The sequence below is a fragment of the Argopecten irradians genome, unplaced genomic scaffold (genome assembly GCF_041381155.1).
Source record: "Argopecten irradians isolate NY unplaced genomic scaffold, Ai_NY scaffold_0495, whole genome shotgun sequence".
Lineage (NCBI taxonomy): Eukaryota > Metazoa > Mollusca > Bivalvia > Pectinida > Pectinidae > Argopecten > Argopecten irradians.
In genome coordinates, this window is record NW_027187962.1 from 1 (window position 1) to 53,985 (window position 53,985).

General features: G+C 35.7%; 1 protein-coding gene and 2 pseudogenes across 1 annotated transcript; 2 read left to right on the top strand and 1 right to left on the bottom strand.

Annotated features, from left to right (window-relative positions):
- Positions 1-2,476: 2,476 nt before the first annotated feature.
- On the top strand, positions 2,477-22,185 carry LOC138312855 (uncharacterized; annotated as a pseudogene).
- A 145-nt stretch (positions 22,186-22,330) lies between these two features.
- LOC138312853 (lanC-like protein 3) lies at positions 22,331-26,812 on the bottom strand (annotated as a pseudogene).
- A 173-nt stretch (positions 26,813-26,985) lies between these two features.
- Positions 26,986-33,022, top strand: LOC138312854 (novel acetylcholine receptor chaperone-like). The gene is given in 4 exon segments (XM_069253591.1): positions 26,986-27,167; positions 27,169-27,234; positions 29,920-30,055; positions 30,498-33,022. Coding segments are annotated over 4 exon segments (513 nt in total). The 5' UTR covers positions 26,986-27,122; the 3' UTR covers positions 30,764-33,022.
- Positions 33,023-53,985: the final 20,963 nt, after the last annotated feature.

Sequence of the window (53,985 nt, forward strand, 5' to 3'; positions counted from 1 at the left end):
AGTTCTCGTTTCAGATATCGTAGGACCAGAGAAGATCGAAGAAACTACCAAATTAACATCGTGATGCATAACTGTTGAAGAGATGAACGGGATTAATTTTGAAACTATTTAAATTATACAACATACACTGGTTGTCTCTTGTTTATTTTTTACGAACAGCTGGTTGATCGTATAAATCCTTGCTAAAGTTTTTAATTTTATTTCAGAGAAACGAAACATCGTGATGTCCGACTGTTGAAGAGATGAACAGGATCGATTTTGAAATAAATCAAATTATTATCTCGCGAAGAAGTATTGTGTATTTTGAGGAAATAACAATAAAATGGCATTGTTTTGTTTTGTTTTTAAATTAGTCACCATAACCAGAAACTTATTGTCCAAAACATCGGCGGTCCACCGTTACTCCGTGCACATTTCAATGTCTAGAGATACTACACATGAATAGTTATTAGAAGTGTTTGAAAAGATTAGAATCTAGTCACTTTAAATCGTCACAATACGTATTTAGTATGTTTGACTTTGAGATCATTAACCAATTAATCGGATAGCAGATACGTTGGCTTGCAATAATCGCATTGTGAGTAAACTCATGATCACTACGATACCAGACCCAAGCCATGGCTAGAAATATATAACAATACGATTGAAACCTTTCAGATTATTAATTATGTAGTAATTAATTGTAGCACCAGAGAAGATCGGAGAAACTACCAAATTAACATCGTGATGCATAACTGTTGAAGAGATGAACATGATTAATTTTGAAACTATTAAATTATAATACACTGTCTGTCTCTTGTTTATTTTTTTTTAGGAACAGCTGGTTGATCGTATAAATCCTTGCTAAAGATTTTTAGTTCTATTTCAGATATCGTAGGACCAGTGGAGAAGAAAAGTATTATGATAGTAATTCAATATTTATCTTATATTTACAAATTACAATGTCTAACATAAACCTTTGCCGACAAGATTCAGACTGGCCATGCATATAGGCACTTACGGTGACCAGCATCATATGCTTCACAGTGTTAAAAGATTACACAAATATGTTTTAATTACCTCCTGTATAGACCCTTCTGAAGCACCAGCGATTACAAAAGGTAATATCCATGATTTGAGTAAGTAATAGTATGTACGTCCGAATTTGTCAAACAGCAATGATTTATCTAACACAAATGTGCCACCCCACGTGCTAGCCTTGGACCATACCAAATATCTTTAGGGTGCAAAGGTATATATTTCCTGCCAACAGTGTTCAACTCTCAAATAAATGTCCCTTCCTAAAAAAGAAATGGCGTCTCTCATATTATTATAAGGCCGCTTGTCATTGAAGTTGGGTACGCGTGTCCCGAAACGATCACGTGGCGGCACGTAAAAGTGCATAACAGTGACACACACGTGAATGCTCATGACAGTCGTCCGCGGGACAGAAACCACAGAAATGGGGGATACCAACACAGAGACAATAGTTTTTCAAACTCATGGAGAATCAACGGCACAAATTCAAATAGACGTCAAAATGACAGGTTTGATAACAGAACCGAATGCGATAACAGGGACACGCGTGACCGACTTACGCCTAGGCCCACACGTGGTAACGTAAACAACCATCACGTGGGCAGGGACCGTCAAAACACACGACACTATAATGAACGTAGATAGGGAAACGGAGAATCCCGTCTGTCTCTAGGATTTTGGAATTTGGCAGGGTTGTCAGTGAATAATAAAAACAATTTTGACTTTAGACAAAAAGTAATCACCGCAATGAACTTTGACATTTTTGCGGTGTGCGAGACATTCCTGAGAGGTGATGAGGAACCACATATCAATGGATATCGATGGATTGGAAATAACCGGGAAAGCTTTACATCAAAAAGCTAAGCGGGGAAGCGGCGGTGTAGGAGTTTTTATAAAAAATGACATTTACAATTCGTACGAAATTAACATTTTAAATGATAATACGGATGACATTTTATGGATAAAACTCAGTAATGGAGCTGAGAAGGACCTTTATTTTTGTGTGTGTTACCTACCACCCCAACATTCAACAAGGTCAGCGGAAAGTGATGCTTTTTTCCATAACCTGTTGGAAAGTATTTATTCTTATCAAACCTTGGGTAACATATGTATAGCAGGAGACTTCAATGCCAGAATAAGCGATTCAGCTGACTTTATTGAAGGTGTTGATACAATACCCCCTAGACACTCAATTGACGACGGATCAAATCATTATGGTGATGTTTTTATTGACTTTATGATTGAAACCAATACTTGTGTCTTAAACGGTAGATTTGGATCTGATGATTTTACTCATGTCTCAAGAAGGGGCAGATCAGTTGTCGATTACGTTATAGTTCCGCACGAACAATTATTTTTATTTGATAGTTTTAATGTACTTTTAATGTCAGACATTGTGCGCAACCTAGGCCTGGAGGGTCACACCAGCGTACCCGATCATTCTATACTCGGATTTACTATGGGAACAAAACGGACAACAACAAGAAATCAAGAAAGTATCCCGGATTCCAGCAAAAAATATAACTTATCGACGTTACCGTCAGATTTTCTAAGTGATGCCGAAAGTATCGACGCAATAAACTCGACAATCCGGATAATCGAGCGAAATCTGGAGGATAATGGAGATATTGATCAAGCGTACTCAAATCTTAAAGATCTCATATTCACGGAAATGGACAAGCGGGTGAAAATAACGCGAAAAAACTGTTGGTCGGCCCAAAAACCAAATACCTATTGAAACCATATTGGAACGACGAACTCCAAACACAGTGGAACATTGCTCATGAGTGTGAACGTTTATGGCTGAAATTTAAAGGGTCTCGTTCGGCAAAACACAAACTTAAGGAGAGTTTTTGTCGGGAACGGAAAACGTTTGATCAGCTTAATCGTAAATATAAACGGCGATTCCAGTTAGAGGAACAATCGAAACTTAATTCTTTGTTATTAGAGAACAATTCTAGAGACATGTGGAAAGAGATTGGCAAGCTCGGTATGGCAAATGCACGACAAACGGAAATCCCCATGGAAACCGTGAACACCGATGGTAACATAGTTCGTGAAAAAGACGAAGTCCTCGAATGTTGGAAAAATAAATATGAAGAACTCTACAATAGTCATGGTGATTCAAATGATTTTGACGAGACTCATCTCGCTGATGTAAAAACGAAACTAGAGACAAATAGTGTAGAGGTTTCTAACACGGTAGATGTTACGTCCCTTAATACACCATTTACCAGGGAGGAAGTACGGAAAGCTATCGCGCGTGCGAAAAAACAGGAAATCACCAGGTTTTGACAATATTCCAGTAGAGGTTCTCCGGAACGACGCGTGTGTGAACATACTTCTCAAGATTTTTAAATACTCCTTTGACAATAGTACTGTACCAAAAGATTGGACTTCCGGAATAATTCATCCTATCCCTAAGTCGGATACGAAAGACTTCACCAATCCGCTTAGTTACCGCGGGATATCGCTTTTGTCTGTACCCAGTAAAATTTATACCGATATCCTAGGACAACGCTTAAACACCTGGCTTGAACGTCATAACTTACTAGCGGACGAACAAAACGGCTTCCGTTCGAAGAGGAGCTGCCTCGACCACATCTATTCGCTTTATAGTGTGTTAAATAACCGAAAACTTTCCAGAGACTCGACGTTCGTTTGTTACGTAGACGCTAAAAAGGCGTTCGACACCGTCAACAGACATTGCCTATGGTACAAACTTAAAGCTATTGGCATAAGTGGATTATTCTTGGACGCGGTGAAATCTCTCTATTCACAGTCGCGATGTGCGGTACGGCTGAACAATCACGTCACCGATTGGTTTAACGTCAACAACGGCGTAAAACAAGGTTGCAATATTTCGCCGAGTTTATTCGCCATATACATCAACGACCTTGCAGAGGAAATCAATAACCTTCGATGTGGAGTCACGATTGGTGATAGCATGATCTCTATTCTTCTTTACGCTGACGACGTGGCGTTATTGGCGCCGGATGAGCCCTCCTTACAACGGATGATGAATTGTTTGCATAATTGGTGTTGGAAGTGGCGTCTTACGGTCAACGTCGAAAAAACCAACGTTATTCACTTTAGAAACAAAAGTGTACCAAAATCGAATTTCCAGTTCACATGTGGCGATCTTAATATCCAGACTACCGATCGCTATAAATACTTGGGTATATGGTTTACGGAACACTTAGACATGGAGCTTACTGTCAAGGAACTAGCGAAATCAGCAAGTCGAGCACTCGGCGCACTATACAGCAAATTTAGATTCGCGGGTGGCATGTCGTTTGGTGTTTTTAAGAACCTTTATGAATCGTTAGTGGAGCCCGTACTTTTCTACTGTGCCGGTATATGGGGAATTAACTCTTACCGTTTTGTTCAAACCGTGCAAAACAAGGCCGGGCGCTACTTCCTTGGCTCCGGAAAAAAATGCTTCAAACGTGGCGACAAGAGGCGACCTTGGGTGGAACTCGTGTGCAACGAAACAGAAAATAGAAGTATGTAGGCTTTGGCTAAAACTCAAGTGCTGTGAACCCCGGCGTCTCATAAAAACAATTCATATCTGGTCACTCTCTCGAGGAAGAAGCTGGGATAAACGAGTGGAATCCATGTTAAATATACGGAACTTGAACTCTCTATTAGAACCTACCCCTTGTTATATATCAGGTCTCAATAATGCAAAACTAGTATTCAAACAGGAGGATGTAACTAACTGGTATAGACAAATGTGGAACGACTCCGGTCAAGACAACAGAAATAAGCTTAGGACCTACCGAACGTATAAAAATAATCTTGCTCCGGAACCATATGTGACGTTAATAATGAACTATAAACATCGACAAACCTTAGCCAAATTTCGCTGTGGGAACTTGAAACTTAAAGTAGAGACGGGACGGTATTCTCATCCTGTTATACCTTTACAGGAGAGAAAATGTACTTTGTGCAATTCAGGCTCTATAGAAGATGAGACTCATTTTCTGATAGATTGTGACTTTTACTCAGATTTGAAACTTTCTCTATACAACAAAGCATCTTTTTATTTACCAAACTTCACAAACCTTGATTCTTCTCTTAAATTACAATTTCTTATGCAGAATACGAACCTTCAATCCACGTTAGCGGCCACATTATATAACATGTACAGACGAAGATTATGTTTTGATTTTGTTTAATAATAATATGTACTAGTACATGCTTTTAAGAATCCCAACCTATATAATGATACTGATCAGGTATCTCCTTACCGATATACGATAGAACAGGCACCATTTTACGATCGTGACGAATTTTTTAACTGGATAATTTGATACTTTTTAAATATATATATATTCTTTTAAGTGTCTCGTAAGTCAGATCTGGCTGGGCATTTTTATTCTAATTGGTAAATTATTTATCATGGCTGTTTTTTACCCTGTTGTAAAAATGTGTGACACTCTAATAAATAAAATATTGTATTGTATTGTATTGTATTGTATTATTATAAGGCCGCTTGTCATTGAAGTTGGGTACGCGTGTCCCGAAACGATCACGTGGCGGCACGTAAAACTCTTCAATTCCTGAAGTTGGGTAGCTGCCAAGATTCGGTGAGAGAAGTGATGACAAGGGGCGGAGTCAATCAGATACCAATCAAGGTACACTTCGTAATTTGATTGGATACAATATACACTGAAATCGGAATGCACAGTCGCTGACCGATTTTATATTATCGGGACGCTGATTATATACCAAATATAACGATGACATAAGTTTCTCGTATGATTTGTACAAAGTTTGTATCAAAAATCCTAAATATCAAATCTGAAAATATTTGGACATTCATATTGTATAAATTAATTATATTAGTTATATGCAGTTACAGCTCGACTCAAATATAAGTAGAACTACTAAAAGTTACAAATTGTGTGTTCTCAGTAGTTCTTATAGTTCCATATTGTATATATATTAGATAGGAACATATGAAGGTATTGAACAGCAATTTGTTATCCAGACGATTAAATTTTTTGAGTGGGTTAAAATTAAGGGTCCTGATGAAAAAGATAAAAGACACTCTGAGAGAGACAGAAGACAGCTGTGAGCGCCAGCTACGGACGATATATGGTCAGCTGCAGTATACAGGTATAGAAATTAACGCAGCACGACATTGGCTATTCGGAAGTTTTCTGATTTTGATAGTCGAAATCTACTATTTGGATTAGACATAGACATCTTTAGTCTCATTTGTTTTCGTCTGACACTTGCATTATTTATATTGTAAGTACGCTAAATCACAGTAGATACTGATAAATAAGCAATGGTATGGTTAATGTGTGTATAAAATCCCACGACCGATTTCAGACATAATGCAATAAATAGATGCATTAAGATATATGCAAAAAAAAAAATCTGTTTAGAAACATACTTATTGTATGGGGAGGTTTCGTGAAAAAGTCAGAACTTTGTTAAGTGGGTTTGACCAATCCCGAGTTGGGTTTTAGGTAACATAATCAAGAACATTTATACGTCCTTGATATAAAAGTCATGTATATGTGGTTCCAAACATGGCGGATATACAACGTACATGGATTATTATGTACATTTTATTGTGTATAATCATTTATCAACGAGAGGTACATCAATATATGTTTGGTATAAATTCTTATTACATAGTGTATTCCAAACTCATATTTGTGATTGGGGATAATATTAAACATGTATCGGATATGTACACAGGTATTTGTGCCTTCAAAATCGATATTTACAAACAGATAGTTTATATTAGATGGCAGACACCGAAAATCGCCGACACCAACCGAGTAGAGTCGACATTCAGGGGTCCCGAATCGGGTCGATAGGTTGGGGCTGTTCTGAGAAAAGTTGCATTATCATCTTTAATTCTAAATTTTATCCAATGGCGCATTTTCAAGCTTGATATACCAAACCATTCCGTGTACACTTGAACAAAAGTTCATGTTTCATGTAGAATATTAATTTCAACACAAGACGATAGATACATCATGAGAATATATTACCAAACATGTAGCGAGTTGTCTTAATTTCAAAAGTGTGTATAACCAGAGACAGATAATTTATGATATCTACGTATCTGTTATATTATGTCTACGTCTTTGGAATAACTCGCGGGAAAAATCACAACCATTGTAAACTAAATCACCACCTGTGCTAACTAAAGAAAGTACATGGCCGCGGGCAAAGCGTTACGAAGACAATGGGGGGTCGCACCTCTTGATAGCAGGGAAAGCCCACCTGTAGTGTTTGATTGACAGCCACCGGTACGCTGATTAGTAATTGATCCATGTCACTGCAACTCACAGGTAAGTGCCTGAGCATACGTACGTGTACAAATATTACTCCCCAGAATACATCTTCTTTAGTTTATCACCATCCGTCGTGTAGATTTAGTGTTGAAGTCAGCTTGCAAAGCGGTGCCGGGCCGTCACACGTACATGTTTTTTTTTTTGTTCACACCAGAAATATATATGTATATATGTTTCTGTTCACACATAGAAAGCCATGTTGTGAAAAGGTTATGAATAGATAATTGATTTTATTGTGTCATGTTTCTGTAATACATGAAAAAGTTGTTCACAACAATATTTAATATAACGAAATGTGAACCACCTTGCCAGACCACGGCCGCTCGTGCATGGCATAGATAACCTCAGGCCACAGCCCATAGCTGGGAAAATAAAAATATTGATACGTAATTACCAACACATTTCTCAATAAGTACTTGTAACAGATTTATATTTCGTTCTTTACCATGTATATCTTGTTTTAAATTAATGCTATTAATGTTACACGTACATATACAGATCTGCATGCCTATCTCCAAAGTGAAATCGTTCAGTTTTCATGTTGTAGAATTTAACATTTTTTAATTTTTAATCGCTTTTATTCCACGGGCTGTTATTTGAAGTGTCAAATTTAAGTGATGTTATATAGACTACATTTAGATTTATGAATACAGATCGTAGTACAGCCCACCAAAGTTTGTTTAAAAATATGATAAAAAGTGATTATAAACGGACTCATTTGTCTTGTTGTATGTCACAAACTAAATTCAAAATTTTCTGAAGAAAAAAATATCTTGTCTGGCTAAAAATATCAACCGGTAATATTTTATAGAGATGTTAAAGACTGGAAATTTTAGCGTTATAACTTGAAACGAACAGGCAATTTTAATAGACATGCATTTAATCATTATCCAATGTATCCCACGAAAGCTCCATGGATCTTTTACTTGTAAATTTTTAAGGGAGAGAGTGTATGATCATAAGTGACTGGTTAGCTTAACCCGATCCATATATCATCAACAATGAGTCTGAATCGACTTAATAAAAAAGATTTCATTCTTGACATTGAATAAACATTGACTTGAATAAAGAACTATTATTTAAATAATTTAAAAAATCTTCATATTTCTTGTAATATTGCATATGAAACTCTGAAAGCAAATCTAGCTATGCTCCTTAAATAGGAACCGCCATATCCCGGCTGCAGGCCGTGTGCAAAAAAAGTCAAAACATGCGGGATTTATTAGATGCCTTAACTGACCTATATCAATAATGAGTGTTTTGCAATTAATTACTACATAATTTAACAATCTAAAAGGTTCTGCAAGGTTAGTGATATTTTCAATCGTATTGTTATATATGTCTAGCCATGGCTTGGGTCTGGTATCGTAGTGAGCTTACTCACACTGCGATTATTGCAAGCCAACGTATCTGCTATCCGATTAATTGGTTAATGATCTCAAAGTCAAACATACTAAATACGTATTGTCACTATTGTGACGATTTAAAGTGACTAGATTCTAATCTTTTCAAACACTTCTAATAACTATTCATGTGTGTAGTATCTCTAGACATTGAAATGTGCACGGAGTACGGTAGACCGCCGATGTTTTGGACAATCAGTTTCTGGTTACGGTGACTAATTTAAAAAACAAAACAATGCCATTTTATTGTTATTTCCTCAAAATACACAATACTTCTTCGCGAGATAATAATTTGATTTATTTCAAAATCGATCCTGTTCATCTCTTCAACAGGCAGGCATCACGATGTTTCGTTTCTCTGAAATAGAATTAAAAACTTTAGCAAGGATTTATACGATCAACCAGCTGTTCGTAAAAAATAAACAAGAGACAGACAGTGTATGTTGTATAATTTAAATAGTTTCAAAATTAATCATGTTCATCTCTTCAACAGTTCTTCGATCTTCTCTGGTCCTACGATATCTGAAACGAGAACTGCAGGTTACGTTATTAAAACTGTTGAAACAGTAACACACATCACAAACGTAATAAAATGCAAGAAATGGCTTCTAGATAGTAGCCCAGAAATGCCCACAGTAAGTATATTGGGACGTTGACCGACCAGTTAGCCGACCGGACACAGGTAAATTTGCTGTGCCAGCGAGGCATGGTCTCACAGCGGGAGTCTTCACACCTCCCGGTGAAGAATATATAGCCTCCGGGCAAGGCTTGAGAAAAATAGGGAATTTAACTGGTAAATAGGGAATTTAACTGGACATTGGTAATTTAACTCTACAACTGGGAAAATAACTGTACAACTGGGAAAATAACCGAAAATTGGTAATTTTTACCTATTTCCTAGTTAAATTTCCGAGTTTCGGTTATTTTACCTATTTTGGACTTACCAGCAAATTAAAGTTGCCACTCTGGTACCATTATTCGGACATAATAAGCGCCCAGGTCGATTAAATATTTGAAAAAATCATAATGAAAAAGATGCTCATCAGTACAAAATTATTGCAAATTTATAACGTGTAGATTTGGTCGATTAATTAATGTCTGGGCAATTAAAATCAAGGGCCTCAAAAAGGGTTAGGGGCCCAATATAGCTATCAGGGACATGGGGGGATGGGTGCTTATTGGGTTTGAATACGGTAATTGAACCTGATCATGATCAAACAAATTCAGCCTGGTAACATTGCCCTATGGGCCCCCCCCCCCCCCCCCCCACCCCCCCCCTCCCCCCCCCCCCCCCCCCCCCCTCGGGCCGTTAGAATTTTATTCTCTGCTACTGTATATAAATTGCTTTGTGATCTATAAAAGGAAAGGCGACATAAATTTAGGATCTTATCTTTTGTATTCTTCCCATACTAATTTTTTTTTTCCTAATATATGTCTCTCATGACACCACATCACTTTCAGACTTCAGTTGAGGACTCACCCACCCTCTAAAGTAGGCTTTGGGGTTATTGTCCACTGGCCCATTATATATATATTACATGTATATATAAATTATCTATAAGCTACATATTAAAAACCATATGTATTTCTTACTCAAAAAATTGTAATTCATATTAAGAATGTCAATTTAGTATTAAATTCTTTGTGTATCCATATGTCACTGCTTTTTTAACTTCAGAATTGCCATGTAAATGATTCATATGTTATAAACATTTACATGCATTTATAAAATTTTACAGATTCTTATATTACCGGTGTATGCTAGGACATCTTGTATTTATTTTGTATAAAGTAACATAAATGTTAAAAAATTTTTGACTCTCGACCAAATATTGGTCTGCTATTGCAATTACAATATACTAGATTAAGGTGGTTGTCAATTTCAGATTCATATCACATAAAAGAATAAGGAATATTTTGGCCAATACTAGCACCTGTCATCTAAACTGCAATGACCAGCCAAAGCAGCTCTTTCAGGAAAATGGATATTTTAAGTGCATTGGGAAGTGGTTCTCAAGATTAACTGCAGCTTGCGCAACTCATTCTAGAGCAAGTCTAGTGCTCTTAAACAAACACCTAAAAAATCTTTATTGTAACCATCCACTCACAGCATCATGGAATTATGTAAACAAAACATATTGAAGTCGAGTACTGGAGTAGAATCTGGTGTGCCTTGTGTTTTATGAATGTGCTGAGATATACTACATCCACTTCATCTTTCCTTTATATTTCATCTGGACAATCTAGGTCTGCTTGATCCTAATTGTATGGCCAGCCAGCTGCCACATGTTGTTCTATAATAATAATCTTTTAGATACCAATAATGACAGCTTATGGTTTTGACTGAACCCATTCTCATGATACATCCTTACTGTGTAATTTGTATTCTAATTTGTAACTAGCTATGTAAATGGTAAGTTTTGAGGTCTTGCTAATACCTGGGTGTATAGTATTTAAGATCATGAGTGATACTACAGCTAAGCTAATCCATAAAGTACATGGAATTATATGGATCATGAGTTTGTCATTTCAAAATAGAGATACCAGCTGAATAAAAGTGAATGAAATGAGAACATAAATAACATGGTTCTATACTTGTGATTTTTTTTACTCCTTCTTCATCTATCACTGTGATAATATAATATAGGTCATAAAATTAATATAACACAAATAAATTACTTACAGCAAGTTTGTAACAGAAATGCTGCAGTAGCTCAAGCATTGCATTAGTAAATAGTGGAGATATTAGACTATGGGTATCTAGAACATCAATATTAGCATACCAGCAATGACGTCATTTTAGATTTACGGAGTCCCAGTTGACTTATTGCGTTTATGGGGCCACGGTGGCAAGTGGTTATAACGTTGTCCCCAACCTATAATCACCAGCCCTTTCAGGTTCTGAGTTGCGAGTTTAAATTCCCCAGTTGCCACAGTACTGATCATGCACTGCTGGTTCTGTGTTTTTTCTCAGGGTACTCCGGCTTTTCCGCCACCAATAAACCGGGCACATCGCTTATATGACCCTGGTTGAGTTAATCAGAGGAACTTTTAAAATAATAAATCAATAAAAAACCACCTTTTTCATTAGTTGTTGTATAACACTAAACTCATGACCAGAGATAGATAGAAAAATACCAGGTATTTTTTGGGGACCTAAAAACTCTGAAGATAGAAATTTATTGGGTTTTGAGGAATGAGGTGTTAATTCATTTTCAATCGGTACTAAATCTGTTGTCAATATACTTATTTGCATCCAATTATACTACTAGTATCTTATCAGACAAAGATTAAGGGGAAATTCGGGTGAACATGTCAATTTTTGTGGATTTTGGGAATCAGTGTTAATGTCTGCTTTTTGATGCAAATGTTTATCTAATCTTATCTTAAGGAATTAGACAAGTTTCTTACAACCCATCATCGCAGTTCTTTACAACACATCATCAAGTTTCTTACAACCATCATCAAGTTCTTACAACCATCATCACATATATTTGTTTAATCTTAAGTACATTTGATTTTCCGATTTACAAATTTAAAATAGCAGTCTAGGCGAGACATTAATTATATGTAATTCTTTTTGTTTTTTACAGGCTTTTTCAGTTGTTCTTTGTGTGTATCGCCGTAACATCAGATGTCATTTGCTACTCTTTATTCCCGTTCAATGGCTATTCTTTGCGGCTCCAGTACATATGTTTGGGTACAATATGTTATGGCATACAGGTAGGTAGCTAGTGACTGATCATGACGATAAAAGAAATACAGCATACAATACATAGCAGGAATTATTAATTTAAATCAGGTCAATTACAATGGCTGTATGTATCACTTAGTTGACAATGATTTCTCATGCATAATTTAAGTAATATGAGTATGTGGTGAAAATCAGTGGACACTTAAGCTAGGTAAATTGAAAATGTGCTGTAATACCGTTCATGCACAGGGATAATCTGTGTGATTCGAAACCTATCGTTAGAGTGTACATCACCAGATTAGAAGTGTTGTCCTATACTAAATCAGGTCTTCAGGCCACTAAGACACATTATTTGTCTGCTAAAATCAATTGAATTATAGACTAGGCAACATCTGTAGGAACATGCAGCTGAAAGGTTTCGGATTGTCATTGATTTCTGTGGATAAACTGAAGGTGAAAAGGTCAGCACAGTGAGTGTTTTCATCAGTTACCAGGGGCAACACAATTATCTCATAATAAATTAGATATACAAAGTTCTTCTTCAAAAAACCAGGATGTATTGGTATCCAATTAATTTCCAGTTTTTAGACAAAAAATCCTTTCAAAACACATTAAAGAGATGAATTATTGTTGGTTTTGCAGAACAATCATTATAAGAGATGAATTATTGTAGTTTTGCAGCACTCAGTATAGAGATGAATTATTGTTGTTTTGCAGAAAGAGGGATCTGTCTTCCTACAGTGATACACTATGGTTGCTGTTTGTTTACATAGAGGCTTCTGTCAGGCTGAGAGAGTTCAAAAGTTTACCATTTAATTTAGATCTCTGTAGACCATTTGCTGCTCATTGGTAAGCATTACAATTAATCACCCTTTTAGGCATTTAAAAATTCAATGAAACATATTTCAAAATTTTAGGCAGGACATTGAGCATATAGTTGCATCTAATAATTAATTGCATAAAAAATGATAACGAAGAATAAACAAATTGTCAAAATTCATCACAGTTATATCATCCTAAAAAGTTGTCCCTCTTGAAATAGAAAAACAAGAAAACTTTATTACATGGAATATTTTGTGTCAGTCTAACAAAATAATGTAATTATGAAATTTGAAAATAAATGTTTTTATTTAGATAGTATCGGTTTCTCTCTTTCAAACATCAAGTTTTGATATTGATTTTTCAAATGGGAAATGTATTTGTGTGAGGAGTTCAATGGCCCATAATATGTAAATGGCCAATGCATTTTTCTAATATTTTTACATAAAAGAGACCATTAGTAGATAAAGTTAAAGCATATGTTAAAGAAAACAGTTCACAGTGAAAATATGATAGCATCTAGTCCAGTTAACATGACAAATTAAGTCACAAAAAACGACGTGGTATACATTTCGGAAAATCAATAACTCTGCTGCTGACATTAGATATCTCATGATTATTGTTTCTTCTTCTTAATAAATGAAGGCCTACAATAAAAATGCAATCGATAATTTATGTGTCCATCCTTCATATAATTCCTTTGTAAATTGGTCATTTAATTAGAAGAATGACGGTGTGAGAGGGATACACAGAAAGGATAATAATTGGAATCAATTATTTAAAGATGCTCCACCGCTGGACAAATAGTATTTTATCACTATTAAAAATAGGAGCAGACAATTTAGTATTTCTCTTCAGTTACAAAAGTTACTTACTTATTTATATTATTTTTTGTGTCAATTAGACATATATATACACGATTAAAAACCAATTATTGTTCAAATGATGTACATTCATTTTATTACTCTGTCGGCGGTGGAGCATCTTTAAGTTGATTTTTAAGTTATTTCATGAATTTTGTACTTTTTGTAAATTATATTGATTACATGATTGATTTATTCTATTATACGGGCTTTATGGTTTTACATTAAGATTGTTTTTGTGAAAATTTCTAGAAAATAAACCTGATGTTTATGAAGCATGGAATAACGGGACAAATCCTAACATAGTTACTGTAATGTTTTTACTTTCAGTATTGGTTTATCCAGTTGTCACACTAGGTTTTGGATTTAAAAGTTACATATCATACAAAATGAGATTGGTAAGTTTGGTGTTTGCTGTTTACCATTTACCTTACAGATCAAACCTTAAATCTGTGTGTGTTATTGACAACATCCTTTCATTAGACTGGTTTCTTACCTTTATATGCTAGTTTATAGGTCCATGTTTATAATAGAAAAAAACTGTTTAGTCATTTTCAAAATGAATACCATTCATCATGCTATGGTGAAAAACACTGGTCACAATAGGTTTTTTGAGAAAGAGAAGTTTAGATATAACTCATGTTCAAGTGGTTGGGAAAGTTATAATTAGGTATCATTTCTAGAAAAAACTTCAGGACGAAAAACGTTTCCATTTTTACTTAGTTTTTTCCCGTTGTTACAGAGAAAACAGAAAAGAAGTACAGAGGGGACAGAATGGACCTGTTATATTATTTTTAATACAAAAAAGCTTTACCACCATAGCTACAAAGCCAGTATTACTTGAAAAAAGCAAAAAGGTAAGTTTTCAGAAAAGATGAAAGAAAATAGAAGTCTCATTTAATAACCCATAATACTAATTGTAAAACGTAGTGAGTTTCTAATTTATTTTCTGCATAACCGGAAGACGCTACATGCTACTGATCTATTTTTTTTGGACCTTGTGAATCCAGTTTATGTAACAAACCCCAGTGTTTTCAAAATTTGTCATGGCTAAATATATTATAAGATATTGCAGTATTGTATGTGAATTTTCAGGAATACTCTTTTTAAACACTTTGGAAAATTAGTAAAAAGTGATAGTGATATTAATGTGTGTTATATTTTCCACGAGATCATTGATCATTTTAGCCTTGACCCTATGGAATGTTTGAGGGGACACATAAAATGTTCTCACACACTCACAAAATCATGGTAGTGAAAGGTTATGTTCTTAATTCAGCTTTACCGATCAAAAATCCCGAGGAGGATGTAATCTCAAATTGGGTAGCAGGTGGCAAAAAATCAGGCAGACTCCGACGATGAAAAAGAAATAAAGCGACCAAAAAAAGTAGTAGATGAGAATGAAGATGACAATATAGAATTTATAGAGCAAAGTTTACCAAAGAATTCGTCTAAAGCAGACGTCAATAACTTTGATTGAATTGCTGACAATATAAACCAATGACCAACAGAGTAAATTTAGATCATCAAATAGTATATTAGCAAGACCACAAGTTAGTAAGCTGAACACAAGCAAGGATAGCAACAAAAAAAGGCAAAAATTATAACAAAGAAGCTCCTCCAGCTACATTTAGTAATAACAAAGATGAAGTCATTTTACGGTAGGTACCGACTTGTTACCATTGTTCTTAATTTCTGTTGATATGTTTTACCTACCATAATTGATTATCCTTTATCTATTTGTATGTTGATCTTTAATGAGCACTTTTTGATTTGCCCCAAAAAACAGATGGGAGTGTATCAAAATTACACCTCCTTATTGCTATTTATTATTTTCACTCAATTTAGCCCAATGCCTTTCATCTTTCTAAATAATTGATTTATATCAAGGTTCTTGTCGTTTTGGTTTTGAAAATTGACAGATCTGTGCTTATCTATGAATTCGGAGTTTGAAAGATAAAAATGATCCATCAAATGTTTAAGTTTATGAGGGGGTTGTTCTTTCTACTCAATAGTCATATAAATATTGATAAAAGAAAACACTCTATATGGGGATTGTCATCAGGATATAAAAACTTCTAACAATGTATTGATTAGTTTGATTGCTCATGAAGATCTAATTGTTTTATTTGCAGACTTGAGAGTGATATCCAAAAAATTGAAAGTAGACCTCCAGACTAGTCCGAAACATCATTGTGAACAGGAACTTCGAACACAGAATTAGGCTCTTTTATGGGTGGTGAAAAATCCAAGAGAATCCCGAACTTTACCAGTTACAAGAAGATAATGGAAAGGTCTTCAGAATAAGTATGTATTTCTGAGAAGATTCAGGCCTTTGAAAGCTTAATTGCCTTTTGCGAAGCCTTGCTTTCTCTGGGTAGATTATCTACAATGAATGTTATATCTTGACACCAAAAATATAAGATACCCGAATAGCCTTATTTTTAGATAATATTTATCAATTATTTTGTGTATTTTGAATAAATTCAAGATAATTTGATTGTTACTAATGTTGTATTAGGTTATGATATCTTTAAATCCAGTTTTCAAACACCAAACATTCCATGACTATAACAATGGTACCGTAAGAAATTGCAAAAATATATAACTCTGCTATAGCGATATTAAGGGAATGAGTTGTCTTACAATTTTACACTACCCTAACAATTTCTTGAGAATTATTGATATTCACTTGAAGGAATCATCAGTTTAGTAACAAGATTATGACTTTTATAAGGAAGGAAAGCAATAATCCCAGTAGTTTTCTCTTGATATTAGACTCTTTTCATTACCAACCAGTCGCTTATGACATCATCAAAATAATTGTTGAATGTGACATTTAGCAAATACTAAAAAAATTTTCATCTTTTATTGACTGTGAGCCAGACGTAAGTGAAGGGCTTGAAAAAAGTTTTTATAGTAATTGAAATGTAAAAATATTGAAAAGCATGTTAGAATTCCAAAACAGTTCATTTGGATGAAGTTAAATAAAATGAAAAATAATGTTTCACTAAGTATACTTTGATTTATTTTCAGACTCCATAATCTTGTAACAAGTAGGCAGCAAGACAAACAGAGTAATTCTCGTTTACTAGAAAAAGAAACTCAATGAGGAGAGAGGAAAGGCTGAGCAAGGATAGAACTACAGTTAGACTTCAGAAGGCAAAGCTAAAAAGGTGCCGATGGAGGAGGCAGCTAGCTTGCTAGTGCTGTGGCAATGGGGCAGCCAGCAGCCAAGTACACATATCTCGTTGACAAAAGTGATCTTATTGAATTTACTGCTATGTTTTGGCTTGATTCCCTCGCTGTCAAATAGGATAACATAGGTGATAAATTAGTGGGTATGAATTGTGGGTATCGCCAATAATGGTCCCTTATGTCTCAAAATGTCAAAACTTAAAGGACAATGCTAATCCCAATAAGCTAAAGTTAATAATGTTTTTGATTTCGGTAATATTTAATCGCTGGTGCGTAATTTTTTTGGTAGAAGACTAGACATTTATAATCAAATGAAAGCAATAATTTTGATTAGAAAATTAAAGCTTAGTTTGCATGTCATTTTGCAATATAGATCTGCTGAAGATAAACACTGAAGTATTTAATGTATACCTTTATCATTTCAGGGGTGAAATGCACAGAGTAGTCCTGCAACAGCCAGACAGAAAAATATTGAGAATGATATTAAACTGCTCAAACAAAACCCTCAAAGTTCGTTGAAAGAACCAATTTCGACAGCTTGAATTTGAGAATCAGGTGATTATTTTAGTCTTTTGGTATATCCTATATCATAATGTTGTTTTGTATCAATAAGTCCTCTTCTATGTAATAATGTTATTTTGTATCTTTGTTTTACATAACATCTTAACCATGAAAATAGGTATGTTACACACATTAACTTAGGTTAATATAAGATTTAAATCCATGCATCCTAATATAACCAAGCCTGGGACCCACAAGCAATTCATGTGAAGAAGGAAGAAGTTCAGAATACCAATTTTCCAAATTTTTGATGATCCTCAGTACTAAGTGAGACCAACAAGAAAATCCAAAGTCCATGACTTGTCTATTGTTGGAATAAAAAAAATATTTTATTCAAGTCTGTTTCATTTACATGAAGAATGTTAGAGCAATGAGTTGTGAGGAAATATTACAAATTGGTGTTTTCATATTTCAGTCCCTTCATCAATATAAAGAGGCACAGACAGAAACAGATGTGCTAATGTCTGCTCTGTCAGCCATGCAGGATAAAAATACACATCTAGAAAATAGCTTGAGTGCAGAAAACAAGGATCAAGTTGGACTTGTTCTCAGCATTAGGGGAAGCTAAGAGACAGATAGAAATACTCAAAAGTAAGTCATATTGCATTTACCTGTGTAGTGTTTGATATTTATTTTTGCTTAGAACTAGTTAAAATGAAAATAAATGCAATATTTGTTTTTTCCATTTATATTAAAGATGCTCCACCGCTGACAGAACATAAATGATATTCATCATTTGAACAATAATTGGTGTTTAATCGTGTATATTTATGCCTATTTAACACAAAAAATAACATAAAATAATTTATTTCGCCTTTGGTGTATGCGCAATCATTACTTCATTCCATAAAAGATATAGTGCCACAGAATTTTTCAGGATGCACAATTAATTATTTTTCATATTTTTAACTTGAAGTAAAATTAGAAGCTCAAACTTTTCAATGGTGGTAATGGTGTAAAGTAAGTAATTTTTACAACTGAAGAAAAATACTAAATCGTCTGGTCCTGTTTTTGATAGTGAAAAATTACCACTTGTCAGTGGTGGAGCATCTTTAAACAAAACGTTTTTAGATATTAATATACATATACATAAATATCATATGAAGCCAATTAGAATTTCATTGAAGCAGAATTAGAAAAAATTCTCATATCCCACACATCAGGCTTAGGACTGTTGTAGATTTAACCATACAATGGTAAAGTTCAAACCTTTAAGTGCTAAGTGAAAGATAGGTTGCATTGGTAAAAGTAAAAATGGATATGTTATTAGGTATAGTTAAAGAAATACATTATTATCAAAATGTGTTCTTTTCCATATGATAATTACACTTGGTTTGCATTGCAATGTCGTAAGTGTTACCTGTTAGTATCTTCAGAAATGTCTTTTTATTACAGATTTAGTAGCTGAAAAGATAAAGAAATAGCAGACCTGAAGTCGAAGGTGACAGAGGCAATGGCCATTAATATGATGCCTTCATCCACAACAGTGAACGGCTGTGGGTATGGAGACGACATCCACTTCACCATTATACTCATCAAACTTCAAAAAGGACAACAGCATGGTTATCAAATCCAACCTCAACCCTCACGCCACAGACTACACACCAAAAACTACCAGTATCTAGACAGCCACTCTTTCAGAACACCTACATTCATGTTATGGAATGCTTTAAAATTTTCAAATACTTACAATCTTCATTTCTTAAAAAAAAAAAAAAAACTACTGTTATACATTTGGTTTGAAAAAAATTGTGGAAATATTACTTGTTGTTCAATGTTTAATGAAAATTGTGATGATTTGAGATTTTTGAGACTCCCATAACTGTTGAAGGTTTTTATGAAGGTTTGGTTTATAGGCAGTTAATGCTGTCTGGTATGGACATTTTAGTCTTCATAATGCTGACTGCCTCCCGCGTAATTTTATGTTGTTACTCTGTATGGTTTATACTACAATTGTCGCAGTATTTTGATATATACGTACGTATGTTTCGTTAGCTCTAACCTATTCAGCTTGGTAAACATACATGCTATTTTGTCTTAGGAAAAGTAAAATGGCTTATTTAAAGGGAAAGACACCACTTTGTTAATTGTAATACTGCCATATTTATATAAAGATTTGAGAGATATCTGTCTCATTCTTGCATGGAAACACATGCACAACTTGTGAGATTTTGATTAAGCTAAAATTCTATATAATTAATTTCCATAGGTTTTCAAAAACTTGTTGTATTTTCTTGTGTACAAATCTTTGAATTTTGTATAAATAATACTATTAAAATCAATATTATTGATAAAGAATTTCTTTAAACCTTAAGCTTTTCAAATGTTTACCATACGATATTATGTGACTAAGACTGCCATAGATAGATGTTTTTGAAGGAGAGAAGTAATTGTGTTTATTATTATGAAATATCTTTTGCCAAAGATTGTAACTAACAGATGAGTTTGATGCATTGTAAAATGATTGATTTTAGTCATTGCAGTTAGTTTGTGAATTCAGCTAGCCTATGTTTTAAGATTTTTCAAAACATTTACAGTACGTGTAATTTCCATCATCCCTGTTTTAAAGATTGAAGTATTACAAAAGTAATACACTCCTTAATACAAAAGTAACCTTTTCAGGTCTTCACTCTTATGTTTTAAAAAAAGTGTTCCGCTATTATTTGATCCTACATAGGGGTCTCAGAGAAATGCAATTCTTGAAATACATGTAAACAACTAACAACTTAACTCTCATTTACTGTTAAACATCTAACTTGTAACAGCTGATGGATTTGTGAAATTTTTGTGCTAGTCATCCTCGGTAAATTTTTATGCTTCAATGGAAAATGCCACGCACCTCTATGGAGCAGCTGTTTTTATTTTACATTTATCAGCATTATTATTATCAGCAATTTACCTAAGACAAATGTTGTCGTTCTATAAAGATTTCATTCTTTTAAATTTGACACCTTGGTGCTTTTTCCCTTGCAAAATTACCAAAAAAGTTTCAAACAGCAGACTTTATTCCATTGCATTTTTTTCCTCGCAGAACAGCATATCTTTCAATGGCAGTGATTATTGTATCACCTTGACTTCTTTTATCTTTTGGGGGGGATAGGTACATTTGGATAAGGAGGACAATTCTGTTCCTTTGTGATCTATTTGAATAACTTGTATGATAGAGATGACTTTTGATATTGTTTTTATATTGTTCAGTATATTTGTGTTCTGACTACCAGGGTAGTTTGTTCTCCGACATTTTACATGTAATAGTGTAAGTTTTAAGAAATATTTTTAATAAGAGGTTAAGTTTATTATTATTTGTTTTAAAGTTTGAAGGAACAACAGAACCTTTAGTTAATCCTGTATCTGCATAGCATAGGGCAGAATTTTCAAAATGAGAAAATGCTGTTTGATAGAGCATTAGGACTGAAATAAAAACTTAATTAAAGTAAGATCAGTGCACAAAAAAATTAAAGCTATAAAGTTCTTTAGGTCAGAATGGAACCAGAACAATATTTATGATTTGAATACATTAAAAAAAATGTGAGACATCGTTTATCATCACTTCTAAAACACTGATTTGATGCTGTTGAGCCTATCCATGGCCTAACTTTCACAGCAGTATTGTTGTTGAGCACTTTACAGCACTAAGTTATATCAAAGTATCACTGTTAAATATGAACTCAACTTCAATACTATCAAGTCTTTCTATCATGTTATAAATAGGGTTAAGGGATAAAGCTATATCTAAATAACATCTTTGTATTTTTACCTTAACATGTTAAAATCTTAACAGAATACATCAATCACAAGTCTAGATTTGACACTGGTCAGAACTTTTTAATGAAGGGTAGATAAGATTCATTCACTTTACAGCTCTTTTAGCCTCCCTCTATCGACACATACTCTTGTTAGTATACTTGTATTCTTTTTTGATGTAATGCATCAAAACAATTATTTCTTATAATTAGGCTATTTTGAAGGCAAATGTCCATTCACTTTAATGCTTATTAGGTATTGTTTTGTAACCCCATGGTATACATCTGTGGTATGTTTTTGCTTGATGTACTAGTTTTTGTGTGTTAACACATTTATTGTTATAGTAACTTGATGAGAAACATGATGGTAATGACATTGTCAGTCATTGTATTACTAGGCCGAGAGCCAATGCATGACAAGTAAGTCTATATTGTACTGGAAGGCTTTTCAACAGACATTAGTCTCGTAGAGGGCTGCTTTTTTCAGTAAATTAAGTGAAAAAAGTAAGAAAAGAAAGTTATTACTACATAAAGTGCCCTATCTTGCTGCCAAGATTAAAGCTAGCAATTTTTATCATGTTTCTGTTCTCTGTTCTTATCTAAATACTATATAGCGGTTCAACTTTTACGAGTGGTGAACTTTTGTACAAGTTTTCACTGCAATCTGCAAAATCTAAACACCGGCAAAATATACAGAAATTCATTGACATACCCAAGAATAATATTACTGTATTAATTCATTAAGTCGTAGGAGTCTGCAAATATGTCCTGTAAAGGAAACCACAAAATATTGACACTGCAAATTGTTAATCCGCTATACAGTAATGATTTAGTCCCCGTTTGGTGAAACTGGAGGGAAGTATAAAAGTGTTTGTCGCCAGTTTGGATGTTGGTTTCCAGATAACAGCTTTAGATCATTGGATTTGGTTGATACGACGTTGTGATATAACCACAAAAATGATTGACTTTGGAATCAAAAAGGTCATTATGAAGGTCATATCTTGGACAAACAAGTTACAGCCTAGTGGTATGAAGTTGTCTTTCAAAAATACAAGAATGGCTTCACTTGTTATGTATTTGAGTATTTAAAACTAAGGTGCAAAAACATTCCATCAGTAATTTGATAACACATTCAGTTTTACTGTATATCTGTTTTCATTACAGTATATTTTTATCAAAATGAGTGTTCAGTTAAAAACAGAAAGACTTTATAAATGTACACAAACTTTCAATAAATGTTGTTTCAAGCAACTTTTCAGAACACAACATTGAAAAGTGGAAATTCTGCTTGATCAGGCTGTAAGAGGTCCACAAAAAACAAGACAGTCCCAGCCCAGCCTTCATACAGACTGTAGGGAGTATCAGGAACACGCGCTCTCTTCTTAAATTCCTCTGTGAACATGAACTCCGCAAATTTTAGGGCCCAGTACAGATACTTCTTGTCTCCAGTGAGTCTGTACAACAAAAGAAACACATAACCACTTCCAGCCACCCCATGACAAATTCCTGGACCCTTCTTCAGCAGGCCTTTCTCCCCACGTCAGCTCCGCACATCTCGCACAGGCATGCAGGTATTTCTCATCTCCCCACACCTTATAGGCACGGGCAAACAGGTACACAACACCTATAAACACAGAAGGTTGAAATTTTAAAATGAGATTGCTGCTAAAATAGGTACATTTATCAGTGCCTCTACCTCTTACACAGTAGTACTATAAAACAGTACAAAGTTTTCTCATTTCTATATCTGCAATCTTTGACAGATCACACAAAAATTTTTTGTTTCATATAGGAAAAATTATAAGAATCAATTTAATACCAGCACAAAATATCCGGTACATAAGCCTTTAGACAAATATTTGTGTAGCGACACTTCTGATGTCTGACAAATAGAATTGGTTCTATGAATCTTCTACCAACATTTGATTACCTGGAGCACCATGACACCAGTGTACCAGATCCTCTCCTTCAGGCCTAGGATTCCCAACCTCGTCCATTGCGGGTGCATAGTTATGATTAGACTGTTCCAGACTCAATATGAAGTCCACTGCCTTGTGAACATCATCTACTGCTGGTTTGTTGTCTTCACACAAGTAAAACTCGGGGAAACTTAGCAACATTTGGAGAATACCAGACAGGCCATGGGCAGCACCTACAAGATGCAATAGGTATATTAAGCAATATCAGTGCCATTTATTGTTGTCATTTCATACTGGTTATGCTATTTTATAATTGTTAAAATGATGGTCAAACAATGTTGATTTATGTCGTTAACTTTTCATCTGAACAAATTATAATTACCGTATTCTACCCAATAAGCTCCCAGAGTGCTTAAAAAATTGATAAAGATGAAAAGGTGCTTATAAGTCAAAATTATTGCTAATTTATACCGTTTATGTAGTTTTGGTCCTTATTTATGCCTGGGCAATTGAAATTTAGGCCTCAAAAAGGGGGAGGGGCGCTTATAGGGACATGGGCTCTCATTGGGGTCGAATATGGTAGGTAAAAGCAAAATTCCATGAGAAATTGATATAACATGGTAAAATAAACAGTATGATTTTGATTGGAACATATCACACACATTCTGATTTATCAGAGTTACTTCCCTTCAATTCACCCTAGCAAGAATTTAAACAAGAGAAAGTAACTCGGGTAGATCAAAATGATTTCACATAGATGGGCTAGTATGTGGATAGAGTAGGACTTTGTTATTTAGTTAATTATTTAAATCATGAGTCGACTGGATCAGTATATGATTTCAGCCTGATCAAGAGATTTCGCTTAGGCTGTCTTGTTTAGGAAAATTTCATCTTACCCAAGTATTCTGTTCCGTGATAAGCATACATTACAGGTGACTGCACACCTTTGGGAGATTTAGGTTTGTGTGAATAGGAATAGTGTCTTCCCGATTCCACTGTCACAGTGCACAGCTGCCTTATGACATCTTCGCTCACAACCTACAAAAATGAATCAAAATAAAATCTTGTTTGAAAATTCCTGGTCTAAAGCTTGATAAACTAAGAGAGGGCTGCAGCAGATGTGTAGAAAATGATAGAAACAATCCATAAAGATGAGTGGTTTTAGTCATTTATCATAATAGATAGTGAATGGTGCTAGTGTCAGTCACTGGCAACGGAGTGAAGGCAGGTATGATTATTTGTTCTAATCAACGGATAGTACCTGTGTCAGTGACAGGTACCAGGTGGTTGATACCAGGGTCAGTGGAGTAAGTTTCAGTGATAAGTTCTGTGTCAATGTATGGTAATGTTGTCAATGGTTGGCAAGTGGTACCAGCATCAGTGGATGATATCTAAGTCAGTGAATGGTATCAAGATTGGTGGTTGGTATCAGGATTGATGGTTGACATAGGGTCAACGTCAGCAGTTGGTGCCTTGGTTAGTGGATGGTATCGGAGAAATCAATTGTGGGTGTAAGGATCGATGTTTGATACAAAATCAGTGGAAACTGGATGTACCTGGGTTGATGGTTGATAACATGGAAAGTTTGGTTCTTGGTGTCAGGGTCAGTCGAAGAGACAAACATCAATACATGTAGTTGATCGCATGTTGCAAAGTTGGAACCAACAAAAGTCAATGTTACCAGTCCACACTCCACAGTCAGTGGTTGGTGACTTGGTTGATACAGAGTAATTGTATCAGTGAATGGCACAGTATAAGTGGGCACTGCCTGGATCTGTCAATTTGTCAAAGGGACCATAAGCAATATTTTATACGAGGGGGTATTATGAAATGTGCATTGATAATGTATACCTGTTGGTTGATCTTTATCCGACCCAAGCTTTTTGAATGCAGTCACTACAATAGACCTGGGGAAAATGTGTATTTCATCTCATTAGCATTTTTACAAAGAAGCTTTAGTTTAAGATATTTTTAAATATTAGGAATGTCTTATTTAGTTCAAGGTATTTTTAAATCTAAAGAATGTCAAATTTCATTTCGAAGTCTCTGATTATTTCTTGGCAATCACTTTTATTATATTGTGGAACTCGAAAAGGCAGACATGCTAATAGTAACACAGAGATCTATAGTCCACTAAATCTGCCAATATTATTGTATTGAAACAGGGTTTGGTTGAGTTGTCTCAATTATCGGAATGCCCCTTGTATTCGGGTTACCTCGGGTATCTGTGTGCATCCGATAGGTAGTTGACAAATCTTGCCAGTCTTGAATCCAGCAACAGCCGATACACACATGAATTACGTACCTAATACATGTATATTGACATCGACTATAAATGTAGATGACATGTATGTTTATATGCCTGTACTCGCCAAGAGCCACAGTTCCTGGTGAGTATACTTTCATTATAAGTGACTGTGTAGTTTCATGTGTGGCATTGCACGAGGTTTTACAACATTATTAGGCTTTTTCTATTTTTTCCCTATTATATAGTCTATATATAAGCCAATATCAAAAAATAATAATAACAGTATTGATAAGTTTGGCGGACTATGAGACCTAGGGCATGTTAGTGCTCTCCTACATGTAACAAACCTTGTAGCCAAGTTTCTGATATAGTGCTAGTACACCGCTCAAATAACCAGCTCGACCAATAAGTAATTCATCTGATCCATATCGATAGAAAGCAATAGGTCTTGCACAATCTGCCAAACTAGCAAACTTCTCTGCAATCTTTCTTGATCTTGATTCGTTTCCAGCAATGTGGTACAACAGGCTGTTTACAGCTATAGTTACCAGCAGATCCGAGTATGAATGAACAAGGTGGATCACCGCGATCACCACGTCTCTCTACATAGTCCATAGCAGCTTTTCCATACATCATTCCCTGTTCAAGGAAGTCATCCCTGCGATGTGCAAACAACTCACAGTTTGACAGATAATAAAACATGTACGCGACTCCAGCGTTCCCAACGTAAAGGCCACCATCACAATTATTTGGTGTGGGAGGCATGCCACGCTCGATGCCTTTTACCAACTGTTCAATACATGCTTTCCATTTTTCTTGATCGACGGACACCTCCGAACCCTCGAGATAATCATCGTATCTATTTGTGAAATTTCGCATCCTTCTTTTGAATAGCTAGGATGTACTAAAAATGTTTTTTTTTTACGTTATACGTTGTTATACCGTGTTAATTTTGTTGTAGCATTTGACAGGAATAACGCTCGTCAACGTCGGTAAACGATACACAACATTGACCGGAAGTTTACGTTATTTATTCTAGATCACTTAAACGTTTAAGATTTGATAACGTTTCCTTATAAATAATAAATTGAGTTGCGAATTATATATAAATCACCAATAAAATAGCAGCTTAATATGACACAATTTTCCATGTTGAACGGCTCGCTAAGACAAACAAGGTTTGCAATCGCTTAACTAAAATGCAAATTTATAAAAATAAGCGTTTACACGAGCTGATACCGGAAGTAGATTTTCACAGTAGGGTTGTCTTTTCTTTGTTTCAGAAAGCTGCTGCAGCTGAGTCTCGAAGATTAATTGAAGTCTGACAAAATAATATGGCTTCGTTTGTGCTAAGGGTTCTTTCATTGACTTTGGGCATTTTTTTTCATTTTCATCGGCACTCTAAAATTGTCGCCGTCCATCAACGATGAACTTTACAGACAAATGGTAAATATCGAACAAAGCGATGATAGAATGAATTTGAAACCATTGATCTTAGCGGTATTGACATTCGGCATAAGTAATAGCAGTAGGCTCGTGAAAAAAATTGCCATAAGCAGGCGCGGATCCAAGGGGGGGCGGACCCGGCGTACGCCCCCCCTAAAATAGGAGAGAGAAAAAAAAAGAAAAAGGAAAAAGAAGGGAAAAAGAAAGAGGGGAAGGAAGGAAAAGAAGGAAGAAAGAAAAAAAATAGAGGGAGAAAGGAAAAGGGGAAAAAATAAGGAATTAGATAAAGAGTGAGAATTAGACAGAAAGCTCCATTTTCTACCTTTACCGTTTGATGTTATCATTTTAAAATCTAAATGTATTCGACTTTGTGGTACATACATGCATGAACATACTTGTATCCAGGCGCAATGGAATAAAATATTTTTTTCGTGTAAGTTAAGGTTTTATCTCCATCGCTTAAAAGGTACAATGTAAATTCCTTCAAGTATTTTCTTTTTCCAAAAATAAACCCGATAAAATCCCAACATATTAGATAATTTATTGTCATTAATATTCAATATTGACAGGTTATATCTCGATATCCTTAGCAATAAAAGAAAAGGGGGAGGGGTGGGTGGAAGGAATCGTAGCTTGCCATGAGTCTTCGCTGGTTGACTATATGTCATGCTTTTCGTTTTCCAGGTTGTAAATGATATATTACACATTTTTGAATCAGCATTAAAGTCCTGTATTAAATCCGACTATCAATTCACAAATGTGTGCGTACTTTCTCAAAACGCCACTACTGACGTCGAATGCTTCTAGAAGCCTTTTATTTGTCCTAAGAAAATGTGTGTACAGAAAAAGTGGAAAATCAAACCAAATGGAGAACCAAATGCGACAGAAAATGAGAGCTTCTAGGGGTCTGAGTGTACCCCATGGCCAGATGCCTTCTTTTTTGTTTCAACAAAAACATATCTTAACGATAATGTTATAAGATAGGACAAACGATGTTAAAAAATTATTACACATGACAAAAGGCTCCCTATTAGAAAACAGGATGATAATAATGATTCCTGGCACCGTATGGCCATAGACAAAACCACTAGCCTTCTTTTCTTTCATTGTCCAATACACGAATTATGAAGATTGTGAAAGTTAGGGAAAATGAATTATCTAATCTGACAGATAATGTATAAAAGTAAAAGCTTATATCGTTAAAAAAGTTCACATACATTTTCATTAGTCCTATAAAAACCTTCAATAGGCGACCCCTAGCTGCAATATTGTAGCTCAAAAGACTTTTAGACTGAAAATGGTGTCTTCTTTAGAGCTACAATTGTTCCCTATTACTGCTAATGGAGCAAAGTGATGATTATGCTTGTTTGTTTGTTTGTTTGATTAATTAACGTCCTATTAACAGCTATGGTCATGTAAGGACGGCCTCGTATGTATACGGTGTTGCGTGTATGTTGTGCGAGGTGCGTGTTTTGGGAGACTGTGGTATATTCATGTTGTGTCTTCTTGTATAGTGGAACTGTTGCCCTTTTTATAGTGCTATATCACTGAAGCATACCGCCGAAGACACCAAGCAACACACCCCACCCGGTCACATTATACTGACAACGGGCCAACCAGTCGTCCCACTCCCTGTATATGCAAACCATTATAAAACGTTTGTTTTACATTTTATCGTACTTGTTTGATATAGCTTACCTACTAGGCAATAAAACCGAACTACATAAAATATCAAATTCTCATCGAGGCATTTTTTTTTTTTACATTTATACATATGAAGGTCTTTCAGAAGGGAATTTATACGGCAAGTTCACAAAATGTGATTTTGACGTCTTGTGAGCGGTACGGTAGATACGTAGTATAAGCATGGTATTTATGTTTGTTTTTTGACAAAAATAATATGTACATGCATTTATATGCATAAAATAATCGGAAACCTTCAAAAAAAATATGAAAAACTGTACCCGAGTGATTTCCGGAGGCAGTGCTCCACTACGGTACATAGGGACCAATTCGTACCCGGCCTAAAGGCATAACTTAGGCCGGGTACGTATATTCGTTCTAGGCGGCCCCCATCCCCCCATCCTTTTCTTTGCTTCGTGCCTCTATAAATAAATATTCAGATTTTAGGCAGTGCAATTCTGTAACTTTATATTCAAAATATGACATTAGACGTCAAAAATAATAAACGAACATTTTTACATGGCTTCAATTATTTTTTGGAAAAAGTGTTCATTTATTCGAGGGCTTCTGGGGCCTAGGCGGCCCCCAGCGTCCCGCCCTTCTTCGCTTTACAATGTATGTCCATATAAATATTAAGATTTTGATATTGCAATTCTGTAAGTAAAAAAAAATTAAATCATAACTTCAAATAAAAAAATATGACACTTGACACGAAAACCATAAATAAACATCCTTAAATGGCTTCAATTATTTTCTGGAAAATATGTTCATAAAATCCTCAGAATGCAGGATTTTGCACCATTTATTCGAGAGCTTCTGGGGGCCTAGGCGGCCCCCAGACCCCTCGCCTGATTTGCTTGGTCCCACGCCCCCTCTAACCTCAAAACCTGAATCCGCCCCTGATAAGGCATTGGTGATAAATATACAAAAGTTGAATATTCATGTAATTTAATTTATAATTTGGAGACCAGTCGGCTTATTTTTACATTTGTAATTTTGCAGAGAAAATCATTCATCAAGAGTGCCAAGGTATTTCCATTTGCAAAGCTAGCAGGATGGAGGCTAAACCCACACTCTTACAGGAAAATGTTCGGCGGATTAGAAATCATTTGTGGAGTGATACTAGTAGCAATCCCAGGTATTATTCAAAAACATTTAACTGTTTGTTGAAATAGTTAATAGGATAAATTTATCAATTAAAATTTCTAAGGTAATATGAAATTTATAGATCATGCTGTTTAATATTATAATATTTTTTTGTTAAGTGATAGGATTTGTTGATTAATAGTGTTCTTCTTCACCCAAAGATTTTTTTTTAACTTTATTTTCTCATGAGCAACACTAGTTAACTGGTGTATGACATTTTTATTCTGATAGTAAAATATAAAGAGGTATTTTGTAACAATATGAATACGGTTGATACATGTACCATATTAAGTTAAGTGCATATGTTTTAGTAGTTCAAATTATTTTGAAATCTAGTAGATCAGACGGTCATTTGTTAGAACTCCTGATCAGATCAATATTTTTAACAGCTTTAATATTTAATACTATTGATTAAAAAATTTTCTATGCTTTAGGTCCAGTGAAAGATATAGTGAATGTTGTGATGATGCTGATGATGCTGTTGGATGTGTATTCACACTGGGCGTTAGATGAGGGTCTTGATAAAATGAGTCTGTCCATTGTGTTTCTGTTACTACTCACATGTAGATTGATTGTCTACCTTCAGAACAAGTTACGTGTGGATGAGGAGAAAGAAGGTTACCAGAAACATACAAACGAAAATGTGGAAGAAACTGCAAAGAAAATTGTTTCTGATTTGGAATCAAAGAAAGACCAGTGAAATTAAAGTAAAATTATTTTTTTACTGCATACTGGTACTTGTAATTCCAAATATGATCGCTGTTCACAAATACATGTACTTTCATAGATTAATTCATTTGTCTAGTTCGGAAGCTACAATGATCATTATTTGGCAGTAACATCAACATTCAAAAACTCAAAAAGCTTCATAGACAGACTTTGTGTATACCAGATACCAGTATGTCAAAAATATTGCATTCTGCAACTTCCCCATATATTACGATATTCTCATTGAAAGCAAACATCATGTTAATTGTATACACTAGTACTTGGCTAGTGGTGTTGGAAAAACAATTCTGTATAAGAAACGGAAGAGTGACTAAATGTTCATCTGTTTATATTGGCATTTTACACCAAATAGACGCAGCATTGATTTTATTTTAATCTTTTGACGAACATCCATGCAGGCATGAACAGGTTGTTTTGTGAACAGATTTTTTTTTTATTTTACATAATTGAATTTTTGTGATGGTCTGGATATATAAGTATTCTGTCTCACTTTGTCAAAAATATTTATGTTTATAGCTGTGTGTCTTTAAATCAACACAAAATGTATTGGTGAGTTTCGTATGACGAATGCATGTTATATTTAACTGTATAGAGATAAAGGTGTGCATGTAACATTTATGTTAATTCAGTGTTTCTTGGAAACATTTTTGTGTATTCAAATACAATACTAGCAAGCATAGGGACTGGCTACATGACCATACAATTTGATAACAGAATTTGTCTTTGTTGAATTCTTACAAATTATCTCCCCCTACTTTGAATCGGAGAGATAAAGTTCCAAGCACATTTGATATATTAATATTATATACATGTGGTGATGTATTCCCATATTTGTTGTTTCATACGTATTGAATATGTTTTTCAATCTTGTTGGATTATTGGTACAATTGGCGGTAAATCCTTTAGAGATATTCAATATTATTGTAATATTGCAAGATCGCAATTGTGGTAACTTCTTGTTAATAATGATACACATGTTTGTTGATTGAGTTTCAAACATTGACTGCATTTTGTTTGATATTTTTATCATTTTTTTATTCAATGCATCAGTTCCATGAATGTAGAGTTATCTCCCATTTCAATAATAAAATTACAATTTATGGTTCTGGTTTGGATAGCAAAAAAAAAAATCAACCAGTGATATATTTATGATATAAATTTGTATTTGATAGCGTAGAAAACGCTTTTCCATAAGTTTGGGATCAAATATAGAACAAATTTTGTTAATTAATTTGAAAATATCTAATATAACTGGGTTTTATAAAATCTATTAAAGATGCTCCACCGCCCACAGAGGTCAGCATTAATGATACTTATCATTTGAACAATAATTGGTGTTTATATGTCTAATTAACTGCATCAGTTCCATGAATGTAGAGTTATCTCCCATTTCAATAATAAAATTACAATTTATGGTTCTGGTTTGGATAGCAAAAAAAAAAAAATCAACCAGTGATATATTTATGATATAAATTTGTATTTGATAGCGTAGAAAAAGCTTTTCCATAAGTTTGGGATCAAATATAGAACAAATTTTTTATTAATTAATTTGAAAATATCTAATATAACTGGGTTTTATAAAATCTATTAAAGATGCTCCACCGCCCACAGAGGTCAGCATTAACGATACTTATCATTTGAACAATAATTGGTGTTTAGTGTCTAATTAACACAAAAGATAACATAAATAATTTGTTTTGCTTTTGGTGCATGCGCAATCAGTACTTCATTCCATATAGGACATAGTGCCACAGAAATTTTTTAGGGATGCAATTAATTATTTTTGATATTTTTTATCTTTAAGTAAAATTAGAAGCTCAAACTTTTCAATGGTGGTAATGCTGTAAACTAAGTAACTTCTGTAACTGGAGAAAAAATACCAAATCGTCTGCTTCTGTTTTTGATAGAGAAAAAATATCATTTTTTCAGCGATGGAGCCTCTTTAAAATCAGCCTTATAGTTTTGTAGGTTTTAATGTTTTGCATATTTGTATGATTATTTTTACATCGCTAAATCCCTAAATTTGTTACCCTATCTATAGACGTGTCGGCACATCTTTTCATTTTTTTCCAGTGGAAGAATCGACTCATTATACATTTTGAAAGTAGTTGCAAAGTATACATTTATGCCTACTCACTGCAATAACAGAAATGTTTGTTATTTGAAAAATGAAATTCCAGTGGATTTTTTTTCAATTCATATTGAAATAAATACTTGATATAATTTTGAATGTTTTTATTTTATGCCAATCTTCACAAAGATTTAACGCTGTACCCATATCCGAGCCAAAGTCACGCTCGTTAAACAAATGAACTACATAACCACTGTGGAGGTGATAAAATGATTTTTTAGTCAAGACATTTCACCTAATAAGGTAAACACACTACTGTCAGGGCGATTTGAGCAGTTTTAAACAAAAGTAGCATTACTTTAAGAGCAAGGGACAGGGTTCGGCATACAAGATGTTCAACCACAATGTGTAATGGCGGCCAGCGAGCGAGTTTGAATATTTAATACGCATTTCACCACCATGGGCTTTTCTGGCATATCACAGTAAAACTGACTGATCTAATTTTAATGTTCTCTTAGACTGAATTGTCTCTTTAAACATGTTATACAGGAAGAAAAAATATGTTTTACATAATAAATATAAATACATTTTTGAGATGTTTCCTCTACCACAGAGCACAACCTTGATCTGAGAATTAGGTACAGTATATAAATATATTTGAATCCACCATAGTGCCCATAGACTATTTCAAGAGGTTTAGGGGCCTTGATTAAAAAAATTGGGTGAATATCTTACCTCGCTTGGTGTATAAGCTGTAATAAACATACTAGACATGACATATGTTAGAAATCTTAGTCTGTACGTCATCACAGCTAAACTTATGATCCAGACATCTTATTCACAGAGATCCCTATACCACATATCTCCAGTTGAGTATAAAAGACATAGAAGCTACCCCAATAACAACAAAATAACATCAAAAAGAGAAAATCTGCAATGACAGGGAAAAGCGTTGCAAAGAGAAGAAGGGAGTGCAAAGAAAAAAATTCGTATATATGGGGCGTTTTTATAAGAGATGATGATATGGTTAGTAACTACCCACAAATGCATCGAGATTTCAAAGAAACCGGCATCACGGATACTATTTTCTGGATGACCAGTGACTTGCAGGAAAAACAAGATGACTATCAAGAAAGATTGGTGACGCTGGAAAGAAAGATGACGAAAAGGAAAAGTTTGTTTCTGGACACTAAAGGGTTGGCAGCCCAATTTGCAGAGCTCGTAAGAGGACAACCATTCATCCAGGTATAGCAAAAGAAGAGAGAAGATACCTACTGAGCCCTCTGCGTAGGGGGGATTTAATGGATACGGTTCAGACACATGTTACAAATAATGCTGACTGGAGCATAAGCTGAAGTAAATAAAAATCGCGATGGGAGAAGGTGTACATCACGCAAGAACGAAATGCAAACATGTGGAGTCACAGTGCTCTGTAGAATCGTCTGGTGAGACGCAGAAAGACCTAACACACCCAATAGTGTTGAAGGCATCTCTGTTTCGGTTCTTATCACAGGTCAACCATTCGGACTTTGAATTTGTTATGCAAACCACAACTAGGATGTTCAACCATATCAAATACATTTTCACTCATTGAAATTAAGATACAAAGGTTGGGGCTATTGGAACGATTGTCAACAAATTCTGAAAAAAAGGGTTGGAGTTGAAGAAAAGAGGAGGATGCCTAAAGCCAACAGCATTCCGAACAGAAGAGCAAAAGCTATTCAACGACTCAGACAAGTTTGGTAGCATTGACAATGCAGTTTAGACGGGCAAACGAGGAAGAAAAAATAGGATTGCACCAACTTCATGATGACACCCGGGATAAGTAGACAAGTCTCGGGAAGGAAGAACAGATCACGAGGAAAAGTAAAGATATAGGGGAATGGAGGGAATCGTTTGTCAAGGACCCACTATCCTTCATTAGATCTCTACTGGGCGTTTTGAAATGCGATAATTCCCCGATCTGTGACAATCCAACAAATGTTTCTAGACTTGCCGTGAAAATTACCAGGCCTTTTGTTGATATAACTACCAGAAAATGTTCATGGATAGGTCAAATGTTCCGTGACGCACATGTTTTTATAACAAGTTACCCAAGTATTTCAAATTAGTGAAAAATCCCAAAACTTAGTCGAACATTCATAAAATTGTGTCAAATAACTATTTCCAACACAGAGGGGGTGTGACGTGAACGTGATTACGCCTAGTTCGTTACACACGCATTTTCGTCAGGAACACTCAAGAGTATCCTCGATACTCCAGGGGTTCCGATCACTTACGATCTCTACACCCCTGGACTATCTCAGAGTAAAATTGGTAGTTCACCGGAAAACATTTGACCAATTACAGGCCAGCAAAGATTTCCTTTGAAGACTACAGAGAGAGCGATGCCCAACTTCAAAGCCCACACAGTCGACCACAGTGTACCTTTATACGGCTCTTTTGATGTACATCAAAGAACTGAATTACCTCACACCACTGGACCATCTCAAAGTAAAACTGGAGGCCTCAAGTTTTACTAGGAAATAGTCCAGGGTTTCCGATCACGTACGTGATCGGAAACCCTGGAATGCGTAGAATGCACTCAGATAGTCTTTAAATAAACACAAAGTGAAACACATTATGAATGTGAACATGCTGGAAAACGATTGTAAAATAATTCTACCCAAGTTATCTATCGAGAGTCTCGTTTTAGAAAATACATTATGACGTCATAATACATCTCGTATCTATGCACAATTTGCCGCAACACAACATCGCTAATCTGATTAACAAGCCTGATTTTGCACGACAATGGGATGTTATAATTCTAAGACCGAAGAAAACGTGCGAAAAAAGTCTACGCTTATTCTTTCGTAGAAAACGGAACAAGGTAATATACGCAAGTCCATTTTTTTGCACTATACATGACATTGTCACAATGTTGCTATTATAAATAATACCTTTTGATGGAGCAGGTTAAAGTACAATGTTATGTTGTTATGTATGACACTAAATACATGTAGTTATGAGATAAGGGAGATAACTCCTATAGCTTTTTTTTATCAATACATCCTATGAAGGTCATATCATTGATTTAGGTTATAGAACTTTCTAGAATATAATCATGTATAAACAAATATGTTTGTAAACATGGTGATTTTAAGTAGAGATCTAGAATGATCTATTTCCAGAAAGTTATGTGTGTTTATTTGTTTACTGTTTTTAGTTAGATATTTCTAGAAGTAGAAGGTTCTCCAATATTCTTGAATTAGGGTTTAGCTATATATACTCCAGCTGTCCAAGGCTAATCAGAACTGTAATGAGACCTGTAATAAGACATATCAAGAATTGTACAGCGCCATATAAGATTCTATTGGGAGAGCTATTGTGACTTTATCTGTGGATTATTACAACACTTTGTGTGGATTTATTCATATTGCCTGGAACTTTACAAATCATCTGTGGACATTCAATTTTCCTTGTGGATTTGTGATTATTGTGAATTTGAAACCTGGAAGGATCAAGGATTATACCAGGACATTCGCATACAGATAAGTTACACTTTAAATCATCGTATTACTCTTGTACCACCACCAATTACTTTAGATATTGTAAACCATCTCTGTATAATATTGTATATATAATTAAATTGTGTTTTGAATTTAGCTGCTGGTTTCTCCTTTCTGTTATTCGTTAATGTAACAGAATTGGGGGCTCGTGTCCGAGATCGATATTCAATTTGTGAAATCTAACTTTGAAAAATTAATTAAGAAATTTTCAAAATTTGTGTACAAACTTTGAGTTTACATTTGAAACCAACAGCTAGATAAATATGACTACTATGCAGGTAGAACAGTTTGTTAAAGCGCCATCCCTGGAAGTTCTTTTGCAAGTTAGTAAGAAGGATTTACTGTTATTGGGTAAACATTTAGGCCTTACTATCAAAACTAATTTGAGGAAAGCTGAAATTAGGAATGTAATTATAAGATATTTTGTTGACAATGACAAATTTGACTCTAGTGCATTAGATAATATAGAGGAAACAGTCACTTCAGAAATCCAAATTAGACAAATGGAACTTGAACATGAAATGAAAATGAAACAATTAGAAATAGAAAAGGAGTTAAGAGAAAAAGAAATAGACAAAGAAAGAGAGTTAAGAGAAAAAGAAATTGAAAGAGAATTAAAAGAAAAAGAGATTGAAAGAGATCAGATGTTAGAGCTAGAGAAGCAGAAAATTCAAGCTGAAACAGAACTTAGAATGAAAGAATTAGAGCTAGCTTCTCAAGACAGTTCAAGTAATCTAACTTTTAGGGGTTTACAAGGAAACAGAGGTTTTGATGTCAGTAGAAACATTAGGTTAGTTCCTCCTTTTCAAGAGAAAGAAGTTGACAAGTATTTTCTGCATTTTGAGAAAATAGCTGATAGTATGAAATGGCCTGAAGATAAGCTTACAATGCTTCTTCAAAGTGTCTTGATTGGTAAAGCTAGAGACATTTATTCTTCTTTATCTGTAGATGAGATTTCAAATTACCAAGTAGTCAAGAAAGCTATTTTGAAAGCTTATGAGTTAGTTCCTGAGGCTTACCGCCAGAAATTTCGAAACTCGAGAAAGAGAGATGAACAAACTCATGTAGAATTTGCCAGAGAAAAAGAACAATTATTTAATAGGTGGTGTGATTCTAAAGAAATTGATGAGGATTTCGGTAAATTGAGGCAATTATTGTTGATAGAGGAGTTTAAACGTTGTGTCCACACAAACATAAAAACTCATTTAGATGAGAGAAAAGTTGAAACCCTTAGTGAAGCAGCTACAATGGCTGATGATTACGCTCTTACCCACAAAGGCTCATTTGTTAAAAACAGTTCTCAAGACAAAAACAGTACCACAGGTACTAGTAAATTTGGTCAGCCTAGGAACCCAACCTTTAGTGGCCCTTCCAACGACAAACCTAAATTAGGTGATAAAACTAAGTCTGCTTCTAAAACAGATGATAGGGTAGGTGTGGGGTCTCCTTCTGGTCCTGTTTGTAATTACTGCAAGAAAGTAGGGCATACTATGTCTGAATGTTATTCTCTCCAGCGTAAGGAGCAAAAGGCGTAAACAGTCAGTTCCTTCTGTGTTAGCTATGTCAAAGCCTAGTCAGAAACTTAGTGATATTGTGGAAGATTCTAAAGTGTCTGTTGAGATTAAGAGCTCAGAGTCTGATAGTGTCTTGGAGAAGTACTCTCCCTTCATTTCTGAAGGTTTTGTTTCACTTACTAGTGATATTACCAACTTGAAACCTGTGAAGATTTTGCGAGATACTGGGGCTTCTCATTCTTTGATATTAGATGGCGTAGTGCCTTTGTCTGAGGAGACCTCATGTGGTAGTAGTGTTTTGCTTCAAGGTGTAGAGTTAGGTTTTGTTAATGTGCCTCTCCATTCTGTTTATTTAAAGTCAGACTTGGTTACTGGGCCATTGGTGTTAGACCGGAACTTCCCATAGAGGGCGTGTCGCTCATTTTAGGCAATGACTTGGCTGGAGAGAAAGTTAGGGTAGATCCCTTAGTGTCCAGTATCCCTGATAAAACAGATGATGCTGAGACTATTCAACAGGAATTTCCTGGTATTTTCCCTTCTTGTGCTGTAACTCGTTCAATGAGTAAGAAGGTTTCTGATGTTGCAGTAGTTGAGGATCATTATAGTCCAGGGTTAGGTGACACTTTCTTGGCTCATGATATAGAGGATGTCGGGAGCAAGTGTGATCTTTTGAGCAATCCTGTAGACTTTGATAGTGATAGAGTTGTTCCTAACAAGGGTACTTCTTTGTCTGACATGATGAGTAAATCATCTTTGTCTAGAGAGGAGCTTATAGTAGAACAGGAGAAAGATCATGAAATCTCCTTATTGTGTAATCGGGCTTTGAGTGAGGAAGAGGCTGAGAAAGTCCCGGTTTGTTACTTCCGTCAGTCAGGTGTGTTGATGCGCAAGTGGCGCCCCCCTGATGTGTCTCCCGAGGAAGACTGGAAGGTTGTCAATCAAATAGTTGTCCCACCGAGGTATAGGCAAGATATTCTAAGTTTGTCTCATGACGTACCTATGGCAGGGCATCTAGGTGTGACCAAGACTTATAACAGGATCTTAGATCACTTCTTTTGGCCCAAGTTGAAACGGGATGTGGCTGATTTTTGTAGGTCTTGTCATACTTGTCAGGTGGTAGGGAAACCTAATCAGAAAATCCCTGTTGCACCTTTGCACCCCATTCCAGCATTTGAGGAACCATTTAGTAGAGTCATTATAGACTGTGTAGGTCCTCTACCCAAAACTAAGTCTGGGAATGAGTATCTTTTAACTATTATGTGTGCTTCCACACGCTTTCCTGAAGCCATTCCACTCAGGAATATTAAAGCCCCTAACATAGTCAAGGCTTTGGTTAAATTCTTGACATTGGTTGGTCTTCCAAAAGCTGTCCAATCGGACCAAGGTTCGAATATCATGTCTGGTATTTTTCAACAAGTCATGTACCAGCTCCAGATCAAGCAGTATAAGTCTAGTGCTTATCATCCAGAGTCTCAGGGTGCTTTAGAACGTTTTCATCAGACATTGAAGAATATGATGAGATCTTATTGTTTTGAAAACAAAAGAGATTGGGACGAAGGTATACACATGTTGTTGTTTGGCGTTAGAGAATCTGTACAAGAATCTCTTGGCTTCAGTCCCTTTGAACTTGTGTTTGGACATACTGTACGTGGTCCTTTGAAAATTTTGAAAGACAAAATTTTGGACGAAGATTCTAAAGTGAATCTCTTAGAGTATGTGTCTAACTTTAAGCAAAGGTTGACAAGGGCATGTGAACTGGCAAAAGAAAATTTGGCCGTTACTCAAACCAAAATGAAAACATGGTATGATAAAGATGCCCGTGCAAGAAGTTTTGATCCAGGTGACAAAAATTTGGCTCTATTACCAATACCGGGTCAGCCTTTGCAAGCTAGATATTTTTGGACCTTATGTTGTTGAGAAAAAGGTCGATGATGTTAACTACATTGTACAAACTCCAGGGAGGCGCAAGAAAACTCAATTATGTCATGTTAATATGCTTAAGAAATATGTAGATAGAGAAGAGAGCAAGACCTCTCAACCTATTGCTACTTTGGCCTCTGTACCATCACAAAGTGAAAGTACAGCTGATATTTGTAAATTAGACTTAGATGGTGGTGTACAAGATGTAGGTTTAGACTGTGGTGTTAAGTTACGGAATTCAGATGTGCTCGCGAACTTGGACAAGAAACTATGTCATCTATCGGAAAAAGAACGCAATGAACTTAAAGATTTGATACTTGAGTATAAACATTTGTTTCCGGATACACCAGGCAAAACAGATGCTATCTATCACGACGTGGATGTAGGCGATGCGCCACCTGTCAAGCAACATCCTTACCGTGTCAATCCTTTGAAAGAAGAACACTTAAAGAAAGAAATTCAATACATGTTGGACAATGATATTATTGAACCAAGCAAAAGTGAATGGAGCTCTCCATGTGTTCTGGTGCCAAAGCCAGACAAGACATACCGGTTCTGTACTGACTTCAGAAAAGTAAACTCTGTCAGTAAAACAGACTCTTATCCAATTCCAAGGATTGACTCATGTATTGACAAAGTTGGCAAAGCCAAGTACGTAAGCAAGTTTGACCTGTTGAAAGGATATTGGCAGGTGCCATTAACAGAAAGAGCTAAAGAAGTGTCGGCATTTGTAACCTCGCAAGGTTTGTACCAGTACAAAGTTATGCCATTTGGTATGAAGAATGCCCCGGCAACATTTCAACGTCTTCTTAACAGCGTGATATCAGACCTGGAAGGCTGCGATGGATACATTGATGACGTCATCAACTACCACGACACGTGGGAAGACCATCTACGCGGGATTCGTGAATTCTTCGAAAGACTCACTACCATGAAATTGACTGTAAACTTATTGAAATGTGAATTTTGTCATGCAACTGTTGAATTTTTAGGCCATGTTGTAGGACAGGGGCAGGTTAAACCTGTTCAGGCCAAAGTAGAATCAATTATAGATTTTCCAGCTCCTGGAGGCAAGAGAGAGCTGATGAGGTTTCTTGGTATGGCTGGATACTACAGAAAATTTTGTCAAAATTTCTCTGTTATAGCAGCTCCACTTACTGCTTTGTTAAAGAAAAATGTCAAATTTGTTTGGTCAGACGAATGTAAGTCTGCATATGAGAAATTGAAAGCCATACTATCAAACTCACCAGTTCTGACTGCTCCAGATTTTAATAAACAGTTTAAACTGTTTGTTGACGCTAGCGATGTAGGTGTTGGTGCTGTTTTGATGCAAGAAGGTACTGAACAAATTGACCATCCAATTTGTTATTTCTCGAAAAAGTTTGACAAACACCAGAGAAATGATTCCACCATTGAGAAAGAATGTTTAGCGTTGATTTTGGCCTTGAACCAATTTGATGTGTATCTCTGCACTACAGTTGTGCCTGTGTTGGTCTTCACCGACCACAACCCTTTGACATTCATTTGGAAAATGAAAAACAAAAACCAAAGAATTCTCAGGTGGAGTTTGACTTTGCAAGAATACAATCTTGACATCAAACATATCAAAGGGAAAGACAATATTCTAGGATTCTATAAGATTCTATTGGGAGAGCTATTGTGACTTTATCTGTGGATTATTACAACACTTTGTGTGGATTTATTCATATTGCCTGGAACTTTACAAATCATCGGTGGACATTCTATTTCCTTGTGGATTTGTGATTATTGTGAATTTGAAACCTGGAAGGATCAAGGATTATACCAGGACATTCGCATACAGATAAGTTACACTTTAAATCATCGTATTACTCTTGTACCACCACCAATTACTTTAGATATTGTAAACCATCTCTGTATAATATTGTATATATAATTAAATTGTGTTTTGAATTTAGCTGCTGGTTTCTCCTTTCTGTTATTCGTTAATGTAACAATGTCATCACATTTTTTATCTAGTTGCTACCAACAGTCAGTGTTTGTCTCTGTATTTACATTTACCCGGTATTAATTTTCCTTTTAGGTCCATTCTATCAATGGAGAGAATGCCAGATAATGCCGTGGATCAGATGCTGAAAACACCGTTCGCAAAACGCAACAAACCGTGCTAATGCAGCTGAAAGCTGAAGGCATCGTCCCCAAGAAAGGAAGCGGATGGTGGCGTTTGTTGTAAACGTATCAGAACCCTCAACCGTATCTCATATGACTGTGGTAGTCAGTACGCTACATACTCTCAAACATCGTTCCCGCCCGGAAATTTTCTTCCCAGACGTCTGCAACCTCTTAATAAGGCCACTATGGAAGCAAAGCAGGAGCGAGCACGGAAAAACAGGGAAAGGAAAAGAGCAGAAAAGAAAGCCAAATGTACAAAGTATTCACACAAACAATGACTTGTATCATACCTTTGATTTTGATTATAATTTCTGTTTTGTTTTAGTAAAAGATAGTTTTATCTAGTTTTGAGTTATATTGTTGTTTTTCTGTATCAACAATGCCATACTAAAAATAGGAGTTGGTTTAACTGCCATGGTCATTTAAGAACGTGTCAGTTTAAGAATATGGGGGAGAGGCGGCGTATTCGGGCAACAACATCGAAATGTGTTAGTACCTGGCAACTGCTTTGCGTTAGTTTCAAACACTCGTCTCTCATGTGGAGTGTTCGTGATAATACACTTTCTGTTTTTTAAGATTATATTTCCTTTGTAGCTGTTATATTTGATTCCCAGCTCATTCAAATAATTATCCAGCCCGTTTTTGAATGTGTTGTGTGTTTTCGCCGTTACAACATGACCTTGCAAGTTGTTCCATATTGTTGCTATCCTGACAGAGATTTCAGCGGGTTTGTCCTGGGCCCAGTTTATCTGGTGCTTGATCTTTCTGAAGTATCAGACCACATCCTTATGTACTGTGTTGCCCTTTTGTCGTATTTCTATGTTATTGCTAATTGTACGTTTAGAATCATGTCGCCTCTTTCACGTCTGTAACTCAAGGTTGGAAGTTTCAACTTCTTCAGTCTCTCGGGATACGATAGGTTATCCATTCAAGGTAGTTGTTTAGTTGTCTTCCATTGTACACCTTCCAGCTATCCTATGTGTTTCGTGTTATAGGGTTTCCAGACATCACTTGCATACTCTTAATGGGGTCTAACAAAACATCTGTAAAGTGGGATAAATAGATTGAAGTCTATAGATTCAAATGTCCATCATACCAAATGTTGAGGTTGTTTTTTGTACCTTATCACTGACTTGTTTGTCGAATGTAAGTTCTTTACCTAATATGACACCAAGGTTCTTCTTAGACTTCTTCTAGAATTGTATAGCTTGTGTTTTCTCGCTATTGTAACTACATGTAGTAACTTGCACTTGTCCTCGTTGAATTTGAGTAGCCAGGTCTCACTCCACTGTAACAGATTAAATAAGTCTTCCTGTAGTGATTTTTTTGTTTTCTTCTGCATTGATAATTTGGAACAATTTTGTGTCATCTGCAAATAAGTAGATAGTGGATTTAATCAGCCATGGCAGGTCATTTAGTATAAATGCAAAACAGCACTGGTCCTAATACCGAACCTTAAATTAGGATGTTTCACACGTTGCTTCCTGTTTACATGGAAGTCTTTCAACCATGTGATTATTTATCCTTTTATATCCTATATACATCTAGTTTATTCATCAGCCTTTGGTGAGGGACGGTGTCAAGTGCCTTTCTGAAGTCAAATTTATATACATTCTATATCTAAGGCATTGTCCAGGGCTTCGGTCCAATCTTCTAGAACATGTAGGAGAACTTTGCAGGGCTGTTGACCGTCCTGACATACTGATTGTTCGTAAAGAATTAATTGACCGACATGTGTTTAGTGATATGAGATCGAATGATCTTTTCCATAGTTTTACATAATATTGAGGTGATGCTTATGAGTCTAGTTTCCTGCAAGAGAGACACATTTTTGTGTATAGCACTGATGTTTGTTGTCCGCCATACTGTTGGGAGCTTTCAATGTTTAAATGATTGCCTGAATAACCTTGTCATTATGACCACAACAGTGTCTGCTGTCTCCTAATTAAGCCGAGGGCGTACACCATCAGAACCAGGATATTTTTTTCTGATTTTAAACCTTCTTGTTGACGTTATCCTCATTTATTTCTATACTGCTGATTGGCGTTAGAATGTTTCTTGGTTTAAGACATGGTATCCCCCTTCTGGCTTTTGTTTTAAAACACGCCACTTTCTTCTTCTTTGGTGTATCACCATCCGTCAATATTGACGATTTTAGGTGAGGTAATCGGCTCAGTGGCGTGGGGGAAGGGGTTATATACAGTGCATTTTTTCTCTTCTGGTGCTGGAATAGATAAAAGTAGGTAGGTTAAAAACATGATAAAAAGAGGTGTTTATTTGTGAGTGGGGGCTTCAAGGGCTACGTTGTTTATGTTTGCCTTGAAGCCCTCCAGTGTAGTGTTTTGTACTGTTGCCACAGGGAGGAGATTCCAGTGTGTGATGGTGTGTGGGAAAAAAGAGTACTTAAATGTATCCTTTGTGGCTGCGATGTGTCTGTATGCATAGGGATGTGTGTGTCTAGTGCGGGTGTCTACAGGTGTTAGGTATTGTTCTGGGTTGATGGCAACGAAATGGTGTGTGATTTTATATAGGAGGATGAGACGTGATTGTAGACGGCGTGTTTGTAGTGTTGGCCATTGGAGTGTGTATAACATGTCTGAGACTGAAGAAGTGTTATGATATCTGTTGTGTACATATCTTGCTGCTCTGCGTTGAGTTTTTTTCTATGTGTTGTATTTGGCCTGTATTTTGTGGGTCCCAGATAGAGGAACAGTAGTCTAGTTTGGGTCTAACAATTGCTTTATATGCGTGTTGTTTTATGTGTGGTGAATTGATTGTGAGGTTTCGTTTTAGGAAACCTAGTGTTCTGTTTGCATTTGCGGTGATGTTGTTAATGTGTTTATCCCATTGGAGGTTGTTTTGTAGTGTGAGGCCTAAGTTTTTACTGTGTTTGACGTGTTCAAGTGAGTGGTTATGGAGAGTGTAGTTGTGGTGGATTTTGTTGCGTTTGGTGGTAGTGGAGATGACGTTGCACTTGTCGGGGTGAAATTGCATTAGCCAGTCGTGTTCCTATTGTCCTGCATTGTCAAGGTCGTGTTGTAGTTTCTGTGTGTCTTCTTGTTTGTGTATGGTCTTATAAATGATACTATCGTCTGCGAAAAGTCTAAGAGTGCTGTGTTTCATGTATTCATGTAGGTCGTTGATATATATTAAGAAATGTATGGGGCCCAGACAGGTTCCTTGAGGGACTCCGGATGTTACTGGTATTTTGTTTGATTGTTTGCCCTCAAGTATTACTGTCTGGGTGCGATGTGAAAGAAAGTCTGTTATCCATGCATGTGTGTTACCTGTGATGCCGTAGTATTTGAGTTTGTACTGAAGGCGTTTGTGTGGTACTTTGTCAAAGGCTTTTGCAAAGTCCATGATTATGATGTCTGTCTGCGTGTTGTTGTTGTGGTTTTGTGTGAGGTCGTGTATGAATGTGGCCAGTTGGGTTTCGCACGATCTGGAAGGTCTAAAGCCGTGTTGTTTGTCGTAAAGTATGTTGTTGTTTTCCAGGTGTGACATGGTGGCGCTGGTGATTATAGGTTCCATTAATTTGCATGTGATGCATGTGAGTGATATAGGTCTGTAGTTTGCGGGATTGTATTTGTCGCCTTTTTTGTAAATAGGATTGACATTTGCGTGTTTCCAGTCGTGGGGAAGTGTTCCTGTGGTGAGTGAGCACGTAAATATTTTTGTAAGGATTGGAGCTGTGATGTCTTTGAGTTCTTTCAATATTCTGCCATGAATGTTGTCGAGGCCAGTTGCTTTATGCTGGTTTATATTGCTCAGTAGTTTGTGTATGCCCTGTTGTGTTATGTGGATGTCTGGTATAATTGGGTGTGGTGAAGGTCCTTTGTCAGGTATGGTTGTATTCTGTTCTTGTGTGAAAGCAGACTGGAATTGTTGGTTTATGATGTTGGCTTTGTCATTTGTGTCCGTCAACAGCTGTCCGTCTTTCCGTAGGGCTGTGATGTCAGAGTTCTCTTTCTTAGTTGTTTTTATGTACGAGAAAAGTTTTTTTGGATTGTGCTGAAGAGCTTCTGGAGAATGTTAGACTTTTCTGTGTTGTTGCTTGTTTTTTTCTGCAGGTCTTCAATCGCAGCCTTATAGTCTTAGTTTTCGAGTTGTACTGCCATATTGCTTTAGGATTGGATTTAGTGTTTTTGTAATATTCCTTTCAAAGTTTTTTCCTGGCTTTACGTGTGGCATTAGCAAATTGGTTAAAGAACAATTCTTCTGTAGAGTGGAAATATATACCGGTACGCTTTCACGAGCTTTATTTTTCTAAATATTTTCCCCGAAAGCACTGTTATCTGCTACCTAAGCAATCGCGCGTCTAACACCGACAATCGCTCGCGTCGACATCGTCGTTGGCAATGCGCATGTCCGTATCGTCGTCCGCCATGTTGTTGAAATTGGCAACCAGCATACTCTGTGTTGATATTTATTAACAAGCGGTTATGGACTTGAAAATTGATTGAATTTCGGATATGTCGACACAGTAACGATAACATGGACGAGATAGAAGCAGACGAAATTTTGCTTAGTACTACCTTGGATGGTAAGTTAGCAATTTGACGTGTTTTAATCATTTTATTTCAGCTTATTCACTGCAGCAATGGATTATCGAAAACAATACAGTAGACTAGTTACAGTAGAATCTATATCAACCATGCTGTTATGTCGTATCCCTATTCCTTAAAGGCGATACACTGTCTGCATTAGAAGATTTTGGACAGATTGTCATACATTTGGAACTTACAGCGCCGTTACAATAAGCGTACGTGTGACGGCCAGTCTAGTAGGTGGTTCGCTACTCCCATAACATGAGAGTCGACTGGTCAGCCGTTTTTTTATCGGACGTTACTTTGCTGACTGTCGACTCTCATTTCCGAAGGCCTATTTCTTTGATGCAGCTTCCGACGTCAGATGAAGGCGGAATGAAAAGTGCAACAAAGTAAATTACCTGACTCGTGGAAAACAGCAAACGTGTGTCCGATTTTTAAAAAGGGATCTAAAAAGTCACCAGGCAATTATAGGCCAATAAGCCTTACATCAGTCCCTTGTAAAGTCCTACAACGTATTGTTCGAAACAGTATCATTGAACACATGGACCGCGAACAACTGTTCTCGAAGCACCAACACGGTTTCAGATCTGGTCACTCGTGTACGACCCAACTTCTGGAGGCTGTAGAAGACTGGACGGAGATCATGGACAAGGGAGGCAATACTGATGTTATTTATCTCGACTTCTGTAAGGCCTTCGATAAAGTGTCACACCGCCTTCTACTAAATAAACTTTACCATTATGGCATTAGAGGTTTAGTTCTGAAATGGATTAAAAACTTCCTCACTAACATGACACAACGTGTAGTCATCAACGGAAGCGAATCAAACCTACTACCCGTAACAAGTGGAGTCCCGCAGGGCAGTGTCCTAGGACCAGTTCTCTTCCTTATTTTTGTGAACGATATGCCAGACGTAGTAGATTGTGTGGTGAAACTGTTTGCTGACGATACAAAACTTTACTCTTCCATATCAAGTCCTGAGGAGCAACAAGCTCTCCAAAACAGCATCAATAAAATCACAGCTTGGACTGAACAGTGGCTGATGACGCTCAACAATACAAAATGTAAACATATGGAGATAGGACGTACTACAAGACACTCCTCCTACAGTTTAACACAGTCTGGAACAACGTCAGAAATCGAAAAAGTAGATCAAGAAAAAGACTTAGGAGTTCATTTTGATGTGAAATTGAACTTTAGTTACCATGTCTGCAGTGTAGTATCAAAAGGAAACAAAGTACTTGGCATAATCTTCAGAACTTTCACATTTATGGACACGCAAATGTTCTTAACCCTTTACAAGACGTTAGTCCGGCCTCATCTTGAGTATGCCTCTACAGTTTGGTCACCACAGTTTGTAAAGGACAAAGTTGCCATAGAAAACGTCCAAAGAAGGGCAACCAAACGAGTGAACTCATTGCAAGACTTGCCGTATAGTGAACGACTAAAACGTCTCGGCCTACCAACTCTAGAGTACAGGAGGATTAGATTAGACATGGTGGAGGTGTTCAAAATCATCAACAATATAGATATTGTAGACCATCAAAGAATGTTTTCCTTCGCACGATATGGATCTACCAGAGGACACTCAAAAAAACTATACAAGAGACAAGTTAGACTTAATACCAGCAAAAATGTGTTCAGTAACAGAGTCATTACACAATGGAACTCACTACCAGAATCAGTTGTATCGGCGCCAACGACCAATAGTTTCAAAAGCCGCCTAAACAATCATTGGAAAGACCATCCCAATAAATTCACACCATCATTTTAATATGTAAAGGATCAAAATGTGGTTAATATGGACCAAGAGACATTTAACGGTTCAATATCCCCTAAACAACCATTGGAAAGACTCAATATCTGTCTAATAAATTATTGGTAGGACCATCCCAATTAATTATAACCATCATTACATTATGTACAGGATCATATGTGCTAAATATTGACCAAGAGACAATTAACGGTTCAATATCCCCTTATCGAAATTATGTAAATATTTTTTTCGTTTACTTTTTTCTCATATAAGTAACGAAAGGACAAGTTCGATCAAGTGCATCTAAGGTACCAATATATTTTAGCTACAAGTGAGGCATAGTGTCTATATATTTTATCCAAAAAAAAAAAAAAAAAAAAAAAAAAAAAAAAAAGAATTATCAATATTAGGTTAACAAATTAGGATGCTAATGTATATATACGTCACACCGGAAGAAGTATCTATAAGTAGAGAAGTTATCCACTAAGGGACAACCATATCTACTACGAGCCATGACATTCAAGAGGCATCTTTACAAGCCAAGACAGGCTTCCTTTTGATGCAGTTTTCAGCCAAAGTTCAGCCAAAGTATTATTTCTTGCTCTAACAGTGATAACATTGACGTGTACTTACAGTTTATGTATTAATTATCTCATTTATCTAGGAAAACCATAACTTGGGGCCTCATAAAATAGTATTTTAGCAGATTAGATATGATGAGTCCCTTCCGTAACATTTTGACCTAGTTTTAAATATGGCGGCTGGTTACTACAAAAAACGGAACGTGAATTCAAGCGGGCAGCATGCAAGTAAAAGTAAAGGCAGATCAAGAGTTTTGGGGACTTTGCAATTCTTTTTTTCTATTTACCGGCCGGATCGCTTTCATCATGAAGTTTTGTCTGGGTCATGAAAGTTTAAGTTAGGAGATGTAAATATTTGTTTTAGATGGATTTTACCGCTGATTTTGTCAAAATACTTGTTGATTTATGAAAAAGAGGTAGGTATTTGACATTGACGACGATTTCGGTCTCACCATAAAGACTATTGCTGACATCACCATCTCGGAGAAAGGTGCCCTAAAATTACTACTGTAAATCTCAAGCCTGGTAAAGCAGCTGGTCCCGATAACATAAAAATCAATATTAAGGAATTGGCTTGTGAGATTGCTCTCATACTTACAATTTGGATTTTCACTAAATCGTACATCTTTTCTATGGTACCAAATGAGTGGAAGGTGGCCCACGTAGCACCTCTATATAAAAAAGGACAGCGATATATCTTTAACGACAGTCTGTTGCAAACTTTGGAAAATTATCATTGTTAGCCATATCATGTCCCATTCTGACATAACACGGTATCCTTTATCACTGCAACATGTTTTTAGAAAAAGGATTTAGCTCCTGCAAAAACCCTAATTAAAAAAACCTAGAAGCAGGTAAACAGACAGATGTCCTTTATATTTGATTTTTTCGAAAGTTTTCGAGTTAAAGTTTGACAACATCACGTACTGCTCCACAAATGGTCTGAAACATTTTTCTAGTTTTAATATTATAATCAAAGTTACTGAAAGTACTGAAGGAGGCGTAGCTATGAGATTCTAGACAGGTTGATATATTGAAATATTAAAGATAGATCATAATAGAGGTAACCTGTACATGTTCAGGTTATTTTCAATAGAATATTGATTGAAATAACAGATTGAATATTGTGGCATTCGAAGAATCAATGTTGTTTATTAATTAGGATAATGTGGATCAAATATTTGCAAAATAGTTAAATCATGGAAATGTTAATCTTATAAGATTGTTAAAAATAAATTGCTCCAAAGATCTTGAAAATATTGTATGAAAAATAAATATGAACAATGAATAATGATTATATAGAATAAAAATGGATGCAGGACTTGAATGTATATTCCTTTTAAAAGTTTGTGCTGGTTTTAAAAAGGTTTTAAATTTTCAATCATGGTTTGAACTTTCTAACCATCTGGGCCAATAAAGTGTATGAAGTGGTAGTTATGCTCCTTGCTGAGATCAGATAACTGGCAGTTTTGAACGACGACTGGTTGACACTTTGTCAGTTTAATGTGACCAGGTGTGTCAATCTATCAATGTTAACAACAGTGTAAGGTGAAGTTGAAATCAATGTCCAACATTTTCTCTCAAGGGATATTCCATTAAAACATTAACCCAACTCAGGATATTAGGTATAAACATTGATTCCCTGAAATCAATTTACAGAAGTTAATCTGGATTGGAATATTATGGTCATTTTGTTGCAATGAAAGTACTAGTTAATGTTTTACGGAATTACCCCTTTGTATAGAATATACAACATCTGCATATAAAGAAGAGATTGTCTTCACAGTTTTAACAGATCAAGTGACTCTTTTTAGACAGATAAAACAATTTTTAACTGATCATATAACAATTCAAGATATCATGCATCTAATCCCATCACCTATCAAGTGAAATCCACATCTGCAGATAAACAAGATATTGTCTTCACAGTTTTACAGATCAAGTGACTCTTTTAGACAGATAAAAGCTTTTACTTATCATATAACATTCAAGCATACCATGTATCTTACATCAACTATCAAGTGAGCACATCTGCAAATGAAACAATGATTGTCTTTCACAGATTTATAGGTCAAGTGACTCAACAGGTCCACATATAAGCTTTTAACTATCCATATGACATTCAAGCATACCATGTATCTACACATAGCAGATTTGCCACATGCAAACTCAACAGTGCCAAACAGCTGAGCTGGGCTCACCAGGACGGAGCTGACTGGGCCCGGTGCTGCTAGGACCGTACTTATTACCAATATTTTTATAGTGCTTCAATTATAATTTTAAGTGTAATAACGAAACTTTCGAATTTTTTTATTCCAAGACTAGGGATGGTGTGAATTGTCTGTATAGGGATCGTCCCATCAACCACATTTATACAGTTTTTCCCTGCCAATCTATTACGACTATTTTATGTTAATTTTTTAAATCGTGATTATATGTATAATCTTTATATTATTGATATAATCATTTTGTAATAAGCTTAATTGGTGTCTCGTAATCCCTTTTAAGTCAGTGAGTGAAGTGGATTATATACTTGTCAACGTAGCCAATATGTCAAATTAAATCGATGAACCAAATACATCAATTTTTAATGTGAAAACATTAATACTAAAACCTTTACAGATAATTGGCACAATCTTTTTGAATAAAGAAAAATCATTTTAGACTTCCTAGAAACATTACGAAATGTTATATACCACATCAGAATTAAATAAAAAAATAATACTTATTGGAAAATGTCGAGAGCCTGATACTTATGTCCATGCAAGTATTTAAAAGTTTTTTTAAAATATTGTTCATAAGATTTTAAAATGATTTCTTTATTTTAAAACAATTATGTGCCACAGTTTTTTATAAAAAATATTTTATTTCCTTCTATTTGCATCTTTAGCGTTTAAACATCAACAAGAACACAAAAGGACAGGAGGTCAATTGTATTAGAAATTTAATTTAGAAAAACATACATTTGGTAGTATGCAAAAAAAGTAGAAACAACTATCACTCAACATTCAGATAAAGCTACCAAATATAATGTACACAAAATCATTTATTATAAAAAAATCAGGTTAATACTGGTTCCCTTCCCTTAGTTCTCATACTCTCCCGCCATGCTCCGTCGCATCCGCTCACGTAGGTGACCGGTATCGGGAAACCATGATGATTTTATTTTTTTTGATATGGTCAATCTACATAATCCGGTTTCGCCCCTGCATTCACTATTTTTTAAGGCGTCGGTAAACCCCTTTAGGCACGAAGCGAACGGATCTAAACGAAAATTAATACATAACTTAATATATTATGAACGGTTAAATTAAACCAAAAGTAAATAAGATCTTAAGAATTGACATCAGATATCGTGCTAACGATAGTTTAGAGTTGTTCATAGGAACGACGTTAATGTACTTTAATCTATCTCTTCATAACGGAAGAAGCCGTCTCCATGAGTGACATATCTTGTCTCAGAAATGACGCGCACTAAACTACTAGAAGTTGGGGAATTCCCACTCAAGATGGTGCTACGCCGCTACCGGTCCTCAGTTGAAGCGTACGCAAGGGAGGTAACAGAGGCGGGAACCAGTCTAAAAATCAGGTTAACCTCGATATATGTTTTAACACATGTGTATAATATCTGAATACAGCACTCGTATACAGTAGACATATAACACAGAAGTATTTCTCTAAGCATAGACGAAGTTATATATCTTTATGGGCCCCCACCATCGGCCGTCCCAGTCAGGGCCCCCTGTCCCCAAGTGAGGGAATCAGTCTTCAGCCTGTATTTGATGCCACTCTGCAAAGCTAGAAGACTTGCATCAATCGTTCTTTCCAATGATGAAATGTATACAATTGTTCAACACGAACATTGTTTACAGACATCTGTCAAGTAGTATGCACCATCTCAAAGGCAATTGCGTTTGAAGTTATGTTCAGTCCCTGGATTTGATAATGCCTTTTTTTTATTTAATTGCATATATTTACTTTCATGTTTATTTATATGGGAAATATTTTGTTAAATAATGTTGCTTCAAAATGAAATCCAAAAGATAACACAGTGAAGCTAATCAATTTTCCAAAATAATTATTCCTACATGAGGACTCCTACAAAAATTAAATAAAAAACGATTATATATGTCAGAAAATGGTCGATTTCCCTCTGTCGGAAATACTCATGTATAGCGGGGGAGACAATTTAATTTTATATGTTTACTGTCTATGGCAAGCTTAACCAGTCAATCTGTTTTTGGTTTTTGTCCGGAAGGTGTATTTGTATTGTTTTTGTGGTACCTGGTCGCTTAGTGACCTTTGAAAACCCTCTATACTGTGGTAGTGTTTGTGGTCGTGTTTGCATTCTTTTTCACAGTTGAGATTTCATTAATGTGGGTGTCTGTGTTTTTCTCTGTTGTGATTGGCTGCCTCTAGGACTCGGTTCATATTGATGGGTTATATATTCGGGGTAGTTTTCTAGTAGATCTGTGGGCAGAGTTAGTTCCCTGATTGGATTATTGAAAGTTTCCTGCGTGCAGCCAGCCTCCGCTACTAGGCTATAGGTGACTATTTTTATATTTAGTAATTAGATGGGAATAAAACTGTAATAGATAATTAGGTACGGGAAAGGGGGCTGGTTATAATATGTGTGTGGATGTATGTGTGATGTATGTTGTAAATAGTTACTGTTATAGTCATAATAAACTGTTCATTATCGTCTAAACCCTGTAGTTTGTTCTTCCTCCTACCAACAGACAAGCATATATCAAATAATACCCAACGAACCTGGGTTGCACTAGGGGCGCGTCGGTGTAGTTTGACATCGTTGCAAACTGGGCCCGTCTCGCTCACTGTTACAAAAGTGGTGTTTTGCTGTTTTTGACCAGAGCTTGTTCTGTTTGTAGGGGGAGAATATATATTTTGTAAATTTATAGCCAGTAGTTCAAGATGTCCATGTTTAGGAACGGCTTCAATAGCCTCGCATATAGTCTAGGGTTACGCACGCCTAGGACACAGGGACCCGACAATTTACAGAGCAATAACAATCCCGGTTTAATTGGGGAGCCCACTACACCAGAATCTCAAATTGTAGTAGAACCCGTATATTATAC